Consider the following 72,089-nt stretch of genomic DNA (forward strand, 5'->3'; position numbering starts at 1 on the left):
AAAAGCGTCTTTTTTCTTCTTATCAGTTTTGTTGTTGTTGTTTTGTTTTGTTTTGTTTTATAACTCATGAGATTTTTTTTAAAAAATGTATGTTTTATATAATGCTTATTGAATTCATGTCTCTTAGAAATTTTCATGTTTGACTTTTTGAACAATTAAATGATACTTCAGTCCTCAGCTCCCAGTTTTAGAAAGGAATTCTATATCTTGCCTCCCTATGTTTAATTAATTTTTTTACTGTTGTTAAAATCATTTCACTGTACTTCTGAAACAGGATTTGAATGAAAAGCTGTGCAGCTTTACACTTAGATACAAGCAGCATCTGAATACATCATTCTAACTTTTTTTTCCTTGTAAACATTCACTAAGGAACATTGATATATTCATCCTGAAATTTCCTGTTTCATATCTATAAGTGACTTAATGTCAAGAAACTTTTATTTAAAATGACTTCCAGGCATATAATTTACTCCAGGTGTGTAAACTGGTCTGTACTCAGTGCATATCACCAATAGGAGAAAGGATCTTAGACATGAGTTTACTGAACAAAACAGATATACAAACAAGAGTATAATTGAGTTTACTTTCTCACAGTTGTCTTGACTCTACAATACCACCAAATACTCCTTCAAAACAATTTTGTTGTTGTAGTTTAAATATTTATTTTTAGCTGGTAAAAAGAAAGGTGTAGGACTTTATAAACAGCAAGCAATTTATTTTTTTTTTAATTTACTATTTGTCTTATTCCATATTCAAAAAATTTAAATCTTACACTTATTTTTAAAGTTTGCAAAGAGTATAACTTGCTTCACCTTTTGCCTTAATACGCTTAATATACTATACTCACTACAGATGAATGGGCTAGACATCATTACTTAACTGAAGTTAAATCTATGTTAAAAATATCAGGAAAGTTTCCAGATTCCTGAATCTAGTCTTCTCCCAGGCTATGTCCTGCCTTTGTATAGATATAAATATGAACATACAACATCATTTTTGTGGCCAGCTCCCTTTCCTGGTGAAAGACATACACTGACGCACAAAATAACAGGTCATTTATCTGCAAGATCAGAAGCCTAGGACACCAAGATGTTTTCCTTCAGAAACCAAAAGATGTTAACACAGTTTGAAAAACTACCATTACTTGTAATGAACTTCAGATTCAACCCAAAATTTTCATTTATATATGTTTAAAGGTCATCATTCACCTAACTCTTAGGGAAAAAAATAAAAATAATTTAAATATATATATATATATATATATATATATATATATGGATACTCATTCTGTGACTTAGTATCAGATCCAAGATTAAATTCATGTTGGTGCATGTCTACCCATCTAGTGGCTTTAGATCACTACATGAAAACTCTGAGTTTTAAATATCCTGTATTTTCTTCAGGATAGGTCCTTAAAAGACAATAATTACAACATTAAGGATCTCAGCGTTGCAAGTCAAGTCATCACAACACTTTGTGCACTTTCTGTTATGCACTACAGTATTTTTACTCATTCAGAAAAGGGCCATCAACATGACAGCATCTGTGCTTAAAAATTTCTTTAAGGATATGGTTTTAAAACAAATGAAAAAGGGAGAAAGAAGGAGAACACATGTTAATAACTAATACTTGTACCAGTCACAGCTGCCTGCTGCATCAGATTAGACAGTTTAGAAAGTGCTAATTTAATGGCCTGCATCCAATGTACTATGTACCTTACGAGCTGGGCAAGTTTGTTCTCTGGTACACCCTGAAGTGTATTTTCACCATGTCAAGAGAGACATAAATTTTACAGGCATTATATCCTTCCCATAAAATGCTTGAACTACTTCATTTTTATCTGAGCAATGATGCAAGACAGAAGGAGCCAGCCGGTTACACTGCATATGGTATCACTTCTGAGGAAATCTCTATTTCAGATACCGTCATTATGCCTGAAATTCTACATTTAAGAAGCACCCAGCCATTCTGTGTAAATGTTGATGGTAGGCTCAGCTCTGGCAGTTATACTGAGATGAGACAGAAGTCTCAGGATGGTCCAAATGAATCCAATGAATATTTATTCTGGAAGATAAAGGCAGAAACTAGCCTGCTAACAACATCCAAGGAGCAGAAGGTCCAGGAAATGTAGAAATATTGTTCAAATCACTCTGAATGGAAAAAATATAGAAAAATTCTTAAGAAGCTCACAGAAGTTTATTATTATTATTATTTATTTTTAATGCTTTTTTTTTTTTAATGCTTTTAAGTATACAAATCCTAATAATTGACTAGGATTCCTTTGTAGGGGAAAATATACCTCACAATCCCTTTTTGCAAAGAACTTACACTCAGAAAAAAATAAGGAGATAATGATGTGATATTGGGGAAATAAAAGACTACTCTGCCGCTTTTCTGTCCTTATCTCTCTCTGGACATCATGACAAGGCAAGTTTTAATGACAGGGCTTAAAAGAGAGTAATGAGGAAATGTGGGGGATATTTTCAGGAAGTGCTTCCCAATCTTAAAGACAGCAGGATAAATCAGAATGGCCCTTGATTAAAAAACTGTTGAGACCGGTTTTGTGTGCCTATCAGTAACTGGTGTCAACTGATCTTCACTGAATGAAAAGATCATTTTTGGGGTGGGGATGGGTTGTGAAAGGTCTTTGAAAGTGAAGCCAAGCAGCTTGTGTTTGAAGTGGCAGAAAAGTGGTAGCAAGCAGAGGGAGGTTGAGAGAGAGGTGAAATGGTCAAAATGACAGGCCAGGAAAATGATCTTCGCAGAAGCTGAGCAAGATTGCATTTGTCAAAGTCAGAGAAAAAGGGTGTTGCAGTAACCTAGACGTGAGATATTTCAGCTGTGCAGATAGATGGCAAAAGTGACGTCTTAGATACATTCTGTGAAAAGAATCTGTGAAACCTAGACATTACCTGAAAGAATTTAGAAAGTGGACTCAGTCAAAGGCGATGAGGTGATATCATCATTCAAGGCATCACAATTACCTAAGGAAAAATACATTCAGAATAAAAATTGTTGACTTTTTAATAGCAGGTGGGTGTACATCACTATAAAGACCCTCTGGAATATATCAAGCTTTTCTAATTTTCCTTGAGTTTCTATTTCCTCTAACTCTGACTCCATTTACTTCCTTTGACTTCACTTTTAAAGCACAGTTTCAAAGTGAGAATGATTTGTAGTGCTGGTGCATAACAAAATGGAGTTTTAAAATGAAAATCTTAAGTAATGTCTAGCAAACACAGAGTTTAAGGATGAGTGCTGATGCTGTAGTGTTGCAGCTAGAAATTCAGCTGCTACCATTTTGGGTCAGAACATTAGTTCTCTGTGCTTTCTGCATGCAGTAGCATCTGATTCTTAATACTTCAGGAAATGGTAAATGCTTTAGCCACAGTATGTACCTATTTAATTATTCATTGTTGTAGAAGAGGGGTAGGTAGGAAGAGTTTTAACCCTGATGACCAATCATTTGAAAATCATTAGGGACCAACGTTGTTGTTTATGCTGGAAGTTACTTGGTAATAGATTTATTAATTTCACTCAGGTCCTCAAAATTATCAGAATATCCCAGCAAAGCAAAAATCTATTAGCTGATAAACAGTTCAAAAAGATGTGAAACAGTTACTAGTACCTTAGGCTCATGTTATTTTTGAATAGGACAAAAAGTGAACTCAAAAAATAGTATGGATTTGCCAAAAGGACTAGAAAACTTCAGTGACATCTTCAGGAGCCTGAGGTTTCCCTGATTCTATATTTATGTCTTTATCTACCATGAGCCTAATCTATACAAGACTGGCTCAAAAGCCCTATTTAGATTGGTTTTGCATCTAACCTTGCCATACACTTTGCCATAGCAATGCACATTTTTGGAGCAATTTATACCTTTCTTCCTGAAATAAATAATATGAATATTATATGTTCCTCTTCTTCCATGGCCCTTTCCATACAAGCCATTGAGAAAAAGAGGCAGAGAAATAAAAAATAATGTGAAAAAGTGCTGAGGATAATTCTTATCCAACTGGCAGAAGTTGCCATGGAAGTGTTGTTATACAGAGGGGTCATTTTTCATCGGAATTTCTAATAATTTTGTTGACCAGCTTTACATAATATTTGATGTTAAGTTGGGCAGTTCATCAAGAGTTGGCAAAATAAAATTTTCAGGTTAAAGTGTTTGGTGACTCCATACTATATAGAAAGATTGATACATAGCTAGAAGTAACAGCCCTGTTTTATGAATGTTTTCCTTCAGGAAAAAAAAAAAAAAAAAAAAAAAAAAAAAAAAAAAAAAAAAAAACCTTAGATAACTTAGATTATTCACATTGATTAAATGCACCTTACTGAGGATATGAGATACAAAGCTCAGTGCAGAACTTTGAATCGAGATATGCTTTTGGGAAGAGACCTTGATTTGCTGTTACTACTTCTAATCGGAAAATTTTAAGTGTTGCTGTAATATCCTGTAATATTTTTGTAGATTGTGAGACTATGTGACCAAAATGATCCTTGTTGTCTCTCTAAGAGGAAAACCTTTAGACTAAGTCAGTAGTCAAGGTTAATACATTTGGTGCAAAGGCACCTTGGCAAAGTGTTTTACTTATGAGAGCTAAGTTACCTGCAGAGAAGCTTATCTCAGGATTGATTAGATGACTAGTTTACATCTCAAGACTGAATAAGAACATTCCAACTTCATTTGACTAAAATCTGAAATGTCTCTTCAGATGTTTTATTCACATAAATTTATGAGCTAACTAAGACAAGGCAGTAAAAAAGATTAACTGATTGTCTCTAGGTTAAATAGAGGAATTTGACCAAAATACTTAGAACTCTAATCCACTCTGTAATCATTAATTAGCTTCCTTATTAGAGGTGACCATGTCTACATTTGACTGAGGTAGGTTTGGGATTCAGATCTCTCTTTCAGCATCCCACAGTAAGTCTTGGCTAATTCCTCATGTAATCTTGTTTCAATAGCATGCACAAAAGCAGTAGTACTATAAACTTTTGGTCAGGAATACAAGATTTTTCCACCTTCTCCCTCTCAAGCTGTGTACTAAGAAAAGTCCATCAGTCGTAGAGAAATAGCAAAGATGGAAAGATGGAAGTCAGTTATCCCAGTTAATGCAATAAAGGGGAGCAGGCATGCTCTCTGTTGCATTAACTAACATTTGAGGAGAGAAATCTTTACTGTCACAAAATTTCTATGTTTTTAAAAAAGATAATGAGATAGAGGCCAGAATTTATGTGAATTTCCTTTTTATATTCACAATTTCTTCAACTCTGTCTTCAGTCTTTTATTGATCTTTTGACATGAATCTCTCCTGACTTTCCTGACATCTATTTTCAACAGTGAAATGATTGATCACAAAGTTGGCCAAGGATAGATAGAAGAGGTAGCCTTGAAAATTATTTCAAAAATAAGTTGTTCTGAGAATGTAATCCTAAATACACTTTTAATAAAGCCAATACGTGCAACCCAGGTTTCATTTGACACTAATGTGTTTTTAAATCCTTGGACCTCAGCAACATGATTGTGTCTAAAATACTCCAAAAATGTATTTGGTGCTTCTGCCTCATGTAGCTGGCAAGAGAGGACTATACATGGACTCCTTGGACTTCATTTTCCTCTACCTACTTCTGTAGAGTAGTCAACCTTCGAAGCTGTTTGAGACCATAGCTGGCAATTGCAAGCTGCAGATGCCACACTCAGGTCTCCAAGTCCCCAGCAGTAGGATTTGTAGCTGGCTGCTGTCATGTGCTGCTTTAGATTCACTGACCGTAACCTGAAGGGTTTATATATAATTTGTCTGCTGCTGCCTCAGTCACTGGTATCTATGAGATGTTCAGTGTCCCCTGTCTAAGGGCAAGCCTGCAGTCCACAGTCCATGCTAATCCCACTCTGTGCTCTACATTCACCAGTTTCAGCACACAGGAAACATGTATGCTGGCCAGAAGAGTAATTCTTGTACTAAACATGCATGGAAGCAGTAGGCAGAAGGTTGTTTTTCTTATTGTTGTTTTCTTTTTGTTTGTTTGTTTTGGTTTGGTTGTGTTTTGCTGGGTGGGAGGGTTGGGGGGGGTGACAGAACATGATGGACATAGAGTAAAATCTGTGAAACTTTCTATAAAGCTGCACATTTCAGATGTGTGAATGCAAACCATTACTTCTCAAACAAATCTTTGAGATGATATAATAATTCAGGTTGAAGATCTATAAACATCCTTGAGGAATATTTTTTTAAAGAAAGTTCTTATTCATATATCTGAAGTACTATATTACAGGGAAAAATGAAAGAAAAAAAAAAAAAGGAAGGTTAGGGCAGGGCAGGGCAGGGCAGGGCAGGGCAGGGAAGGGAAGGGAAGGGAAGGATTTATTTTGAAATAGGCAAGCTAGAGGAACTACTGGGAAAAAAAAAAAAAAAGAGAGAAAAAAAGAAAAAGGTCATGTTTTAATGGGTAATTTTTAAGTTTGTAATCTGGGGAAACAGGGACAAGGGGGTTATATATTATATCATTGTCAAAGTATTTTAATAAAAAGTATTATAAAAGGAGGCAATATAGGCAAATATCATATCTAAGGAGCTCAGTAAGTAGATTTCGAACTACCTAGATGCTTACTTCATCAATTTTGTAATACTTTGTAGCTTTTGGCAAACAGAAGAACAAAGGAGCAAGAATCCCTGAAAGAGGAGCAGAACATTCTATATGCCATACAGAGGAGCAAAATGTGGAAAAGGAAGTTTGAAAAATGGAGTAGAAACCTATTAGAAAGAAATGAGGTTATAGAAAATAATTTAAATATTGCTCTTCTACTTAGTCATTCAGTTTGGACATAATTTTTTAATGGTACCTTTCTGAAAATGTTTAAATAATTAGTTGTGCCATAGCTAGTAATGTTGTAACACTACAGTTACATATACAAATATATGCATCTGAACACAAATAATGTATGTTATGCACTAGTTAGTTAAAAAATGTACAGACATTTAGTGTGGGAAAGGAAACATCTCTGCTACTTTGTCAGAAACTGCAAAATGCTGACACTTCTGGCTCCACGTAGAAATAGTTCAGAAGCTTCTGCTTTCTCTCATGTCTGAGTGATACATTTTGCAAAATACGCTAGAGAAAACTAGACTGTTATTCATTGATATAAATAACATAAGACCAAATTGCATGTACTGAGAGAACACCACTCATGCTGATTGGAGCACATTGAAGGATCCCAAATATTTTGAAAAACAAACAAACAAACAAACGACAACAACAACAAAAAAACACTTTCTAGAAAATGCTCAAGGTATGATTTGCAGGTGTAAAACACCTTTGCTGGTTAAGACTATTAATACTTTAATGAGAATTGTGGTCAAAAGACAACAACTTCCCTAAGTAGTATTCCTTGAGAAGCTATATTCACATGTATTAAATTAACTTTATAGCCCACAAAATGTCTTTGTTTTACATGATAATACATTAAGATAACTGTGTTCTTGTATGTATGTAAATATCTTATGTTCTTATGTTATTCATAAAATCTAATCTGGCATTGTATCACATATTCTATTATTAGTGATTTGTCTTCCAGTCCTTCATTTTGTATCATTTCTAAAAGCAGGCAGAGTTCAAGCACAGAACTGAATGGTGGCCTTCATTTTATGTCATTTACAATCAGATAATCTGAATCAGATACACAGATAGAGAGGCATAAGTGGATTACATGGAGTATAGAATCATAGAATTATTTAAGTTGGAAGGGACCTTAAAGATCATCTAGATCCAACCCCTTTCTATGGTAGGGGTGTCTCACATTAGATCAGGTTGCCCAAAGCCCCATCCAGCCTGGCCTTGAACATTTCCAGGGATGGGGTGTCCACAGCTTCTCTGGGCAACCTGTTCCAGTTCCTTACACCCTCTGAGTGAAAAACTTCCTTCTAATGTCTAACTTAAATCTACCCTCTTTTAGTTTAAAGCTGTTACCCCTTTTCCTATCACTACACTCCCTGACAGAGACCCTCCCCAGCTGACCTATAGGTCTCCATTAAGTAATGGAAGGCTGATATAAGGTTTTCCCAGAGCCTTCTCTTCTCCAGGCTGAACAACCTCAGTTCTCTCAACCTGTCTTCATAGGAGAGGTACTCCTATGATCCTATGATCCTCTCAACCTGTCTTCATAGGAGAGGTACTCCTATGATCCTCTGATCATCCTTGTGACCCTCCTCTGGACTTGCTCCAACAGGGCAACATCCTTCTTGTGCTGGGAGCCCCAGACCTGGATACATTACTCCAGGTGGGGTCTCACAAGAGCAGAGTAAAGGGGGAGAATCACCTCCCTCACCCTGCTGGCTATGCTTCTTTTGATGCAGCCCAGGATACAGTTGGCTTTCTGGACTGCAGCAGCACACTGTCAGCTCCTTCTGAGTTTCTCATCAACCAACACCCCCAAGTCATTCTCCTCATGGCTGCTCTCAATCCATTCTCTGCCCAGTTTGTATTTGTGCTGGGTATTACTCCAACCCAGGTGCAGGACTTCGTGTGTTTGACAGCATGATAGATGGAATTTCAGTTTTGCAGCTGGTATTTTGTAAGAATCACAGGAAAGAAAAAAAAAAAAAAGAAAAAAAGAGAGAGAGAAGAGAGAGAGATTTAAAGGGGGAATTCAAGAGGAGCAGTGAAGAAGCTTATGAGATTTTGTTTTTTTCTGTCCTCTTTCACCTCAGTTTATGTGAGGCACTCAGTATCACTCAGATTTGTGAAAGGGAGTTCTCAGATATATGCAGATGCCAAAGCTGCAAAATGAATATTTGTGAACAGCAAGTAGACACAGGATGTTAGTGCTCATCTTGTCCATGCACATCCAACATCTGTACTACAAAGTAATGCTAATTAATTCAGAAACATTCAGTGTATCTTCAACTGCTCTAAGTAACATAAATGCTCTTCATTCTTGTCAGTGATGTTTTGAAGGCAATAATGAAAGTGTTAATTATTGCTGTCTGCTATATATCTGTCCAGAAATAACTTGGTTGCTTAATGGGTAGAATGAAAAATTAGTGTTTTTGTTAGATGAATTGCTTGGTGACTCAGCACTCTCAAAAGTACAAATGCTGTAACACAGGAACATTAGCAAATATTGCCCATTTATTCTCATGTGGCTATTCTTATGTGTCTCATTTTGTAATTTGAAGCTTTAGGTTATTTTATAGCTTAGTTATTTATTTTTAAATATGTGTTCGGCCTGCAAGCTACATAGGAAACAACAAAGAGTCCACTGAAGACTCCATTCTCTCTTGTTTCTGTGACTCACCATGTCTGTGGATAGCAGTTAGACAATTGCAATCAGAAATCATGGTTTTGGTTATTGTACAGCAGGAATGTTATGCTTTCAAAGTGCAAGAACTGCAAGTTTTTCATAGAATATCCCAAGCTGTAAGGAAGCTACAAGGATAATTGAGCCTGTTGAGGTGGAAGGACCTCTGGAGGGCATCTGGTCCAGATTTCTACTCAGAATAGGACCAACCAACTTCACAGTCAGATTGGATTAAGCCAAATTTGGTCAAGAACACTTCACCTTTAGGTGTACAAGCAGGGTATTTTATTTGTTTGTTTGCTTGTATTAAATATACGAAACCAGAACTAAGTCTATATCATGAGACATTTTGGAATTGTTTAGGAACCTGAAGGGACAGGTGTGAGAATATTTTCCAAGTGACTCTACATGCTCTCATCCTTTCTTGAAGCTGCTTTCAATATGTTCAATTCAAACAGAAGAGAAACAAGAAAGAAAAATGTCTCTGACTGGATAAACTATGGGTGAAATGCAGTAATTTTCCTTACTATCAAAAATACCCTTTGTTCTATGATTTTGAACAGTAATAAGCTAAACAAAATTTAAATAAATGTTTCATTTAAATAAGAATCATTGCCCTGTAAATCTGAGGAAGAAGGTAGAGTGGATTAGTACATGTATATATTACTGCAATAAAGTCATGCTGGAAAATTCTATACTTACAAAAGAATTTAACTGAAAAGATGCCAAAAAATGTAAATAAAATAAATAGTGATGAAGAACATCATGTATATATTCCATTACAAAGCTGAACAACACAGAATATTTCAGATCTTCTACAAGAAATGTATCATTCAAAAATCCTTACTTAAAAAAAAAAAAAAAAAAAAAAGCAAATAAAGCAAAGCAAAACAAAACAAAACAAAACAAAACAAAAATGAGGCACTTAAAACTCAAAGCAACTAGTGTTTTGAAAAGAAACATTCCAACCTTTGTGAGGTACTCAAAGGAAGTACCAAAGCAAAAGGAAAAAAGGAAGGGAAATTCAGATGAGGATCAAAGAAGGTAACATTAAATGTACCTGATGGAGGCATTCTGTGGGCATGGAATGGTGACAGAGATATCCGAAGAATGGCAAAAGCCCTTAAACTTTCAGAAAGGGAAATAAAACAGGATAAAGTAAAGTAATACTGGAGCCCATCTAGAGCTGCTTTAAGAGTACTGCTTTTTCAGTAATACTGTCAGCTCAGATACTGAGGAGAAACAGATTTGGATTTCAATGCACAAGAAACCAATGGAGACATACATAGGTCATGTCTAGTATCTTGTACGTTTAAAACATATCTAAGCCTTCATTTCCCAGCTGATCCACGGCTGCCATCTCAAGATTTCTCAAACAATTTTACAAGTAAGAATAATTGTTTAATTTGTAAAGCCATCATTCCTATGCTGCTTGGAGATTGTCTAAAGCTCCAGATCACACAACAAATGCAGGAAAGTGGAGTGTAAGAGTCATAAGTACTCATTGCTGATGCTCATGCAGAAAAAAATAAAATAAAATAAAAAATTATTAATAATAATAATAATCTGGTTTCAGTTCATCTATTAAAGGCAGCAGAAACTGTCTCCACACTGATTATTTTGTATGGACACTGACTTGATTGCTCAGTGAAAACAAGGGAGTTATCGAGTGGTCTTAATTCTGGAAGAGATTTGAATGTTTTTGATTCAACACAGCTAAAGATTATAACTGCTCTTTCATACATAATCAAAGATAGTTAAGTCAAATCCTGTGACTGGGAGATGATTTACTGATTATGTTTTTAAATCCTGAAACTACTTGAGAATAATGGCTGTAAACAAAATATTTTAATCCCGCGGAAAGAAAGAAGGTAAAATTTAAATCTTTCTATTATGAAAGGACATTTATGACTGATGTTTCTGCTGCATAGCAATTGCACAGGTACAGGTAAATGATCACAGATAACAATGGATCTTACTGTATTTTTTTGCAGAAACAATGACCAAAAAAAAAAATAAACCAGAGAGTTTTATGAAATTAAATAGTACATTTTTGTCCAAGTTTAGAAACAGTGTGATGAGTTTCCATTGTTTTATATAAATCCCTAAAGTGAATAATCTGAGTCCCATACACAGAATCAGGGAGGTGTTTATCTTGGTGTATAATTCAGGTTTTATTTACATCCTGAAGCCAAATTCTAGTCACTGTTTCCTCTAGGAGTTCTCTTTAAATAAGTTTTACCATTGAAATCAATAGTAATTGATGCTTAGTTGGTAGAATACCACCAAACAGAGATAACAGGTGAATAAAAACTGACTTAGAGTAACTTTTCTTTTCTCCCAACTCCATTGTTACTACCAGTAGTAATTATAGTTCTCATGGTGTTTGACTTTTTAACTTAGTAAATCTCTACTTCTTGAAGCCACATTAAAATTCAGCCTCCAGATAATAAAAGACATTTCTAAGCTGTATATTCATATAAGAGACTGAAAACTCAAAAAAAAAAAAAATACTAATCCAAAATTATTTTCTAAAATTTTGTTGGGTAAACAAATGATAAGGACTTTTTGCGCCTGATTCATGATTTTTTAAAATATTATGAGTTACTGATACTAGGAAGCTATCAGAATATCTATGCCATTATAAATTTCCAGATAAACAGCCACATAATTTTGAGATTGTATATGAAACGAAGTATCTTCAAAAAGTTCTTTTTGAAAAGTTTCAAGCAGTAGTTTGAAGCTTTTTTCAGAAAAGAACAAAAGACACTTTGATCTCCAGATGATGTTTCTATCAGTAGTAGCTACAAAATATGATTATACAAAAAGCACATCTCGTTATTGTGACACAGCAGTAGCAGAAGTATTTTAGATGTCTGTTATAACTAAAGTGAAATCATAGAATCAGAATGTAAAATGCAATTTTGAAATTTTCAGGAGAATTTTTCTGGAATTTTAGAAGAGCTATTTATTTTCAAGTTTAATTTTGTCTATGGGTTTCATAGAATTTCTCCTTTGTGAAAGCAGCTTTTTTCCACATCATGTTAGAAATGTCTTCACTATTTTGTCCCACAACCAATTTATCAGCTGTAGGAGATAATATTCAAGGACAGCTGTGAGTCACTCTCAAGATCAATAGAGAAGACTCAAGACAGACTTTCAGACTTTACGATCATAGAATCATGGAATAATAGAATGGCTTGGGTTGGAAGGGACCTTAAAGGTCATCTAGTTCCAACCCCCTGCCTGGCAGGGGTACCACCAAGATAAGGTTGCCCTGGGCCTTATCCAAACTGGTTGTGAAAGCTCAGTATCAACTCTTTCCTTACACAGAGAAAAACAGAAAAAAATAAATTAAAATATAATAATAATAATAATAATAATAATAATCCAGCCTAAATCTTTCTCATAGTGCCTCAAGAATTATGTGCAGTTAGTATTAATAACAACATTTCAGTATGTAACTGCATGCTGAGATGAAGATTTACCACTAATGTCTAATTTGATTTCTTTATCAGACAATTAGCGTATTATTAAAAATTCACTGCAGGGTCAAACTCCTGTTGGTTTACATAATTAAGTTACCTGTTTTCTATGCTGAAATTAGGGTGTTTGGTAATCATTAAAGTCTGTAGGCCCCATTCTACCTTCACATTTGCATGCAACTTTGCGCCATGGACTTCAGTAGAGATACACAAATAACATTCTTCATGAGCATCGGTGTCTATGCAGTAAGACCAATGCAATAGAATCATTATAGGAACATCTGAATTTCCATAAGGCAGTAAATGTAATGCAAAGAAAGCAAGAGACTTCCCTTTCTCCAAGTAGATATAAATTACTATTTAATGGTATGCAATAGTGTTAGTTTGTAATATTAAATTCTTGTTGCAGTGCATGATGCTTAACATGAAAGTAAATTTTAAATTCTTGGCAAGAAATAAGACTTTAACAAGTGTAAATACATAAACGAATGATGGAAAGATGTCACAAAATGTGAACCATGGGGACTTTAGTACAAACCACTGAAGACATACAGAACTAATGGAGATATATATATATATAGTTACATAAACTATATATATATCAATATAATATGTATATTATACATTATATAAATTATATGTAAATATAATTACATACAAATTACATAATTTATATAATTATATAAATTATTGTATTATTATACATTATATAAATTATATATATATATTTACACTTATAAGTATATATATGTTTTTCTTTTTTTTTCTTTCGGGACTTCTGGTACATCTGTTTAATCTAAAAATATTATCTTTTTTGCTCAGTCCTGTGTCAACAGAAGTTATAATAGAAGTATTCTTGATAGACAATGAAATCTTGGGTGATTGGAATCTGTATGGTCATGAGATTTTCTAAAGCATACACCAGTTCCAGCACATTCATTGTTCTTTAAGTTCCAGTGATTTCTGTAGACACAGAGAAGAGTAAACACTACTTTAGAAAATCTCACCCCAGAGTTACTACTTCAGCTCTCTGCTGGTAGATCTCACCTGCTAAAGATGAACAAATGTTATCACCATAAAGAAGTTGTTGACATGCTGAAAAATATCATGCAAAAAGGTATGCATTCTTTACAAATTCATGTGATGTGGTGAAAATTTGTGAATTACTTTTTGACCAAATGCAGACTACTGCAAAACCTGCTGTTTAGTCCTTAATTAACAGGACAAGGTGTACTATAAATACACATTTGAATGTGGTAATGGATTAAAAATAAACATGTTTCTCTATCTTTTGTGATATTTGCAAAAGAAACACTAAAGGAATTAAGTTTTTTTTGGAAATTAAAAAAAAAAAAAAAGACAGATATTAACCAGTGCTAACCTTCTGCAATGAAATCTATCTTACACAATTTACTGGATCTTTCATTACGCATTTTCCAATTGAAACAGATATGAGAATGCCATCAAGAAACAAAAAAAAAACAAAACCAAAACCAAAAATAAACAACAAAAAAAAAAAAAACAAAAAAAAAAAACAGCATTTTAAGAGATAAGCATCATGTCTGAACAAGCCATAGGTATTTGTGAAACTGATTTTTTCATTGTAAGTTACTTTCTAAATATCATCTTAAGTGCTCCCTGTAAAGTTAGTTTCATCTTTGTTGATTACACATTTTCTGTAGAATAGATATTTAGAATTTAATATATGTAAGATATTAAATTAATGTCTTGCCATGACCTTCCCTTATGCTACAGCTTCTGTTATTTCTTTAATATTGTCCTTTATTATGAACTTAAAAGACTAAGGTGACTATCTGTTGAAAAATCAATGAAAGTCTGTTTATTTAAAAAGTGGAGAGGGGAAAAGAGCCAAACTGCACTGCAAATTTAGGAGGTGGTTAATAATAGTGACAAGGACAGTACAGTTGTTTCAGGTCTTCCTTTCAAGTGTGTTGCTGTTTCCTTCTTTTTGAGTTCCAATCATTAAGACCCACTAGACTAGGTAAGAATGGAAGGAATTTTTGATGAAAAGTCAGGTACATCCTTTAAAGATATGCCTAGGTGACTATGCATTTAAACTGGCAAGGACTTCATGATTGACACTCTATGTAATACTTTGAAACCCACGACTTTGACCTGTCATTTGTTAGGAATGCTATTATAATAGTGACATCCAGAGCTCACTCATAAACCATCCAGACAAGCCTTTTTTTTTTTTTTTTTCTTTACAAATTATAACTGGGGTGAATCTTAATATGCAATATCTGAAGAAAATATCAGAAAATCATAAGGAAGAGATAATTCTTGCTGCTATTGCTGGCAAGGATGGGACTATGAGTTTTTTATTCAAAAACTTCAGAACAGCAAAATTGTCAGCAGTTGTAAGAAAAAAAAAATATCCAGTTTGAAAGCAACACATGAAACTAGGCTAAAAATCCTTAACAGTAAAAAACAATGAAAATTATGAACACCTATATTTCCTTTTCAAATATACACAACAGAAACATGAACAGACATCGGAACTGATGTGATGCTTTGAAATTTATTATTTCTTTTTATTATTCTTAGTGAAATACTGTTGCGGCTGTTGTGGGAGGTCCCAATAATTATTTATAAATTATTATTTATGGTTATCCAAAGTATACTGTTCATGAATGCACATATTGACAGGGAGATTATTTTTCTTGTCCAGAAAAACATTGTGTAGCTTATAACTAGAGATATACTACTGCCCTTGCAGTGCATGAATACAGGATACATCCCATTTAAAAATAGCAGAGGATAACTTATTTAAGAGAAAAAAATAATAATAATAATAATTAAAAAAAAAAAAGTCCTTGCTCACTTATCTGATAGAGATTAAGACTATAGTTTCGGTTGAATGCTGTCTGTGGCAGAGTTATGCAACTTTTGATCTATGTTTATCATTTGTTTGCAGAAGTATTTTCTAGATGGCCCAGAAGGGATATTAATTGTAACAAGAAATTTGTGCCCAAAGAACAAGCACATATGTAAAAAGAGAACAAAAAATCCATCCTCAACATTTCGGTTCATTTTGTTGTTAGCAGCTGAGCTGAGGACTTAATGTTCTTGATCAGATCAAAATTCCTTCTAGACAAGAATCCTGTTTCAAAAGTGAAAAATCTTGAAAGCTTAGGCAAAAGCATAAAACAGAGCAAACATACAGGGCAAGTGTACACTATCTCTCAGTGATCTACAATCTCAGCAGTGCTTTGAGACAGACATAGTATCATGCTTAAGTAACATTAAAAGTATCACCTGATGGATGAGGCACAAGAGAGACAAGGGTAAAAATGAATTTGAGATTTGGCTTAGCTTCCTGTCTTTTTGGCTTAAATCTTGTCATGTTGAAGGGTGTAGCCGATTAACCGTTATGGATCCAGTCGGATTCTAGGTACTGAACTATCACAAACTCACCAATAATATATCACACCCTTACTCTAGTCATGTTCAATGAGAACTATCATGGCTAGGAACAATGAAGTTAGATGCAATTTATTACGGCAACAGGTACACAGGTTCTTTGGATTGCCGGCGATTATTTACTGTCTTCAAAAGCAAGCTAGCATGCATGAAATACACAGGTGCACAGCCTGGAAATTAACACATTAAAAGCCACAAAGACTCTATAGAGATTTCTAAGTTTCCGCAGAGACATACAGTATAACCAAGTGCTCAATTCTCACCTAAAGGCGAGATTTCCTCCCCCTTCCCCCCCAAATGGGGGGGAAAAAGAGGCTCAGCCCATCAACTGATCCCAGGAGTCAGGACATATGGTATCTTCCCTGACAATGGTATCTTCCCTAACATCCCCTCTCTCTTCGGACAATTTATATTATTTTCTATCTTTTAGATGGAGCTTGAATGACTCTAGTCAAGCATATCTTAGTTATGATTGATGAAAAGTTTTCCCGTCTACATATAAAAGTATAGGCTCTGAGAAATTCAGAGCATGTACTTAGTGAGGGGTGGTCGCATCTTGGAGGCAAGTAGCCTTTGGGATGGAGGTGTGCTTTGGCATTATGATGATATTATAATGAGTGAAAGTACACTAGAGTACAGCATTTGTCAAAACATGACAGGTCCTTGGCTCAGGGTAGCAAAAAGTGCAGCTTATGGGTCTCGGTGTGCACAAGAACAATCAAGTCCCCACCTGATACAGAGCCTAGCCGTGGTGTCTCCACTCCACTCTAGGCACTTGGAAGTGCCCTCTTATTTTAAGTACTCACTTCAAAGGTTGCCAAGAATAGAAGCACTCCACATTAGCCAATATGAAAAAAGTCTACTTCCTCACAGTTTTCCCAACTGAAGAAAGGGTAAAAAGGGTGTTAAATTGCATTTTTTTTTTTTTCTGGGAAGAAGGCAGATACAGATAACCTTTGTGAAAACATGACATTTCAATATAGCTAAAGAGCTATCCATATAATAAAATAGCTACAGTTCATTACAGTTTGAGTTAATTAGGTCATTTTAAGTCATGTGTGGCCTGTTCTGATGAGAAATGCTTGGTTGTGGAACTTTTATGTGACTCTTCGTAAGTGACTTAAAATGATCAATGCAGCTGTGACCTACACCCAGTGAAGGCAGTGGACTCCTGCAATGACTTAATATACTTAGGATCAGGAACTGCTTGGACATCTGTGACAGGTATTTTAGCTTCTCTAGGGTATGAGGAGAGCTCTCCCATATGTACCTGTTAGTAATGGGCCTCTAGAGTATGACTACCAACATATGGGCTTCTATAGAATTTTAGCAATAGATGCATGTTAAACTAGTGTTGCAGTAACTATGTCAAATTCATCTAGCTACTTATGTAGAGGAATTAAAAAATATAAGATGTATAGATTTAATATGCTCTTTACATTTTAATACCATTTATAGGAGCTTTCTGATCTTAAAATTTCAGTTTGTCTTCAATGTGTTTTGAAGGTAGTCATCAGAATTGCAATTAGTGGATTACTACTACTGTGTCTATAGGTGATGTTAATTTATGCTGCTTTAGAGACCATAAAAATGTGTCACTAATGCTTAATTGGAAGGGAAGGGTAGATATATGGGGATACTAAAGAATTGAGGTGCCATTAACCAAACAGACCTTTAGGAGTAATAAAGACCATCTGCCACGTCAGCAATCACACTCCAGAGGCAGCATTTTACTGTACCTTAAGAATCAATAGCAAATAAAACCCATTGTATTTGAAGAGTATAAGGCAGAAAACTTTTGCCTTTTCCAGCTGTCAACATCAGAAGATTGAGAATGCAAGTCTTCAACAGATTGGTTCAGACACTGACTACTCTTTTAAAAATAATTTTCCTAGTAACAAAGAATTTTTATAGAAGAAAGGTGGCATCTTATTACCCAGTTCAGTCTCAAATATGTATTTTTCCTTTTTTCCTAGGTTGTTAATCAAACAGTTATGAAATCTTTTTTCTTTTTTCATTTTTTTTCCCTTTTTTTTCCTTTTCTCTCTCTCTCTCTTTTTTTTTTTTTTTTTTAAGATATCAAAGGAACTTCCTTTCTGTATGCCCCAGTTGCAGCAATACTAATTCTAATCCTACATATTTACAAATGAGGCTCTTTTATGGAAACATCAATTACTCACACAGCAACTCCAGATATCTAACTGAATTTGCAAGCTATCAAATGTATTTATATAAATTGAGAGAGCCAACTGTCTGTAGTCTGACAATTCATAAAAGGAACTGTGATATGGTCCTGTATTACAATAAAAAATATTCATCAAATTGTAAATTGTAATGGTCACTGAAGTTTTAAGGTAAATAAAATAAAATAAAATAAAATAAAATAAAATAAAATAAAATAAAATAAAATAAAATAAAATAAAATAAAATAAAATAAAATAAAATATTAAGGTAATTAAAATAACATAACATAACAAAACAAAATGCAATACAATACAATACAGTACAATAATAAAATAAAACGAAAGAAAAGATACTGCCTTGATGTCATTGAACATTTGCTTTCCACACCTACAAAGCAAACTGATATACCAATCTAAGAAGTTCAGGACAATTTATATATGAAAATACTGTAATCAAGTCTTTTGTGCATATGTACCACTTTTCAGAAAATCTTCTTTTGGCAACTGCTTATTTTAGCCAAACATGGATGCAATCTGAGGGACAAGTAATTTGTTACCAACTGAAATAAATCTTCCAACAAACATAACTGACACAAATGTCATTCAAAGAAGAGATATTATGGTATCTAAGATGAGCAGTGAGGTGAGGCAGATCAGGGACAATGAGAATGCTCTCAAGTCATGCCCAGACTCTCACTCTTCAGTTCTGTGAGGGCAATGGTCCAGATATTGTATTAAGAAATTTTAAATCCTAGATTTAATTCTGTGTTTTGTCTTAGGGCAGCCCATCAGTCTTTGGGTTTGGAGCTCTTCTAATATCCAAGCCCTAAAATTTTTATTTTAAGTTAAAGAAATCACGGTACTTCACTCTCCCCTCACCAAAATTATTTGCTAAAAACAACAACAACAGCAACAATGAAAATGAAAATACAATTTTGTTTTCAGAAACCAGACTAAATTTCAAGGAGTTTCTGTTACAATGAAACTATTTGTATTTTGATTTGGAACAATCACTATTCTTATAAATGTTATGTAGGTAATTTTTTCTCAACTGAAATAATGACATTTGATCATAAGCTGGAAAAAACTTTCTTTTTACAGCAGATTTTAAAAAGGAGCAAAATAGGAAATTATGTCCATGTAGATGACATCCATCATAAACTTTGTGTACTTTGAACTTTTTTTGTGTGTGTTTTGTTTTTGTTTTAAATCTGATTTGCCCACTGAAAATATAATAATTCTCCCATCACCTATTTTCACTTATACTTATATATGGATTTCTGTTTAAAGGGCTAGTATTTAAACACAAGTCTTACGCTATCAAAAAGAACTCTAAAGAAGTCATTTGAGTTAATTATGCTCTTATTTCTTTTTCATAACAAGTCATTTTGCTTTTCAGCATTTAATCCTGAACATAGAAACTGTATTGTATTACCTTCTTGTTTTCAGGTCTCACACTCAGCAACATTACAAAAGCAGGCTTGAGGTTACTCAAGATTTGCACAGCTGTGCTCCTATTTTGGAGAGAACCTTAAACTTAAAACAAAACCTGTCAATGCTTTTGTTATGTCTTCTGTGTTTTTGTACATACAGTTCTGTAACTTTGAGTGTTTGTGTGTGTGTGTGTTTTTGTTGTTGTTTTGTTTGGTTTTCTGACTAATGTTTTAGCCCTGTTGATATGCACATTAGGTCTAATATATGATGCAATAGCCATGTAATTTTTGAATTTGTTGTAGTTGGTATGTTTTGGTTTAAAAAAGCTTTTCATACTCTCCTGTTTTCTCAGTTAGATCTAAGAGTCCTTGAGTTTGTTGTTTTCCTAGAGACAATGAGGTGGATTTAGGGTTTAACACTACAGAGGTAGTGGTAAATATTCTGGCATGATTCGACTTTCTAAAGAGAATTGTTATGGTAAGAGAATTAATGATTTTTAATCAAAAGCATAACATGATCAGTGCATGGAGGCCATTTAAATGACTACTTTGTATTAGGTATGGCATACTTATAGTTGGCTTCCACTTGAAATAACGACAAACAGTAGGATTTATCTCATTTAAATTTGTTTGCGTAAACGTCACACCCAAGTTAATTTTAAAATTTTCTTCTAAAGTTAATGAAATAGACAGGTGCCTCCACCAGACTATTAGTTATACCATGGTTTAGACTGTATGCACTTCTCTTGCAGTTGGTGATATTGGTGATCTTTCTCCATTGCCTACAGAATGATTCTTGAATAGAAAGCTTAAAAGTGGATGCTTAACATTTTAGGCAGAAATGTACATTAGATGAGTCTACCGAGTTGAGTCTGGTTTCAGATCAGCAGGGGAGTCCACCTAAATACTACCTACTAGTGTAAATGCATGACTTACATGTGAATGTCTGCTTTGTTGCAAGGCCTATAAAAACATTTGAAGGACAAAGCAAACACTGACAAATTAAAGAAACATGAGAGTAGATATAGTGCTGTATCAGAGCTGAATCAGGGCTGCTTTGCACAGCTTTTCAGGCACCAAAATGCTCTATTGACTAGTTTGTACTAAACACTGAAGCAGTCCCTTCACAAAGGAAGAATATCAGGGCATGTCTCTTATTACTGGTTGTAATTTCTCTTTCATCATGCTAATTCTCTACAACATAGAACCAGAAAAGTTTTGAAATTTTCCAGAAGGAGTGTTTGCAATCACCATGAATGTCCACTGAAGCCATGAGTAGCCAAAGTCATTCTCAGTTACAATGCATGTACAGAGAGCTTAGATTCTGTAATTAGTTAAATTTGAAGGAAACAACTATTGTATAAATACTTAAATTTTAAATAAGCACTTTATCCACTCTTGTAAAATAAATTTGATTTTTATTCAATTAATGTGACACAAGTGTACTTAACTGAAAAGTATCCTAATCCAGTAAGTTCCATGCTATCTCCATAAAAATAAAATGAATACTTTTTCCTTGAGATGCTGAAGTAAGAAAAAGGCAGCACATTTCCCAGTCAAATAATTTAAGTCTTTTAGGTCTTTTCTTGTCTCCCATGAATTCTTTGTAACTATATCAAAAGAAAGAACAGAGGGAAAAAATAACTCAGAGGAAAAGAAGAAAAGAATCATTGCTGACCAGTTTAGCAATTATAAAGAAAAGAAAGAAAAAAAGAGAGTATCAGATAAATTTTCATTTTTACTAACAGTTACTGAAATCTCCAGGGAAAGGATTTTAATGCTATCCCTCCAAGAGGAAAAAAGCCTGAGCCAGCAGACTGGTATTACAATACATTTTAAGATTCCCCCAGGGATGCTAGAAAAGAGAAAATGGATGTAATGGGGGTAATGGGGGGGGGGGGGGGGGGAGGAGAGAGTGGAGAGAAAGGGGAAAATGAAAGGAAGGGGAGGAATGCCTAGATTTTTATCCAATGCAAATTCCAGGCTAATTTATGTACACAAACAAACTCCACCCCCCCTCCCCCCCTTATAATACTTCAAGCATGCAAACTTCCTCAATCCAGCTTCACAATATTGAAATGTAGAACAGTACAGGACACAGAAAAACCTCATTTGATCAAGGGCTTTAGGAAGCCCATGTGTGTCTGAATGTTGAGCATCTCCTGTGACTCCAGATGTTAAAGGAAGAAGGAAAGAGTACAGACCATTTTTTTAGGAGAATGAAACACGTTCTCTGGTGTGTTGCCTTGGAAAAAATAGATGCAAATTTTAGGGCCAAAGGAGGAGAGATATTTACATACAAATTGCCCCTTAATCCATGTTACTTATATTAAAAAAAAAAAAAAAAGAAAAAAAGAAAAAAAAGAAAAAAAAAAAAGAGGAATGTGTACTTCCTTCATATAAGCAGAAACGTAAAGATTATTGCCAGAGCTATTTTTATGATATACAAACAATAGTATTATATCACATAAGAACAATCAAATTACTTAATCCCGAAAGCCTATTTCTCTTCCTTGGTTATACAATGACCATTATAATAAAGTAACATATTATGGTTCATATGTATTAAATTGCAAAATTTTTCAAATGTGGAGACCAGAGGTTAGGAATATCTGGGAATCTGACTTCTCAACTTTAAATATTCAGCAGATCAAATGTCAAGGACAAAAATAATCCAGGATTAAAGGTATTAACAATTGGAATTTCAAAGTTCTGGAGTACACTGAGATTAAATCAAAAGATAGTTTCTCAAATATATGCAATGAGAAAAAGAAACAGTAGTCTGCAAGGAAGGAAGAAAACCTGTGAATTTTAGCTATCCAGCTGAATTTTAGAGAAGTAGAAAGAACTAAATAAACTGAAAGGCTTTATGGGATCTTAGAGGATTATTTAGGTGTTTGCTGCCTGATGATAACATTGGTTATGACACTGAATCATTATAGATATATTGATGCAATAATATCACAAGATTGCCTGATAAACACTACAGAAATACTGTTTCTGCCGTTGGATGCTGTGCAAGCAGCTTTTTGGTTAGCTGGAAATTAAAGTGAGCCCCAGAGAATACAGGATCTTGAGGAAATTCAGACTGAGATAAGCAACCTCAAGATAAAGAAAATGAAAGAGCCTGATTTAAGTTCAAAGAACAAACAAGCACATCCATACATAAACACAAGTAGGCATGTGGTCACGCTCAAGAGACTTAATGGAGGAAAGGTGGAGGAGGGAAAATAGGAGGCTACAGTTCAGTGGAGATCCTTAATTGATTAGAATGCCCACAGCAGTAAGAGACAACTGGAGGAATCAATTAAATATTACAGATGAGTTACGACAAGCATAAAACTCTTAAATAATAAAACGCAAGTAAAGAACTAAAATGAAATTAAAAAAGGAACTAAGAAAATGAGATATGTTAGAGGGTTGCTTTGCACATTCAAATTTTTCCTTTCTCCACACATAGCAGTTCTTGAATTTAATACTGCACTTCTCTGTGGAAATTAAAAGAGCACATTAAAATAACTGTAATGTTCAATATGATCATCACGTTCAAGCATGTCAGGAAGGGGCGTACTGCTTTCTCTAGTTCAGTCTGCTGGTCATGGGAGGAGGAAAAACTTTCAAGTGAAATATGGTTTAACAAATTTACTTAATAAGATTCTATATCACCTCCTCACACAGAAGCCATAAATTGCTTTAAGCTTGCTATAAGTTATCCTAACGTAGTTATATACTAACCACTGACATTTTCACTAGAAGTAACTCGTAGCAAGCTTTAATAAACTCTCATGAATCTCACAGGGGACTGGAAGGCATTTCTAACTCAGGTACAGACTCAGTGGAGATGGTGAGCAAGCTGCGTTGAGACACTATAGATACAAGATATTTCATCATGATTTCATCATGTTGCTAAAGTGTCCTTAGGACTTCTGAAAAACTATTTTAAATAATGTTGGTTTACATAAATCGATGTACGTAGGTATTGTGTTACTTTGAAGTAAAACAGGACTAACACAGAAACATATATAGTTACTCTGTCTCTCTGATAATATAACAAGCAGATAGTTTAAGTTGAGAAATGCATCTACAGTATGTGCAACAAGACTTTGTGTTATTGTGTGCTTATCACAGAGCATTTCAAATGTCACAGTGGAATTACAAGACACTTCCTCTATGATGTTATAGTAATATACATTCATATAAGTATATTTACTTTTTTTTTACCTCAGTAGTTTGAAGAGTACATTAGAAGCTCCATTCAGCTTTCAATAGATACTAGCTTATCTAAAGATAGTATTGAAAATGTTTTAAATAGCATTATATAGTTACCTAATCTATAACTGCAGTCAATCTTTATTTGTCAACTATTTAAAAGGAAGGACACCACCAGAGAAGATAATATGAATACTCACACTGAACACAATTTGTGTGAAATTTCACTCTACTTCCATCAATTCTCAATGGACTCAACTTTGGAGGAAAATAAATTACAAGTTCAGCAAAGAAGCCCTTAAAGTACACATACATCTTTTCTCACAATGAAGGTCAAATGCAGCACCTGAATAATGACCCCCAATCTTAATGCAGAAACATCTTTTTCTGGAATTTCAGCTGACATTTTAAAGGTGCAATTATTATGTAAGGTTAAGATGAAACTTTACCATCTTGCATTACCATCTTGCACACACAAGCACACACAAATCTATATATTTTGATTATTTAAACCCAAGGTGTAGAAATATTGGGGGGATGAGGAGGTGGGAGGAATAATCTCTGTAAGCATGATCAAGTGGTGGAACAACCTGCCCAGAGAGGCTGGTTGTGGATCCAGCCCAGAGAGGCTGAGGTTGTGGGACCTCAGACGCAGACAAAACTCAACCAGAAAAGGCCCTGAGCAACCAAGTTTTTTTTAAACATGTTTCAAGTTTGCTTGAATCATGGGTGAGTCTAGATAAACTCTGCAGACCCTCTGAGAATTTAGCTCAAGGAAAAAAAAAAACATATTTCCAGCTGGTGTTTCACGTAGATGTGACCCACCACTCTCTCCAAGTCCTGAAATAGTATAACACCAAAAAGCTTTGGCCTTTTTATGAGGGACAGCCAAGTATTAAATATGTATACTGCCTAAGGAAAGTCTTGTGAACACTCCTACTTCTAAGAAATTCTGCAGTTCAATACGTTGAATAAACCTATTTTAGACATGCATTAGGATCTTTTATAACCTGTCATTGGAATTATTTATATGCCTTCACATAACCAGTTGCTTTCACTTTCCTGACTCAGAAGTCTTTCTCCCTTGTACAAGTCCCAGTAAGATCCTCATAAAATAACACTCACAGCAATATTATTCATAAAAAACCACAGGAAAGGATGACTACTTTCAGGTGCTTAATCCCCTCATCCCATTGTAACTACTATTTCTTGATAATCAGTACATTCATTTAAACCAGTTGTCAGTCTACTGAAGCAACTATTGATTCATCAGTTTTCTGAGTTTTGGTGGGTGATCCTAGAGGAGAAGGAAATCATAAGGGAAGAAGATGTTACAGCTTTTGGAGGATAAAGAACTGCTTATGAAAAAGGAAAGACTAAAGGACTCCTGAGACACAGCAAGCTCCACAAGAAACTTTCTCTTGTATTATCCATGGGCTACCCCACTGCTGACTCCTCAATTTTCTAAAGCGTTTTTTCCTGTTTTTGTTCTTCATAGATAACTCGCAGATTTATATATATACATATAAAAATATGATATTTATCATTTTTCTTTCCTTGAGGTCTACATCTTTAAAGGAGAAAAAAAAAAAAAAAAAAAAAAAAAAAAAGGCTGGGATTTGCAGGAGAAATGACCAAAGTAAGAAGGTTAAGAAAAGTCCCCTAAAAAATGTGTTGAAGGAATTTGTCAGTAAAGAAAAGCAAATAAGTATTTTGTGTGTTAGTTTGGGGAGATGCCAAGACTTTAAACCCCGAATCACATAAAGCTTTAAGCAAGGTCTTACCAAATTCAAGGCTCAAGGTCACATACTTCAGTAATAATAGCATGAATATCTGTTCTCAGCTCAAGAAACACAAGAGCATCCAAGATTGGCAATAGTGAGGCTGTACCTAAAAGTGGCAAAGTGTGAGGAAATTACCACTGACCAAATCTGTCTATCTTGGCTTCAAAGATAATATTGTATCACAGGAAAAAAATTCATATTATTACAATGGTGAGACAAAGCACAAAGAACGTGACTTAATAAATTACTACTAGGTTCTGCACAACAGAAGCTACACAGTACTTATGAAGGCAAATATGACATAAAATTTCTACTGGAAGATAATGATCATTGATTTAATCAATCTTACTATGTACTTCTGAATACCCTTAAACACCTATGAATGTGTATGTAAATAATGTAAATATGTCTGCACACACACATACTAATATATATACATAGTAATTCCAGTCACAAATTTTGTTGAAATCATGTTAGATTATGAACTTAAAAAAAGAAGAAAAGAAAAGAAAAAAAAAGTCAAAATTATTCCCCAGAATTCAAGTGTATGCTCACATATGAAATTCACATGTACATATGTACATGTTTAGAGGAATATGATTTGCTTGCATCATAAACCCAGAATAGAGTGAGGTTCCTCTTTTTCCATCAGAGCATCCTGAATTCCATAAAATGTTTATTCCAATGAAGTTTATACCAATAAACTAAGAAAGGCTTACCAACTGGACTCTTACCGCTAACCCACAGGCTATACTCTGCATGAGATTCCTCTCACTTAACTAAGATTATTGAAACTGAATAGCTCCCCTGTTAAAACCTATTATTTCAGCCAGTCACCAAAGCTGTGTCTTTGACAAATTTTTGTCTGATTCCAGACACCCAAAAGTACAAGCTGTTTCCAAGGTATTGCAACTATTGCCAAAGACTACATATGGAATGAAGAACTTCTAGTATTTTCTTCTGCCAAAACCCAGATTTGCCTTTCTCGAAGTACACTAATGAGCATGATATTATTCACATTAACTCATTCTTTTTCTTTCTATCTCAATCTATCTGTACATTCTGTGGTTTAACCTGGCCGGCAGCTAAGCATCACACAGCCGTTTGCTCACCCTCCCCACTTCCTCTGTGGGATGAGGGAGAGAAACAGCAAAGTGAAGCCTATGAGTTGAGATAAAGACAGATTAAGACAGAAAAATAGTAATAACAATAATAACCATAATGATGATAACAGCACTAAGAATAATAGTCTATATGAAACAAGTGATGCACAATGCAATTGCTCACCACCCACTGACTGATGCCCAGCCTAACCCTGAGCAGTCCAGCCCTCCTCCCCCGGCTAGCCACCCCTATATATTGTTTAGCATGACATCAGATGGTATGGAATACCCCTTTGGCTAGTTTGAGTCAGCTGTTCTGGGTCTGTCCCCTCCCAGCTCTTGCTGCACAACCAGCCTGCCCGTTGGCAGGACGGAGTGAGAAGCTGAAACGTCCTTGGCTTGGTGTAAGCACTGCTCTGCAACAATTAAAACATCAGCTTGCTATCAGCACTCTTCTCATCCTAAACCAAAACATAGCATTATACCTACTAGGAGGAAAATTGACTCTGTCCTAACCTAACCTAACCTAACCTAACCTAACCTAACCTAACCTAACCCTAACCTATCTGAAACCAGGACAATCAACATATCAGCAAGAAGAGACATACTTAGTTTTCATTTTATTTTCTTCAAAGCTTTCCAGGAGAAAAATAAATAAATAAATAAATGATCCCTATTACATTTCATTCTATTTTCAATCTTTTCCTCAGCTGGGTAGCTGCTATTCCTGCTTGTGAAATGAACAGTAATATAAATTCTACTTCATACCACTAATCTTCCTGTGCTAAAACTTTCCTGATTCTTCATTTACTGGGGTATGCAAACTTCCTATTCTTGAGGTTGTCTTATTATGTACACAGAGAAATGCTCTCTCATTTGCTAGCACCATACAATAATTTGGTGATGTTTGATCATGTTAATTTATTGATTTATTAGAGCTATGTATAAATTAATTATTTTTAATATACAAGAATTTACCTGCTTTTCTATTATTTCACAAAAGATTATCAGAAGATTACAGCAGCAGTAAAAATAAAAATAAACCTCTAATTCCCCAAAGAAATCTTCAAATATCTTGGTAAATTGTGTGGTGGAGCCCCACTAATCCATACAATCCAGATTAGCCACAATTTTTATTTCTTCAGGAAGATGGATGTGGTGAAAATGTGTATATTTCCCATGTAATATTGTGGGTTTTTTGTTTGTTTGCTTTTTGAGAGGGGTGGAGGGCAGCGGGAGAGCCTTTTGGAAATAAAAGAAAGAGAACAAGTAATAAAACTGGCAACCACTAAACTATATGTAACAAACAAATATTTATGTGACAGCAATTGCACAAGTATCAAATAAATAGTATTATTGCAATTAATTAGTGAATTCCTTCTGGTGTAAGAAAAGTGTTTCTCATTGATTTTAAAGACCTTTGAATCAAGCCACATAAGTGCTATAGGCACTACAGCCCAAAGCAAAGGCACAGCACCATTCAGAATGGTGGCAGAGTGTAGGTGCTAGTGTATGCATGGATCCATTATTCAGGACCTTTGACCTTATGGGTGTTTGAATCCCAATAGCTTACTTGTTCCAGAATATTGAGCTCCAAAAAAAAAAGCCAAAAAAAAAGATCTTACAGCTACTTATTTTTCTCGATACTGAGCAAGTAGGTGGCTATGCCAGCCACATGAACAGTACTACAGATTAATACATATTATATATCCTAAACCATGAAGTCTAGTTTTCCTTTGTGAGGGGGTTTCAGCCTGTATCTTAAGCAAGGGCTGCTAGTTAATAAGCCAGACTAGAAGGTGGTCTTTTCAAAACCTTCTTATTATACATAAAAAAAATAATAATAAAAAAAAAAAACTTCAGCCCTGAAAAAGGGCAACGCTCTATATGTCATTTTTAATGACTGGTTTCTTTTTTTTTTTTTTTTTTCCCTTTCTTCTGAATAACTCAGTTACTCACTTTCTATTCCCAGCTCATACCAGGAATGCAATTTTTTTGCTAGTCTGAATACGTAAACACTTCCTACACAGTTTAAGATCAGGTGTTATGAAAATTTTATCTCAACAAATACTTTCCAGCACATTTTCCCCCAACAGCTTTTGGTGAGTATACAATTTTTACCTACCCCAAAATATGGTAAACTTAACCATTGGCAGAAACTATAGATGGTTTATTCTGAGAGAGATATATGCATAGCACCAATCTGTTATAACCGTAATGTTAAAAGGCCACTAAAACGCTGTTGCTTCATGACAAGAGGCAATAGGCATAAACCAAAACACATGAAATTCTGGCTGAACACACAAAAAAAACTTAGTTTGAGGGTGACTGACTACAGGCATGAGTTGCCCAGAGATACTGTGGAGTCTCCAACCTCAATTGGTTTGTGACTGCGTGAAAATGTTCAGAGATTCACTAATCTTGTCACTATATCAATGTGTAGGTGGAAAAGTTGCTTCTAAAGAAATGAAAACCTAACACACTCTTCCCCTACTCCTCAAAATGTGTCTCTATAATTCCAAAAGTACCTCAAAGTCCATTTTTTATGGCAAAGACGATAAACAATGTATTTGTTTGAATTGTTTTAAAAAGAGTACATGCACAGACAGAGGCCACAGCTTTTCCAACAAAAGTTTACTTGTTGAAAAAGAGCAGTTTGACTGTTTATTATTGTATCGTTCTATCCTTGTAGTTTGACATTGGCTATCACATCTCAGTAATTTATAATTGTGGACAGTTTTCTCTACCCATATCAAAGTAGTAAATCAAACTCTAAAAACTTTTAATAAAGCAAATCCATCCACACACAGATCGTTTTGTAATATTGTATTTTAATTCCAATGTCTAAATTACATTTTTCTAAATGTATAAGAGGCTATATTTCAGAGAATAAATTTTAAAACTGCATTCTTCCTTTAAATCAAAAAAAATGCATTGAAATGTCACAGTGTTATTTTCAATATTTATATCCTTTTTCCAAAATTGTTTTCAGATAAAGTATTGAAATGGTTCCATGACTATTTCCAGTGATTTTGCAGTTCCTGAAAACAAACAAACAAACAAAACCAGCTTAGAACTGTAACATAGCTGTAATACCATTTTTTTTTGCAACAATTTCTTAAATTATCATGACTGTAGTAAGCAGAATCTTCTGCCACTGAGAAGCTGATATGGATACCACTCCCTACAAAATATCTCTACCCCTCACAGGACACTTCAGCTCTATATAACATCAAGTGTAGCATCATCAGGTTCTTAGGTGTCATTTCAAATATTCATCATGTCTGTAGTACAATGTTAGTAGCTCCTTCATTTTTACAATGTGGATGCTTAGCTGCCTGTTTAGGGCTTAGAGAACCATGTGGGTGAAAAGCCCATGTAAGAAGGAGGTATTCTTCTTGCTGGAATTCAGACAGCTAAGGCCAGCTTTTCATTCTCTATTTGCAAATTCAATTCTAAAACTTATTGCATTTATATTATAGATACCAAATCACATCTATCAGAACCACCAAAGCTACATATATTTGATTTCAACCACTAGCCTGCTAAGCAATATTCTGCAGAGTTAGTTCTGATTTCATTCCAGACAAATTGCAAACCTCGTTAGTGACAACATTTTAGTGTGTTTTTATCCATTATTTGTATTTTTTTGTGTCTTCATTTTAGTTCTTTATTGTAATGCATTTTACTCTCGTCTAATTTATGTATAGTTGTGACCAGCCTCACAATGTCATTAAGTTGATAGGTCACACTTTAAATTAAGTTTGTCAAGTAAAAGTGTAATTTAGATCCAATAAAACTGTTATTACCACTTTTAATTAGGAAAAGGAGGAGTCAGGTCTGTCTGAGAGACATTCCTAGATATAACCATGCAGAGAGCTGGTCTACGTGTTTTGTTTTTTTTTCACTTAAGTCAAGTCAATGATTATTGCACTACTTCTATTCAAATTCAGCCGAGGGTGCATTCATCTGTCAGCAGAACAAACCTCAATTAAAGAAAAGAAAGATATTTGGAAATGATAGTTTCAACTGTTCAGCAGATCTTAAGTTTTAGTTGATTGTAATGGTGCTGTCTCAGATTTAATAAATGGCAGTGTCCCTTTTGAAAGTGGTTACAGATATATTTTTGCAACATTCAAGGTCAAACAATTGGGATGAAGACTAATATTGATCAGTCTAAAAGCAATGGATTTTTTTTTCTCCTCCAGTTGGTTAGTCACACCTGTCAGTGCCTAAGCAACAACATATTATCTGTTCATACCTGTCAGTTTAAAAGGTAAAGATAAACACAGGCACAGTTTTTAGTCATTGGTGAAAAGGAAGATATAACCTCAACAGCAAACTTAAATACAGAACATATAGGATACAACAGGATGTAGCAATATAAAACTGGGAAATTTGTAAAACATCTGCAGATGCTTAGACTACCTCTGATGAATGTTACTGCTCCTCTTCATTGTAACAGCAGTAAATACATTGATCATTTACTGAGGTAGCTTATATATATACCTTTGAAATGTACATTAATTCATAAAGTTATGTAGTGTTTATTTGTGAGACTAGTTTTGATCACATGTGCACATATTTTACGTTAATGCAGCTGTACAGAGATTGAGGGTGATAGCCCTGAATCACACCAGTGGCAGAGGGGAATCAGGCCCATGGCATACATTAGTCTACAGTTTCAATTGCTCACTCAGCTGTTTTTGTTACACTCAATGTCTTTTTGATAGATTCCACAAAGTTCTCCTGTGCTTGTGGCTGCAAAACAAGTATACTTTCATTCATCAAAAAACTAAATAGCTAAGCAAAGAAAAGAACATTAGTATGAAAATAAACAGTACTCTATCTGAAAGCAAATGCAAGTCTAACATATGAAAAATGTCACGCTTAACTAGAAGATATGGAAGATAATTGTTCTGTTGAAGAATGCTGTCTTGAGTTGTCTTTTCCATTCCAAGGGATGCAAAATATTCTATCCTTCCATCACACAATTTTATATAACATGAAATCTTTATTTTTTTGCTTTTTGATGCATGTACATATATGTATATGTACACATATATAGGCAGATAGATAGCTATATTGCCATGGTTTTGTCTGGGATCAAATTAATTTTCTTTACATGCATGATGCTGTGCTTTGGATCTTCAATGAAAATAGTGGTGATAACACACCAGTGTTTTTTTGTTGTTGTAGAGCAGTGCTTCCACAGTCAAGGACTTTTCAGCTTATGCTGCCCTGCCAACAAGGAGGCTGGGGGTGCTGAAGAAGCTGGGAGGGGGGCACAGACAGGATAGGTGACCCAAGCTGTCCAAAGAGAGATTCCACATTATATGACGTCATGCTCAGCAATAAAAGTAAAGAAGGAGGAAGTGGGAGGACATTCAGTGTGATAGCATTTGTCTTCCCAAGAAACTTATGTGTGATGAGCCCTATTTTCCTGGAAGTGGCTGAACATCTGCCTGCTGATGGGAAGTAGCAAATGAGTTCCTTATTTTGCCTTGCTTGTGTGCGTGCTTTTTGCTTTACCTAGTAGAGTGTCTCTGCCCATGAGTTCTCATACATTTTCCTTTCTGATTCTCTCCCCCATCTCATCTGGGGGGAATGAGCAAGTAGCTGCGTGGTATTTAGCTGCCTGCTGGGGTTAAACCACAACACTATATACTTATACATATACATATATATGTATATATGCCCATACATATATGTATGTACTTTTATATGTGTGTATACAGAGAGAGGGAGAGTGTACATTCCAAAGTTGTTTCAAAGGACTGAGTGTTAAATGTGAGTATTTTGAAAATCTAGGTATTTTTTTGTGTGTCTTGAGTCACCAGATATTCTTGTTATCTCATATTTTCCATACAGCTGCTTCTTAAAGTATTAGAGTGGCAGGGTTATGTGCTATAGCAGTTCATCTGTAATGGGAAGTGATCAGCTCACCTCTATAATTGCTTTTCTAGAGCTCCAGGCATAGATTTGCCACGAACATTTAATCCCCTCTCATACACCATACACTCTGTCTTGTCTTCAGCTTCATTCCTGTGGCATAAGTACAATTCATTTTCCAGCATTGTATGGCAACATCTGCCTGGCTCCACACTCTTACGTGCTGGATGCAGTAAATCAGCAACAAGCAGAATTGCTTCCTAGGAGTCTTGAATAGATTGCTTTTATTATTATTATTATTATTTTTCAAAGTAAAACTCCAGGCTGTCCTCCTACCTAGCAATAAGACTTCATATTGGAAAAGGCACCTTTCATGGGACTACCTTCAATCCAAACATTTTTTGCATCTGCCCTGCATCTGTTGAATGTAAACAAACAAAACAAAACAAAACATAGATTTATCATCTCTTATCGCTTTCCTAGTGTAATCTAGTATTCTGTTTTCAGGAATGGCCAACAGTTAGGTCCACAGAGATCAGATGAATGTAAGAATAATACAAGCACTTAGTGACACTCCTAGACTTCAGCAGTTTGTGGCTTAATTGGACTTTGCTCTGTTTTTTGTAGACGATATGTAGTCTTTATTTTGTATGCATCTTTTCATTTAATAGATTGTATTTACTATTTGATCAATTGCTCTTTGTGGTTTTGTTTGTTTGTTTGTCTGTTTTTTATTTTTTGTTTTGTTTTGTTTTGTGTTTTGTTTTTCCTATGGAACTACTAATGTTTTTAGCATCCATACTATGAAATTAAAAAGAGCCAGGAAATATTCCCCAAACTGGAACTAGATTATCTGTTACACTGCTATAACTGCCCCTTGCACAGTTTTGGCTTGTACCAATTAGAGTTCTCTCAAATAATTCCAAGGCACAATTTGGGAGTTAGGCACAAACTAGGCCCATTCCCAATAGGTAGTTTGGATGCAGTCACTCTGTCTTGGAGGCTACAAGAGTTTAGAGCAAATACTAGCTGTTGCTTGCCAGTCAGACTCAGTGCCAAAAACCAATGACCTAAATTTATCTATATCTAGCATATCTAGTCTTAGCATCCTAATATAGCAAGGAATTACACAATTTATCCTTGAATTACTTTATAAACATCTTTTTCAAACTGTTTCAAACCTACCACTGAATATATTTTTTGTGTGTTCCTTAATTCTTCTTTACTGTTTTCTTGCAATTGCTGAACTACATAAGCCGAAGAGTAAAATAGCTGCAGTATTAAGAAATAATCTAATGGCCAAATTTGAGACTAATGTTGCAGAAAACTAAAGCCCGATGAGGTACCTTTACTTAAACAAGATGATTTACTAAATTATTATTGTTAACAAAAACATGTTGAGAAACTGTTCAGATTTGTACCATATGAGAATATGTATAACTTATCAGGATAAACAATGACATTTATTAAATGACATGGCAAAAACCTACAAAGAAGTGTGCATTTTTAAAAGCATGCTAGCACATAGCTAGACATGATAATTTGGTTAGAAAATATTTGGGACATTTTATTCAGAATATGCTTTCTGAAATTCATTCTTCAGATGTATTAATTTGAAGGACAGCCAGGCTCTCTGATCCTATTAACCACATTCGGAAACCTTCATATGACTGGAAAAATATAAGAAATACACCACATTTCAGAATAATAATAAGAGAACTCTGTAAGTAATTCACCATCAAGGAATTATAAAGTCTTCTACCACTGGACTGGCACATATCAGGGTGCAAGGGGTAGCCTGGTAACTTTGACTTGAGTAACTCCAACTATCCTACTTTCTCCAACGACTGGGTGTTTGATCCACCTGGAGGCTTTGAGCCAAGACCTATCTGTTTATAGGCATATTCCCAGCATGGAATTTTTTCGTGAACGTCTGAGAAGCCACCAGTTGACCACCATGCTCAAAATTCATGCACCCATATTACATAAAGGAACTACATAAGGTCTGTCCAGAGTTTGGGCATGAATGTTAACAAATTCACCATATTATCCACTACACTCATCACATGTCTTTCCATCTGCTATTCTGTTCTGTATGGAAAGAAGGGAGTGTATATTTTGTTAGACACAAATCATAAAATGGAATAACAGCAAATGCTTCTAAGCTTAATCATCTTCACTACACTTCTCATCACTTCTCAGCTCCACTACAGTAAGGTCAAAGTTTATACTCAACTGTACTAAAGGCCAGAATGGGCCAGTAGATAATTAGATTCCTATAGGTTAAAAACAACCACATCACCTCTCTGTTGAGCCCAGTAGCCTGTACATATCAGCCATGATATGTAGCTTGATTTAAAAGGCTGAGATCTAAAAACCATCCAGTCTTAATATGCAGACATACAGAGAGAAAGAACTACTAATTCTCTGAGAAATTCACTCCAGGAGCTCATCACCCTTATTGTTCCATTTCTTAATCTTCTGAACTTATTTTTGTTTTGAATTGTTGGTTTCAGATTTTAGCCAAGCATTTGTATGTCTCCCTCCATTTGAGCATGACGACTTTGCTCTCCTGACTCCTGACTGCTACTGGTAAACTTGAAAGACCCTTACCCTGTTATTTTAGTAGGATTGAGTGAAAGTAGAAACTTGGCTGTTTAAAATTAAAAAGAGAAAAGAAAAGAAAAAAAGAAAAAAAAAGAAAAAGAAAAAGTAGTTCACCCATTCAAGCACAAATATCTCCAATAATTAGCAATAACAGCGAGGGGAATACAATTACAGGCAGACCAAATTGCTTTTTATTTAAATGTTCTCTTTTTAAAATGTATCCCAGTGTGAAAGTCCCTCTTTAAATTAGTGAGAGCATGCATAATCTCAATGTCTCCACTGGGGGTTGTAGGAATATATGTTCTCTCACTTGCTTAGTTGCGCATTTAGGGGATTAGAACAAAATTATACAGCCCTGGGTATTTTATAATGACAGATATCAATAGTAATTTAGCTAATTGAGTGTATTCCAGCTTTATTTTAATTTACTGGTGTTTTTCACTTTATTCTTTGTTATTCAGTTCTGCCTGAGTATTCTATTACAACTACACGCCTTGACCCTGCAAACTCTTGCTCAAAGAAATAGACTTTTCTTGCCATATGAGGATGGAGTTTTATAAGTAGATCTGTAATCATCAGCAAGAGCACTTAAGAAACTAGGGCAAAGAAATGCCTGTCTCAATTTCTAAAGCTTTTTAATCTCCCAAGAAAATAAATTCAACAAATGTTTCAGTAAAAAAGAGAAAGTGTTCTTTTTTTTTTTTTTTTTTTTCATAAAGGCAGTTTCAGTTTTGTTTGTCTCATTCACCTTTGTTTTCTGTCGTTCTGTGTAACAGAAAACTAAACAACCTGAGTGAGAATATCATTGAACTTCCATATTTATCAACAGTTGGAGAAATGTACTGCTTATTGAAATCTACTCTTTTTGCCAAAGTCTGATAAAAAAAAAAAAAAAAAATCACCCTGTTTGGAGAAAGTTTTTCATTGTATACTGAATATTTTGAAAATCACAGAATCACAGAACTGTAGGGGTTGGAAGGGACCTTGAAAGATCATCATCGGGTCCAACCCCCCTGCAATGCCACAGTTAATCTGAAGACAACAATACAATTTAATTGACGTTACCACAGATCTGCTAAATGAGATCACACCTAGGAAAAATAATACTTTATAGCGTACATTCTGGTAGTATTAGCTCCTTTATTCTCATATGCTACAAGAAAGAGACTTTACGTCTTGCTATAATTGCTGTTAGTGTAATGCCTGAGTACTTCACAATTTTTAATGTATTTAAAAAGTCTGTGAAATATTATCATTATTTCATAGGTGAGGGACTACAACAGATAAAACAGACTTGTAGATAATTACCAAGCAAGTCTATCACCCTGTAGGGAACTGAAGGATTCTCTTGCCATACAATAGCAAATTAATCTATTCTTACTATAATAGAATATATTCTTCCTTCCTTCTTCTCTACTACTTTGATTTTCAAATCACACCCAAACAAAAGAGCCCATCCAAAAAGTCATAGAATCATAGAATCATAGAATATCCTGAGTTGGAAGGGACCCTTAAGGATCATCAAGTCCAACTCTTGACACTGCACAGGTCTACCCAAAAGTTCAGACCATGTGACTAAGTGCACAGTCCAATCTCTTCTTAAATTCAGACAGGCTCGGTGCAGTGACCACTTCCCTGGGGAGCCTGTTCCAGTGTGCAACCACCCTCTCTGTGAAGAACCCCCTCCTGATATCAAGCCTAAATTTCCCCTGCCTCAGCTTAACCCCGTTCCCGTGGGTCCTGTCACTGGTGTAAGTGTTGTTTTTCTTTCTTCTAAACTGAGAAGGTTATAGCTCAGTTGCTTTATTTATGTGTGTCTCTGCAGTGCAATAGGTTAGTGCATTTAGCTGTTAACTGAAAGGTTGGTGGATCAAGCCCACCCAGGGAGGAACGCTGTTGTCTCTTGATTTTTATGAGATACAATGGACCACTGGAGAGAGTCCAACAAGATACTATGAAGATGATTAAAGGAGTGAAAACATCTCTCTTATGAAGAAAAACTAAGTAAGTTGGGACTGTTCAGCCTCCAGAAGAGAGGGAAGGCTCAGTGTCAAGAAATGGACCTCAATGTCTAAAAATACCTGCAGAGAGGGTGCAGAGAGGACAGAGGCAGGCTCTTTTCAGAGGATCCCAGTGACAGGAGAAAAACAATGGACAAAAACTGAAACACAGGAGGTTCTCTCTGAGCATCAGGAAGCATTTTACTGTTCTCAGAGAGGATGTGAAGCCTTGCCCCTGGGAAATCCCTGGACATGATCCTGGGCAAATTTCTCTAAGTCCACCCTGCTTGGGCTCAAGGGTTGAGATAAGGACAAGGAGATCATTCACCAATTGCCATCATGGAAAAAAACAGAAACAGCATAGGGAGTAATATAATGTACTTCCAATCACTAACAGACTAGAGCAGTGAGAAACTAAAAACAACTAAAAACAACTTCCTGCCATTCACCATCTTTATCTCCTCCCCCTGAACGGCACAGGTGAACAGGGAATGGGGGCTGCAGTCTGTCCCTTCATCTCCGCTGCTCCTTCACGGTCACTCTCTGCCCCTGCTCCACATGGGGTCCCTCCCATGGGATGTCGTCCCTCCCGAACTGATCCAGCGTGGGCTTCACACAGGCAGCAGCTTTTCAAGAACTGCTCCAGATATGGGTCCATACCACGAGGTCCATCCCCCAGGAGCAAACTGCTCCAGCACAGGTCCCCCACGGGCAGCAGTTCCCCCCATACTCCTGCTCCTGCGAGGGCTCTCCATGGGCCGCAGCCTCCTCCAGGCCACATCCACCAGCTCCATTGGGGGCTCCTCCATGGGCTCCAACGTGGAGATCTGCTCCACGTGGAGCTCCATGCTCCATGGGCTGCAGGGGGAAAGCTTGATCCACCAGGGTCCACGCCATGGGCTGCAGGGGAAATTCTGCTCCAGAAGCTGTACAGCATTTTGTTCTCTTTCTTAAATTAGTTCTCACAGAGGAGCAAGCACTGTCACTCATTGACTCAGCTTTGGCCAGTAGCAGGTTCCTTTTGGAGCCAGCTGAAACTGGTTCTTATCTGACATGGGGCAGCTTCCAGGCTCTTCCAACAGAGACCACCCCTGCAGCTCCCCTTACTACCAAAACTTTGCCATATAAGGTCAACACAGATTCTTACAGATGGCACCATACCAGAAAGCTATGGGTTTTGGATGTAGCTTTTGCCTTCAATATTTAGCCATTTCCTTTCTGGAGTGAAAGTCATATTTCTTATTGTGATTAAACTGTTAACCAAAATAATAATAATGATAATAAATAAATAAATAAATAAATAAATAAATAAATAAATATAATATGCTTTATTAGTGATTCTGTTTGCTTATTTTACATGCCCTCTTCAGGGTCTGAGCTCCATATAACAGCAGTCAAAATTCCATGAACCTACCTACATAAAGTTACATCACATCCTTTTAGAGGCCTTTGTACCAGCCTAGGACTGCTGGAGTGGAAAACAGCGAATGCATCTTTGATGTGTTCTCTAGTGGTCATGGTAGTCTAATAACACACAAGACCCTACGGCAAGCCACAGAAAGGGTATCAGAACATGTTTTTAATCCTGTTGCTTTCTAAAATTGTAATTTTTTTTAAATTTATTTTTTATCAGGACTGTATATTCCAATGTTAGATATGTTGTACTCTTAATTCTACTAAAAGCCATACTGGGACTGAGATTTCATAAGTGTGCTTACAGTTTAAATTAAGCCGTTGAAGGCCAAACTCTTAATTGCTAATAAAGTTAAAATGACATTATAAATATCTATTGCCTTCTTAAAACAATGGCTTCAAACTACATTTATCCTGCAACTTTTTAATACAATGAAAAATCATTTTTAATGCCACATAAGAACAAGTCAGCAACATTAGGAACATATGTAATTTTCCCCCAGCAGATCCAGGACAAAAATCTGTGCCTATATCAAAGTTTTACAAGATCTTTTCAATACATCTTTTCCTGAATCCTACTGAACCCTGTAGGATTGGTAGTTCATAAGTGACACAGAACTGTTAACACACCAATATGAATAGCCTGACACAGCACTAAATTTCATCCATCTAACATTACTAGATTGGCATTGTTGGCAGCACAGAAAAAAAAAAAAAATTCAAAAAAAGATTAAATTTCCCCTGCTGTGGTCTGACTTGAAGGGGAGAACATCAGGCAGATGCATGTTGAGACCTGAAGAGTTTTTCATTGTAACCTGGAAACTTGGCATAGCCTTCTAGACCATAGTCTTGTCATACACTGAATAGCCTGAGCCCCAAATCCATGACATGCAGGCATGTAGTTTAGCCATCTATAAGCTGTAATAAGTCAGTATAGGATTGTTCCCTACAACATATTCTCAAGTACTTTATCCGGTCTAGTATTAAATTATTCAAGTGATAGGCTTCCAGTACTTCCTCGGGGAGATTACTGCAGACTAATAGACCTCCCAGGAAGTTTCTCTGATGTAAAGTCTGAATTTTTCTCATTTTCATTCTGTTATTCCTAGTTATGCTCCCTTGGACCTCTGAGAACAAATCCTATGACTTATTGGTGTTCATAGAGTTCAAATACTTGTAGACAGATGTTGCATCCTGTAGTATTATCTAGTCAGTGGTACACACTGGCGTTTTTCATGCTTTCTTCATAATTCATCTTTCCAATCTTTTCTTCAGGTTATTTTTCATTTGAATCCCTTGACATGATAATTAGTTGTAAATTAGCAGGTTATCAGCAATCTTGAAATCACATTCTTAACTATGCAAACTAACATCAAAAACTTGACCAGTATGTCTTCTCATCATACTCATTTTATCATCCACAGCAAGGATGATTTGAAAGATTTATGTCTTTAGTGTAAACAAACCAATGGTTGGAAAAAAAAAAAAAAAAAAAAAAAACCTCCCAGTAGGGAGTACATGATCTAACGATAGTCTTTCATAACATCAGTTTTATTTCATTAATTTTCTGAGATGGACCATGTTGACAAGCATGTCTGCAAGTAATTTAGCCATGACCTGCCACTAGATTTGAGCTGTTCATGCTCAATGGGAGCATGCAGTGTGACTAGATGGCAGCTGAAAAAATTGTTAAAGATTATTTTCTGAGAAAAGTGGTTATACTTGGCTGGCCTACATGTTCCAGTCTTGAGTCTTAATAAATTCCAGATATTGTTTCCTACTTTTTAAGAGCTTTCTAAGATGAAAATTCAAATCAAAACTCAGTCTTCAAAAATCTTACAGCTTCACAGGTATACTGAAAGTAACATGAGTATTAAGGAATAATTATATTACATTTTCTTTCACTGTGTGTATTAACTAGTAGGCTAACGACTTCTGAACACTCCTTCCAGCTTTTAGTTGAACAGAAAAGTGAGAATCTTATTATTTATTTAAACAATTCAGAAAATAATGTTCCCTTTATTAATAGTATGAAACCAAATCCTGGAATGTTTTTTCACCTGTCTTTTTTAGAGTTTTCAACCTTTTTTTAACCAAATTTTGCTTATAATATTCACTTACATGACTTAGTAATATGCTGTCAACACAATAAAGACATGCTAAAAATAAAATACATGGATGGTCAGGATCAAGCTTGATTTTTTGCATCTCAATTTTTGATATAAATTTTAATCAAAAACATATTTCCAGTGATGATGGAAGACATTCAGACCACTCAGTTTTAGACATTCAGATTAGACATTTAAATTGGTACAGCTATATGCAGGTTTCCATAATTTTAAGTTATCTAAGACCTCAAATATTCCTGGGTTGCATGTGTTGCTATGCAGTGAAGAAAATTGTTCTAACATCTAGCATTTCTGCTAAATCACTTAAAGTTTCTGTAATAAATCTCAGCTTTACATCTTTGATTATTTTATTATCCTTGAAACAATGTATATAGACTTTAGGTGGTATAAACTGAAATTGGTTTGAATCTGTGTGTTTAACTATCTTATTACTAAGGCTGGGGGAAGTGAGAAGTCAAGAAATTTTAAGGGACCATGATCTTTGTTAGGCCAGTCATTAAGTACATTCTAACATTTCAATATTACAGGGTCAAGATTCATGGCAGTTTGCTATACTTTTTTAATTTACTTTCTATACTTTATGAAGGTAATGAGACTAGGAAAGGTTGTGGGACAGACTTCAGTGCTGATCCACGCAGAAGGAGGAAAGAGACAAAAAATACCAGATGCCTGTCTCTGTTGTGACAGTTCTTTTAGGTAGAAGCAATTGCTGCTATCCATTATTTTAAACTTTTCACTTTCTTGCTTGAAGGATTCACTTCTCTTTTCCTAATAAAGTCCACACTCTAATTATAAGAATGTGTAAACTAATTATATTTATTTATTTATTTATGTTTGCTGACAAATATGCTGGACACACTCTGCACATAGCCTAAATTAAAACACCAACTGCCATTTAACCATGAAGTAGGAAATAGATTATTTGTGTCTAACTCTACTAAAAAATATATTATTTATGCTGTGCTGTGGAAATTATGTGACAGCAGCATCATAAACATCTGTGTGCCCTTACATCTTACTAAATTTCATCATTTAGCATGTTTTAGTTCCTTTATATTTTTCCAACCCTTTTCTTCCCCACTCAGGCATGATTGAAGTAGGGGAAAAATGCCAAGTCAATGCAGCTTGTTATGAAACTTCAACAGTTTGCTTTCCCTCAAATTAACTGAAAGGAGTATATGTGCTTTTCCCATTCAGGTTTGACTGTCATGGAGAAAGCTAGCAATGTTAAAAGGTTCTCTGGAAACTACAGTCTTGTTTTGTATTATTTGTCATTTTTTTGTCACAACAGTTGAAAACTAAATAAAGTAGCTGTTCTTAAGTAGTTGTTATTAAACCGTTCCATAAAAGACCAGGCTGACATTTCATTTAAACCAGTAGATCATCTCCAATAGTCTCTAGCAGCAGCTGTGTCAGGGATAAGTGCCAAAAACTTTCCACTAGTTTATAGGATAGTCTTCATAGAGTTCTTTCTAACTCACAAAAATATATATGTTTTATATGATTGAAATACAGTCCATGTGTGTCCCCCCACCTAACTTTTAAATAGTCTGTGCTAATATTGCTCAAAATGTTTATCCTACTGTATTTTCCTTTTCCTTTTCCTTTTCCTTTTCCTTTTCCTTTTCCTTTTCCTTTTCCTTTTCCTTTTCCTTTTCCTTTTCCTTCTTTCTTTCCCTCTTCTTTCCTTTTTTTTTTTTTTACTTGTCTTTACCTGTTTGTTCCTCTTCCTCTTTTTCATTTCTTTTTCTTTTTTTTTCTTTTTCTTCTTATTTTTCTACTTCTTTTTTTTTCTTTTTCCAACTGTTTCCCTTTCCCTTTCCCTTTCCCTTTCCCTTTCCCTTTCCCTTTCCCTTTCCCTTTCCCTTTCCCTCTCCCTTTCCCTTTCCCTTTCCCTTTCCGTTTCTTTATTTTTTTTATAAGAATTCATTATAGTTAGCCAATAACCGGTGGACAGCCATTCCTAACATTTGCTTCTATAAGGCTGCTGGGGTGATAAAAGATGCTGAGGATGAACTTCACTGTCTTGGCTGCTACACAGCTCCTGATGAGTCTTTGTAAGAATGAAGCAATCACCCTAGCTCTTTGAAGCCACCCTAACCTTTGTTTCTACTATATGAAGAGAATAGGTCATGTCAGATGGAAGTTTAACCCACCTAGGGTTTGGGTTGACTTCAAGTGCTTTCCTCTATCTTTTGTCCTCAGACCATAAGACAATACTATCCTGACTAATTTGTCTTGTGCCCCTGAATTATATAGGATGAATCTGGCCTGTGTACATGCAAGTCCAAGAGTGTAGTGATATGGCAAGACACACTGCTCAAGGGCTGGTCCATTCAGCAGCTGAGCAGGGAATCACTGAGTACAGGGTGGTTTTCTGAGCCACTACCCCAGGGTAGTTGAGAGCTCCACCAGGAAGTGGTAATTTTTGCGAGAGAGGCTGATGAGGTTTGGATGGCCAACCCCATTTATACAAAGGGCAGCCCTAGGCAGTGCTGCTAGCGGCAAGGAGCACTGCAAACAGGGACAAGGAGGTCTTGTCAGTTTGTGGCAGTTTGCATGGGAAGAGCTATGCACCCTGCTCGTTAACACTGCAAGCTCGAGTAATAGTTGCCTGGACAGGATGGTGGGCACTTGTCTTAGAGTAAGGGGTGTGTCTCCAGCTATGGTGTCTCCTCATCCTACCCAGTGCTGTCTGACATTTCCACCCACACAAAGCTGATGAAGGGAGAGGCTGCAGTGCAGACTCAGACAGCAGGGAATGCCTAGACCTGGTAGCAGGTTTGCCTCCTTTCCTGTGAAATATCAGGAAAGCTGAGGAGGAGCTAGAGACGTTGTTCTACTTGCAGTCTGCAGTGGACCCACACCCAAAAAGACCTCCTCAGGTGTTGACTGTACCAGCTCGGCCTGTTCAGCAGGTTAACATAACTGCTACCTTGGATTTCCAGAGGACAGATTTTGGCCTCTTGAGAGACCTTGTTGACAGAGTCCCTTGGGAGGTTGTACTGAAAGGTAAAGCTGTCCAGGAAGGCTGGACCTTCTTCAAGAATGAAATCCAAAAGGCACAGGAGCACGCCATCCTCAATTCACCAAGAGCTGATCTCACAGAGATAACTAGTCTGTCTGAACAGAGAGCTTTTTCCGGAACTCAGGGAGAAAGAGTATGAACTCTGGAAGAAGGGACAGGCAACTCAGGAAGTCTACAGAGCTACTGTTACACTGTTCAGGGACAAAATTTGAAGGGCCAAAGCCCAACTGGAACGCATTTTGGTTATTGGCATATAATGCTTTTATAAACACATCAACAGCAAAAGGAATATTAAGAAGAATCTTCATTCTTTATCAGATGTGAGGGAAAATGTAATAATGAAGGACGGGGATAAGACTGAGGTACTTTATATCTTTTTTGCCTCAGTTTTCTTTAGTAAAGCTAATTTTTCTCAGGGTACCCAACCCCCTGAGTTAGGAACAACAGGAAGTGAGATGAAGCTCCTATAATTCAGTAGAAAACTGTAAGAGACCTACAATACCATTTGAACATTCATGTCTAAGATACTGAAGGAGCTGGTAGAAGTGCTCTCAAAGCCACTTTCAATAATTTCCCAGTAGTCCTGTTCAACCAAGGAGCTCTGTGTTGACTGTAGTTTAACAAATGTGATTCCAATCAGGAATCCAATTCAGGATCAGGAATCCAATTCCAATCAGGAAGGAAGATCTAGGGAAGTACAGGCCTTTCAGTCTGAGTTGGTGCCAGGGAAGGTCTTGGAGCAGATCATCTTGAGTGACATCATATGACATATGAGAAAATCAAGAGATCACATTGATCAGGAAGTATTTTTTTCATGGGGAGGTTGGTCAAGCACTGGGACAGACTGCCAAGGAAGTGGTGGAGTCCCTGTTCCTGGAAGTATTTGAAAGACATGTGGCCATGGCACTAAGAGACATGGTTTAATGATGGGAATTGGTAGGTCAGCTTGATGGTTGGACTTAATGATCTTGAAGTTCTTTTCCAACCTAGATGATTTTATGATTAAAACCTAGTGCAAAGTGTTTTAAATGCAAAGAGGTATGAGTGAATGCAGGCTGCAGATGAGTGTTGAAACAGGGATTTAAGGGTATTTTTCTGGTCTGTTCAGTTAGGAGGAATTTTCTGCCAAACGTTCATCTAAGTTCACCTGGAATGATGCTTTAATGCTGTGAATGCTTTCACATACACCAATAAATGAAACATCCTCATTAGCCACAAGTCTTGTAGATTCTCACAGTCACATTAATTAGCAAAGAGGTCAGTTTGATGGATGAGAAAGAGAAATCCTATTAGGTCTTACCACCCACCATTGCAAAAAAAAAAAAAAAAAAAAAAAAAAAAAAGAGAGAGAGAGAACAGAAGATTCAAAGGTACATCTTTAGTTTAATTGCATTTCACATTTAAATAACATAAAACTGTTGATTAGCAACAGATCCTCTTAAATAACTTAGCTCATATCTTTGTGTCACTGCTGCAGCCCCATTTTTACATAAGTAAGGCCACTTCAGACATGAATAAAAACTTATAGACTAGGCAAAAAAAGCATAAAAAAAGAGCTCATGAGCCCTCTCCCAGATAGAATCTGAACTTTTCAGCTGCATGTTATAGGCCATATACATGTGATATTCTCGTTTCTATTAATTTGCAGAATAACAGTATTCAGTAGCACCAAACAGTGACATTGTCCAAGGACAAGGGATGCGTAAGTCAAGGAGTCAGAATCTAATTTGTGAAAGTAAGCAAGTAGTCAGAGAGCAAAGAGAGAGCAGGTAAGGGTTATAGAGACCATTAAACCACAGACCAGCGGTACGTATAGATCTGAGATTTCAAAGTGACCTTGCACTTAAGTATCTACTTTCTTTGGTCATAATTAATTGTAAACACAAAGCCTGTCAGGAGGGTTATGAGCAATTCTAACAGCCTCTATAGATTAGTCATAAAGAACATTTCTTGCTTCATTATTGTAGTTACATTTGTATTACAAATAAAGAGAGGGTGTGGAGAGTGTGTGGAGAGCGTGTGGAAGAGTATGATCAAAATCCAGTCCCTAGGTGTGATCCTAGGAGTTTACATACCCATCCACATGCTGTTAAAATGCTCCTGTGCCACACCTGAGGCAATGCTGTTTAATGTCATTATCACTACCACCACCCCAGCTGAAAATAAAATAAAATAAAATAAAATAAAATAAAATAAAATAAAATAAAATAAAATAAAATAATAAAATAAAATAAAATAAAATAAAATAAAATAAAATAAAATAAAATAAAATAAAATAAAATAAAATTAGTGATAGTTAGTAGTATAAAGAAGTCTGAAAACCTTTGTAGTCTATAAAAGTCTATAAAAGTAGTCTTTTTATGTGAAGGTGAACTGGCATCAAATCAACCTGATGGAAGTTCAACCTAATTGGCTACTCTCCATTCTTCAACAAGATTCTTGGTAAAAAAATAATAAAGTGAGAAAAGTATGCTGCAGTGCCTAGTGTGAAAATATTAAATTTAATGGATTTCAAAAAACACCTGTCTAAATTAAGGCAAGTAAACAAACAAACTGTTGCTGAACAAGTGGTAAATATGGCAAAATAGTAAATAAAATAATAAATAATAAATATGGCAAAAAGTCTGGAGATGACTACATAAATTTGGCTATCAGCCTAACTCCAAATAAATAATTGCAGAAATATCTTCCTACCATGTATGGGGATATGCAGGTGTTTCTTCACAGTACTAGTCATGCACTTGCGTGTGTTACAATACCAATTTTCATGTTCCAATCTTACATATAACAAGCAAACTCGTGCAATTTTGACATACTAGAAAAAAAGTTGCCAGAGTTTTGTCCATATTATTGCTTACGTCTTATATTCTGAAATAAACATAAACACCATAAAGAAATACATCAATTTCCATACCATTAATAAAAGCTATAAATCCTATATGCCCACTTTCCTTGTGACAGCAGATAAGAAATGAACCCCATTTCAAAACAATCTGGATCAATACAATCTTAAGTATCAAAGGATTACATCAATGTACTCCTAAGTACTCCTAAGTAGTATTGCACAAATCATCTTGTTATCTGTGACACCTGCTTTGACACCACCACTTAAAACAACTTGTGATTATCTGAATTGCAGCAAAAAAATCAAATACCCAAATAGCACTGTTACAATATCTTTATGGTCTGCTCCTCCATCGACATTTACTGTTCTATCCTGTTCTATTTCACAGGATAGTTGAGGTTGGCACAGACCTCTGGAGATTGTCTAAGCCCTCTTTTTCCTTTCAAACAAGGTTCAACCAGAACAGGTTGCCAAGACTAGTGTCCAATCAGGTTTTGAACAACTCCATAGATGGAGATTCCACAACACTGGTGGAAGCCCGTGACAGTGTTTGACCAATGTCATAGTAAAAAGCGTAGGTCTTTTTTGTGTTCAGATGTATTTTTTCTATGTTTTGACAAGAGAACAATTACCTTTCGTCCTGTTGTTGCATACTAGTGAGGCGAGTCAGTCTCTGTTTTCTATGTTACCTCCCATCAGGTATTTATACACATGGATAAGATCCCCCTGAGCCTTCCTTTCTCCAAGCTGAACAGTCCCAGCTCCCCCAGCCTCTCTTCATATGACAGCTTTTCCATATTCACTAAATCATCACAGTAGCCCTTCGCTAGACTCTCCCCCGTACATCCTTGTCTCACTTGTATCGGAAAGTCCCAAAACAGACCCAGCACTTGAGATGAAGCTCACTGGTGATGAAGGGAAGGATCACCTCCCTCAAAATGCTGACAACACTTCTCCTGATGCAGCTGTTCATAGAGTTATAGAATCATAGAATATCCTGAGATGGAAGGGTCCCATAAGGATTATCAAGTCCAACTCCTGGCACCACACAGGTCTACCCAAAATTTTAGACCATGTGACTAAGTGCATATTCCAAATGCTTCTTAAACTCTGACAGGCTTGGTGCCAGTGACTACTTCCCGGGGGAGTCTGTTCCAGTGTGTGACCACCCTCTCGGTGAAGAACCTCACCCTGATGTCTAGCCTAAACCTCCCCTGCCTCAGCTTGACACCATTCCTGTGGGTCCTGTCACTGGTGATTAAGGAGAATAGATTGGCACCTTTGCTGTTAGCCTTTGCAGCAAGAGACACTGTAAACTTGTGGTCCACCAAGACCCCAAAGTTCTTGCTTTCCAGATGCAGGACTTAGCACTTCCCTTTGCTAAAATCTGTAAGGTTCCCTTTGCCTTTTTCTGGAGCATGTGGAGGTCCCTCTGATTGGCAGTATAACTGTATTGTCTAGCAAACACTCCTCCCAGCTTTTTGTCTCCTGCTGCATGTGCACTTGGTCCCATCATCCAGGTCATTAACAAAGATGGCTTGTCAACCAAAAGGGCCAGTCATATCCTGGGGTGCATCAGGCACAGCATTGATAGCTGATCAAGGGAAACAATTGTCCCACTCTACTCTGTGCTGGTGCATATTAGTACTGTGTGTAGTTTGGGGCATCAGGATATAAAAAAAAACTATTAGAGAGCATCCAAAGGAGTGCTACAAAAATGGTGAAGGCTCTAGAGGTCAGGACATACAAGGAACGGCTGAACTCACTTGCTTTGTTCAGCCTAGATAAGAGGAGGCTGAGGGGTGACCTCATGACAGCCTACAGCTTCCTCACGAGGGGAGCAGGGGAGCAGGTTCTGATCTCTGCTCTCTAGTGACTGAGGGAATGGCATGAGGCTGCATCAGGGGAGTTTCAGGTTGGAAATTAGGAAAAAGCTCTTCGCTGAGTACCAGAACAGGCTCCCCAGAGAAGTGCTAATGGCATCAAGCCAACCAGAGTTCAAGAAGCTTTTGGACAATGAAATAATAGAAATATGGCTTGATTTCTGGGTTGATTTTCCAGGATTTGAACTTGACGATCCTCATGGGTCCCCTCCAACTCAGGATATTGCATGTTCCTAGGAATCTATGTTAAAACAGTATTGAGACAGCAGTTTGTCTCAGTATTGACCCCTGCCTATTGACTGGCAACTGGTCTTAAGCTGGAGTTTGAACCAGGAAGTTCAGCCAGTTTTCAGTCTACTTTCTTGTTCACCACACTGTCCAGAACTCTCTATTATATTAATAGGTTATAGTAATACTAACATGAATTACAGCTTGATTAATTTGTTTCAGTGCTAAACAGCAAACCATTTGACAACCACAATACATCTACTCTGACAAAGTATTCCTGCTCAGACCTAACAGGTCCCAGGTAAGCCCAAGGAATGAAAGGTATTACTGAATGGTTTCTACCCACCTTCCTGAACCCACGTTGTCACCCCTAGCCATGGCAACACATGATTCTGCTCCAGTCATAATCACGGAGCCAAAATTAGAGTTTACTGTAGGAAGAAATCTAAAGGCAACAAGAGGTCATTCTGTGGTTGCAGAAAAGGGACTGTTCTGAAGTGGAACGATAATGGTAACCCAGCAGAAATACATTTACCACTTCTTGTAATGTGGCAATCTCTGAATTAGCATAGTAGTAAAGTTGGTCAGCATTTTACTGGGAAATAAATTCTAAAGAATCAGAAGTCTTGTGCTCAGAATTTTAACATCTGAGATTTCCAAGTTTGAACAGAGCATCTAAACCGTTCCTGCAGGTACTTGGAAAGGAACTGTGTGTGAGGTTGGTTCATCTCAGTTTAAAACAGATGTTTAAGATAGATGAGGTGAATCCATTGCTGCGTATGTCTTTCTCTCTCAAAGATAATAAAGAAATGTTAGGGTGATTATGTCAAGCGTAGATGCCTAACTCAGAAATTTCTAAAGATAGAAACAACAGTGTCCACATTCCAGAAATGCTGTGAATGAGGAAGACAATACTTGAAAGTAGCTCATCTGTACAAATCCATGGAGAACAAAGGGTTAACAGGAATGGGTTATTTATGGAACTGAGTGATCAAGAGCATGATGATGTAGTTGATAATGACAGAAGAAAAAGAGCAGGGGTGAGTGCATTGACAGGGCAGGACAGTAGATCACACGTGGCCATGTTAAGCTGAAATGGGCAGCAGTCTAACAAGGAGATGTCAGAACTCCAGATCACTTGCTAAAGCAAGCAGAGGGAGGCAAACCCAAAGTGAGGAGTTAGGTCAAGATCTAGGAAGCATAGTCATTAAGAATGTGAGTGGATGAAACTATAAAAGTTATGCATAAAGTGTGATAATTAAATATGTATCAACTTAATCAGAATCATCAGAGACAGATCATTCCTTTTGCATATATTTAACTGATCTGTGTGAATAAGAAATGATTGAAAAGAATTAAAAAGGTAGACCAAGGACAGCAAAAAGGCATTCATGTTCTAGGTAGATTTCAAATTATCCAGTCAGCCTTTGGTGACAGTGTTTAAGAAACCTAAATATGTAACAATATGGACCCAACAATGGGTCACACAGAAGTAGAAAGTATCTGTTAGCAGTAAAAATGCCCCAAATATATCTAACAGTGTTACAGAGACCTTACAGAAATTAAAATTTAGAAGTAAAAAGGTGTATTATTCTATTATTTATGTTTTCTATGTTTTGTAAGACATTTTGATTATTCTGCTAGACTAAAACCAACACTGGAAGCATTCATTCCTTCCTCTTCTCCCCATTCCTCTGTGCATCAGTTGTGGATGGTGCGTTCTTTGTGATTTTCTCAAATCTCCTTCCTCCTAAGAATTATGACCATCTAAGAGGGAATATTTTATTTTGGATGGTCCCATTCTTGCTGTTTCTGGATTTTCAACTGGTTTCTGTATTATTTCAGTCTGCCTGCAGGTCTTAACTTTTCCCCTCTTGTTGCTCTTCCACTGCAAGCAAATAATGCCTTGGCTTGATGGTAAGCTTATTCTGGGGTCTCTACCCCAGAGTCTTGAAAAGATACTTCTTCCAGACTAACATTTTATGATTTTATCAACATCAATTGATTGATATTCATAGGATCTGAATTATTTGTAGTACCACTCCTTTAAGGAGGACAAAAGAATCAAATACAAGGAACTTATGTGCAAATGTCCCTGCGTGAATGTAGAAAAGGGCCAGATGGGGAGTGTGCATAACTTCACATTATATGACCAAATTAAAAAATAATCCATATAACCATTTATCAATATAAATACTGGTATTTTCTGAAAAGACTGCTCATGTTCAAGGTAACAAAAGATTTGCCACAGTGTTAACCAATATAGGTTAATTTAAGCTAATATTCTGTACCCAGCAGTAGCCAATACAGTATATTCCGGATGAAATGACCAACGCACTGATTCATGCCATACCATACCTCAGAGATTTATGTTGTGGTTTTTGACTGTAATTTTATTATAACTGAAAATTTAAAGCATAGCATGTGTATCCTACATATTTGCAGCATTCATCACAAATTGTTTATTATTCTTTGAGGATTTTTTTCTTCATGGGAATGAAAATGCCCCAAAGGGTTGAAGAGACTGAGTATACATATGTAGAACCTAGAAACATTCAATCTCATTAAGCAATGAAAATTGTCAGTGTAGTGCAGGAAGGAAAGAATATGACATTACTAGTCTTATTTACACAGATGATTAGAAAGAGATAAAGTAGCTGACCCAGACAGCTAATAAATACAGCATTAGAAACACAGCATTTTATGCCTCATTTTTTCTGACCTATTTTTCTTTCCCATAATTGTCTTACAGTTATAACCTGAGTTCATGTATTGGTTGTATCTATTATTCTGGCTTTAGTATCTCCTAGTTATTTGTTAAATTTAGTAAAAATTTTCTTGATTAGATTTGATTTAGTTCCTCTTGGGAGCCCTGAAGGCTGAGAAAGATAAGCAAATCCTACAAGTAGGACCTACACATGTTCTCTATTTCATTATTCAAAATTGCTGGGTTAAGGGAAGAAAGCAGAAGGGTTATTCCTATTTACAACGATCTTTCAAATGCCAGGACATGATTCTACATTTTATTAAATTGGTTTCATTCTAGATTAACTCTTTAAATGCAAATAAGTTAACAGAGTTGAGATAAACCAAAAGATGTGAATACTTCTCAGTAGATAAGGTTTACATCCTCAATGAAATTTGAAATAATGACAGTATGGGCAGTATGGGACCTCCTTTTCTTTTTTTTTTTTTTTTTTTTTTTTCCCCATATTTCTATTTTTTCAAATTAATTGGCCATAGTAAGAATGTCCTACTAATGTGAATCTGAGGTCTGGTTCCTCAAAATTTTAAGTTTTGGTTTAAAAAGGCCTATACCATAATTATAGGAACACAGAGAAGATTTCCATTGTTAACAAAAAAAAAAGCTGTATTTGGCCTTCTGTTCACTTACCATACTTTGCTATACTTCTTACAAAAGTAAGGCAGAAAGGAATGGATTCAAAACATGAATCCTTTAGTTTCTGCTGCCATTTTCAGATTGGAGTGTCTGAGCTGTTAGATTTTTTATGCGCTCTATGTGCAAGGTTGACAATATTTTGTGTTATGCCACACCTTTCAAAGCAGTAGAGTGGTGAAGTGCTTTTTTGCCAGTTTATTCATTTTTATGTTGCATTTTTTTTAAGATTTAATTATAGTTGCAATTCTAGTATTTTCCATTGAGTAAAACAGATTAAGATTTGTTCTTTTCATGACTGCCATTATTTCCTTCTTCTTTTTTTTTTTTTTCAGTCCCTTCCTACTTTGCTAACCCCCAGTATGTATCAGCTATAATTAGCTATTATCTAGATAAACACATTAAGATGGGCATACTTCATTTAAGACTTATTCCTCTCTAGGGTAGAAATATTTTACCTTCCTTGGGGATTTAAAATAAATTTTATATAATGTTTATTTTGACATGCTCATAAGTCACTTATATTCAGATACAGGACTGGTTTCCAACAGGACTCTATCTGACAATGTAGGTGAGTCTTTTTCTTGAGCAAGTGCCATCAAAACTGTGTGCTGTGATAGGGACATTTCCTTCCAGGAACAGAGGTACAGAAGACCATACTGCACCTTCTGAACAACCGCCACACTTTTCCTATGCAAAAAGAAAGGCCAGAGATAGTGTTTTGTTTTTTGTTTTGTTTTGTTTTCCACAATAAGAGCTAAGGTTGTTGCAAAACCTTGGAATAAATGCTGTTTGAACCACTGAATGAAAGTGGGTCAAGTGGATAGTGAAGTGAAAGTGGATATAAAAACCCCCAAACTGGTAATGTTGCGTTTTCATCCTACCCCATCCTTCCCCAATGTGGTACTTACTAGTTATAATGTTATCAGTTTACAAATGCATGACAGTTTTGTTTTGTTTTCAGTCATACACTGAAGGCTTACAGAAGCATAAAATGAAATTTTATTTAAAGGAAACCCATTCCCTGGAGCCAAGTCTAAATATCACCATTGAATTATGAGGATTTTTTGTACAGAAGTAGGGAAAATCACCACTTAATGCCACCAATTTAGAGAGTGGTTGGAAGAGATCAGACTGAGAAAGGTGCTAAGGCAGGTGTCTAATCACATGAAGAGGCTAACTGTGGTCAATGGAATAATTCATGAATTTACAGTTAAACACCTGTCACAGTGTGCAGTCAAAAAGATGACAGGATCTTGTCAAGGACAAGATCTTGTTAGAGGACAATTAAGGACAACAAATAGAGTAGCTTCCACAATTTCAAAGTACCCCCTGCTCAGGTATTGGAAAAAACATAAAGCCTTATGTGAGCCAGTATTTTGAATCCTGGCCCCGACTTTCTCACAAATGCTCAACATCTTAGTCACTCCAAGAAGCCTTGATGATCATCTGAACTGCAAGCCCATGGAAAGCAGGGCAGCTGCCTAGTAACCAGGCGTTCCTCACAACCTGGCAAGACCTGTCCCTTTGTTAGTGGCAAGACTTGTCCCTTTGTTACACTTGCTTATGTGATGTTGTTTGCTTCTAAGACATACTGAGTTATACTAACTGGTACCGTTTACAGTTACTGAGAGGAACCTTTTTTTTTTTTCTTTTTCCTTTTTAATTATTTATTTTTAAGAACAAAGATATATAGGGCCATGCAATTAAAAACTAACCACATTTCCATGCTGTATGATTATTATTATATTTGAGATCTAGTTTAGTGAAGATATCTGTGCTTGACCAAGAAAAGAGATCATAAAAATGGTTTTGTTTTGAAAAGTGTACTGCTTCATTTATTTTTTGATCTGTATCTATGGGAATTTGCATTCCATTGTCCTTATTACTGTTTGACATGTACCATAATATGATCATATCCCTTTAGTTTTGTTCTATTTCCTTTCATTCCACCTCTTAATTACCCTTTTTGTACCTCTAGTCTGTGGTCTCTGAGCCTCTAATACATAGCTGTGCCAATTCTACCACCCCCAAGGCTTGTCAGGTTAAAGATTAATGAGTAGACTTTACCCAGAGGCTTTTTAAGGTTAAATATAATTACAAATGGGGATTTTATACAATGCTGGATATGTGAAAGCAGCTCAGAAAAAAAAAAAAAATGTAATGAAACTTATGGGATTTAAGTCAGCCATTTAGATCTTCTTAAAATGGGAAAAAAAAATAACATTGAAACAAACAAGTTAGAGAGTTCTACCCTTTGTTCCAAAGATGGTTATAAAAACAAAAACACCATATGGTGGAAATTAGACTGCATCTCAAGCTTGCAACATGATTGCCTCCTAATTCTACTTTCTTTTGAGTTAACTAAATGTTATATGAGTACTAAGAAGATGGAAAGACAAAAAGGTCTAAAATTGTTGCTAAATATTTAGTTTGTGAAATTTACATATTTGACCCTTTGCATATTTGACCCTTTTCCCCTGAAGAAAACACAAAACCTCTGAAGGCATCATTACCTTGAAAGATTGCTTAACCTACCTGTCTGAGGAAAGAGCTATGTTGGCTAATTTTCTTAATTTGATCTGTTTTCTCAATTTACAAAAATACAGTATAACATAAACTTACCATCTGAGCCAAAATTTTCATATGCACAAGTTAGCTTCATAAAGCCATACTGTGGTACTAGAGAAACAGCCTGAGTTTCAGAAGTGCTAAATTCTACCAAATCCTACTGAAGCTAATGGAAACTACTTGGAGTCTATCTTCAGGCACTTTGTTTGCTTCTTTATTTCTAAATCTTTGAGTACAGCAGTTACATGGAAAGTAACAGAACGGAACAGAACTGAACAGAACAGAACAGAACAGAATAGAATAGAATAAAATAGAATAGAATGAATAGAAAAATAAAATAAAACAAAATAAAATAGCAAAATCTATCTTTTATATTGTATTATCAGTGCTCATATAATTGAATAAAGCTGTTAGAAATGTCCACAAAATTTGGATACCTTAGGCCCCTACATGATATATATCATAAAACTGGAAAAATGAGTAAAAATATATTTAGATTAGAAAACAGAAAAAAAAATGTAATTTATAGGAATTAATGTGTGGCTTTTATTTGGTTTTACAGCTGTTTCTGGCAAATATTTATTTTAGGAAATGCAATTGTCATAATTTGGCAGGTAGCTAAGATGATTTATTTTTTTTCCATGAGTGACTAATAAGCAAATCAATTCCTGAGCAAACATTACCACTTGCAGTAGAAATTTCTCACTCTGGACATTGTCCTTTCTATTCAGTAATAGTATAACTTTATAACTAATTGCTAAAACAAACAAACAAACAAACCAACCAAACAACAACAACAAAATCCACACCATAAAATCATTATATTTTTGACCAGGAAACAATCACTTTCAATCAAAAGGAAAGGAAAACCATACAAGCGCCTCCTCAGGAAAGCAATGTTTTTTATGATAATACTTGATCTAAAATTGAGATGGGTTTAAAACAGATTAAGGTCTGAGTGTGCTGAAGCCCTGCATCACCAGTGTATTCTCAAGGCTTGCATAAATAATTGGTTTATATTATTTTATTGAAAGTTGAGGCAAGAAAAAAAAAAAAAAAGCAAGAAAGTTACAGTCCAACACCAAAAAAAAAGAGAGGTATTAAGACAGACTCTGGAGCCTTCTATTAAGAGTGCTTAACTCTGAGGAGGTTAACCGTTTAACTCCTTGATTTATTTTAGCTTTTTGAACAAATTATTTTTTAGTGTAATGAAAGCCATAGTTCTGGGGGAAACACATCTCCTTATCTGCATGATGGAGTCAAGTTCCCTTTTGCAGCATAACCAGAATATATATTTTATTTTTTTATACTGGACTTGGAATTAACTTTATATATATATATATATATATATATATATATATATATATATACACACATGTATTTCTTTTCAGAATCAGAATGAATGGGAACTCCTTACAGCATCTGTCTTGCTACTAGTAGACAAGGACCTCTATGCCCAGGTCATAAGTTTTCTTTCTTACAGGGCACCATATGGCAATTAAGGTTATTCCCACTGCTTTTGAGATGGGGGAGAGATGGTGAAAATGAAGAAAGAAAGTAAAAAATAAATCAAATGTTGGTTATTCTGTTTTTCTTATAAATAAATAAATAAATAAATAAACCTTATTCTTCCTTATTTCTTTCTTCCTGGACCTGCAGAGCCAAACCTTTGCTACAAAAGTAGATTCACACTGGCTTCAATGAAGCAGCTCGTATGTTTGATACACACACAGCCATGTATTCATATAGAATTACATAATTATCCAAGTGCATAAAGATTTGCAGGACAGCCACCTCATGTTTACATCTGACCTGTTTTAATTTCAATAAGCCGTGCTAAAAATTCTTGTCCTCCTGCCAGGCTGCCACACTTTTAACTCTGTATGAGGTTCCTAGGAAGGAAAATAAATCTATACGCAATCTTTCTCACTCATTTTTTTTTTATATTAATTTGCATCCATCCAAGCTAGAAGTAGACTGGTTGATCAGTTAACAACATGAGAGCAGAGATTTATATAGATTCCATAGATTATACAGATTATTTACAAGACAGCAGAGCATGGCACAGCCAGGGCAAGGGAACAGAGCAGAGACATAAACCGCATCCATATATTGTAGAGACATCATCCTTCTGCTGCCTTCAGTAGGCACGAGATGCACATTTGAATCTCCAACTCTGTTTACCACTCATGCTTTTGAATGGAAAAAGTAGAAAGTGGAAAAGTTTAGATTCTTAAGCACCATGCAGACAATTATTTTGAGAAAATATAAAAAGACTGAGCATATTGCTTTCTCTAAGGGGAATAACAAAAAGTACTGAGAAAGCAATTTCAGTTGAGGACTCTGGCTTCTGTCCCTATCTTAGGGCATCTCTTTGTGTCACAGTCCACACCTGGATAAGTACATTGCAATATTACACTCTCCTTCAGTATGTCAGTAATAATTGCAAGCCAGTAGTCTGAACTGGAAAGGACTCATGAGACAGTGGCTGTCAGACACTTTCTGTAGAGTGTGCTTTTTTGATTTGGTGGCTTATATTGTTAAGTGTGCATATACCTTGATGTCTTGTATACCTCCAATCAAGAGACACAGAAACCAGAAGATGATAGAATATTTTATTGAATTATAAATCCATGTAACATTGAAATTTACTCCAGATTTCAGCTGACCATAATAAAAAAATGGGGAAAGAGACCAGATGGGTCTGCTACAACTGGAGAAATAAATAAATAAATAAAATCATAAAATGAAAATCTTATCAAAGCCTGTAATTTAATGGCTTGAATTTCACGAGAACTGTCTCAATAGACAACACGCATGCAGAAGTACTTTCAAGCCTTGGATATAGGGGTATCACTGCAATTATATATGCTTCCATCAGCATGCAATTCGGGCTGGACAAAATCATAGACTTTAAAGGACAGTAAAAGCAATATGATAAGTATTACTCCTTTTTATCTCCCTAGCATGTGTTTTATTTGAGTTGCATTCTAACAAGCCTGATGGCTAATAACACCCTCCATTAATATAGATTAATATCATCTACCACTTTCTTCGGGCTTTTATGTTGTTCATATTTCCATGAAAAACTTTGCTGTTTGCTGAAAATATAAATATGTAGCAAATGATAGCTATTCTTTGTGGCAGAAACATGAAGAGAATTTGGGTATATTTGAGGCTAGATTGATTTCTTAGCATCAAAAAATGTAAATAGAATATTCTTGTATTTAATGAACACTGAATTTGTAGCAACAGAAAAAAAGGGAAAATATACATCATGAGGCTGTGATATAGCTTGTGTTTAACCATAGTGATCAGACTCTGAAAACTTATGCAAAAGCGGATATGCATGATGGTATCTTTAAAGAATATATCTGAATAATCAGAGAAATGGAGATCACAAGAATGAGAAACTGGGTTAAACTAAATACCCAACAGTTTGTCTCCAACAATAGCCCAGTAGCAGATGCCAATAGACAAGAGTAAAATAGGTCAAGCATACAATGACACTTTCTCAGCCTCCAGCAATCTGTGGCTCATGGATTTCCTGATCCAGAAATGTCATTTTGAGGTGGTATTTGGGGCCAGACTAGTAAGGCTAGGAGGAAAAGTCCCTACAATGGGAATGTTTGTATTAAGCCTATCACAAAAATTCTAAAATACATGTGTAATCCAGTTTTCTTGTAAATTATTTACTAAAAAAAAAAAAAAAAAAAAAAAAAGCTACTGAAGTCTGTAATACCCTATGCTAATTTTGGAGGGATAAGGAAGGATGTTAAAATGTAGAAATGCTGAACATTTTCAGTGAAGTCTGAACAGTAGCTATGGAGCATGTATGATATAGCTGACAACTATAGTTCAAGAAAAAGCAAGGAAAAGATGATCATGTACAAATTAGTTACTAATCACATCTGCTGATATATTGTTGTTTATTAAGAATTACAAAACGTAAAGAAAAAAAAAATCCTGAAAATTCATGGATGTCCCAGTATCACACCACTGAGAACCACAAAACTTTTAACAGAGAAAGTAAAAATAAAAACTAAAACCCCACAAAACTCTTCAAGGACTAAAGTAAATATAAAATCCCAGTACAGAGGACTGTCTACCCTGTCATTTAACCTTCTTCCTCACTTTCTGCTTCTTCTCAAATGCTCATTCTCCTCTGAATTTGCATTTAGCTTTACCACACAGTGACCTCACCTAAGGGGGGACCCCTAGAATCAGCTCATTTGAGCAGAGACATCACCCTCCACCAAGAGGAACTGGAGAACATTTATTGAAGGGTGGAGTTACAGGTTCACTGCATGCTCAGAATGAAAAAAAAAATAGAAAAAATAATCACAATTAACAAAAATGACAATAGCATTAAATGTTACACAGCATTGTTTAATGGCAAACTGATCTCATCAATATAAATTATTTTCTGCTGAGATTACAGACTTGAGTGACAAAGTTATCTGTGAATACATACTTTAACCTAGTAGCATCATCACATGCTGATTAATAAATTGACTCAATTAAAAGAAAAAAAAATGTGGTATATATTGAATGGAATAAAACTGTCTAATAGCAAAGCTAATTGTTAACTGGTAATCATCATCTAATAGGAATGGTTTTTGGTCAGATTCCACTGTGGTCTATTCTTGGCTCCACACTAGTCAATATCGTTATCAATGATCCGGAAAAAAATATCATTGCTGGTAAGGGCTGTAAACTACACAAAATCAGTGAAGTGGTAAATAAGGATAAGGACAGGTCAGTTCTACAGAGTGATCAGGTTCGCTTAGCAAGATGAAACCATCTGAGCAGCATGGCTTTTAAAACAACCAAATTTAAGGACAAGCATCTGCAAAAATGGAATTTAGGTCAGAGTTGCATGAAAGGTGAATGTTATTTGAAAAAGTGCAATGTCTGAAGTATTAAACAGATGATGTTTCAAGCATGAGCTCGTGACAATACCTAAAAGGCCAAGTATTAGTCACATTAGTCATATTCATTAGCAAGAAATAATACTGAGAGTAAGCACAAACTGTTTACTCCACAGTATATCTGTTAGCAATGTTAATAAAACAGTAATCTGCTAAATCACTAAAATAGTGTGATCTGCAAAAGAGGATGTTGACCAATTGGAAATGTTTAATGAAGACCAAACAGAGCTACCTGAGACCTAGGAAACCCGACTTTTTCTAAGAGCCTAAGATTGCTCAGTCCCACTAATGTGCATAGTGAAGATATGAGATTTTTCATTATGTATGTCAGGGGAAAAAAAAATCTGACTAGCAAACAAAGATTTTAAAAACCTTCCACTGAAAAGAAAATGAAATGACAAATTTAGACTAGTAATAAATTATTTTTAGTAATGAAAGAAATCAATCAGTGGAAGAATTTATTTTGCAACATGTCAGAGCTTCTGCTACTTGAAGGCCCTACATTTTGTAAAAGATATTCTTCAATTCAGTCAAAGCTTGTAAACTTGATGCAGGAATGATTATTTACATTCCTTGTTATGTGCCATGAAGTATGTCAGAATAGATGCTCACAAAAAATCTGAAAATGAATGATCTATAATGTTGCTATAGCTGAAAGGAAAAGAAAGATAGAAAGAGAGAGAGAGAGAGAAAGAAAGAGAGAAAGAAAGAGAGAATGAGAGAAAGAAACAGAAAGAGAGAAAGAGAGAGACAGAGAGAAAGAGAAAGAGAGAGAGAAAGAGAGAGAGAAAGAGAGAAAGAGAGAGAGAGAGAGAGAAAGAAAGAAAGAAAGAAAGAAAGAAAGAAAGAAAGAAAGAAAGAAAGAAAGAAAGAAAGAGAAAAAGAAAAAGAAAAAGAAAAAGAAAAAGAAAAAGAAAAAGAAAAAGAAAAAGAAAAAGAAAAAGAAAAAGAAAAAGAAAAAGAGAACAAGAACAAGAACAAGAACAAGAACAAGAACAAGAACAAGAACAAGAACAAGAACAAGAAAAAGAAAAAGAAAAAGAAAAAGAAAAAGAAAAAGAAAAAGAAAAAGAAAAAGAAAAAGAAAAAGAAAAAGAAAAAGAAAAAGAAAAAGAAAAAGGGAGGGAGGGAGGGAGGGAGGAAAGGAGGGAGGGAGGGAGGGAGGGAAGGAAGGAAGGAAGGAAGGAAGGAAGGAAGGAAGGAAGGAAGGAAGGAAGGAAGGAAGGAAGGAAGGAAGGAAGGAAGGAAGGAAGGGGCATGAAAATGAGCTAAGACAGTGAGCAAGAAGGTAAAAAGGAAAATACTTTTCCTGATATAAGATCAAGAAAGACTGCCATGTTAACACTGATGAGGCATGTCCAGGACAGTCATTTAAACACTTGTAAACCTTTTTAATCTTACTATTTATCTTTTTCAGTGCTAAGCAAAGCTAGCAGCACAGGGATTGTTCTTAAGCACATCCTGGCTACATACAGAGAGAAGGAGACACCTTTGCTCGAAAAAAAAAATAAATTGTTTCTGTAAAGCTTTGGACAATCTTTGCTGACATGGAAGGCACAAGGAAAATGAACGGCCAGCCATCACCAGTGGCTTATGACACTCTGCCAGCACTACAGGTGAAAAGCAACAGTGATACACATCAGAGCACAAGTGGAATGAATCACAAGCAGGACTGATTCTGCACAGCACACTGTGGTGTGGTTGGAAAAATGTTTTGCACAGCAAGTACTCATTCACTCTCTTCAGCCAAAACACACTGACTTCCAGAATGCAAGATGTGTGCATGGAGTTTCAGCTGGCGTCCACAACTGGTTTAGAAATGCCTATCTTTAAAAATACAACTGTTTATGTTGCTCAGGTCATCTGAACCAGCAGACAGTCCTCAAGCAAACATGGCACCATCACAACAAGATTCGTGAGGCTTGTGTGTATCTGATGCTTTTCTCATTTTCAGTATTGTTGCTGTGTTTCTGATTCTAACTGGTGGAAATGGTTAAATACTTTCATATTTGACTGATATATCCCACATCCAGAATAAGTCATTATTTTTATATGGATTTTTTTCTTTTTAATCAGAGTATTATGACTGCATATAGTCAATCTAATGAGATCTACTGTTTGTATGTTTGTTTTCCCCCATTATTACCTCCAGGTCAAGAAGACCATTTTCTGAAAGCATATTAGCCTCAACTGAAAATGTGGAAATCCACATAATGGTCTTTGAGATTATTCCAGTATGGATTATCTTTGATGATGTTTACTTAACATGCCCAATACAGGTCAAGAGCTTATAATGTGAAAGTGACTTGATTCCAAATCATATTCCAAGCTGCAGAGCATTGCGCACATTGGGCTGCATTGTGGGTTTGCATATACTTTCCCTAACAGCAATGTTTTGACCAATTGATGCTTTCCAGCAGCTGCTAATTAGCACCGTTCCAGACTGGACTACATTATTAGTCGGCACTGCAGTACTATTCAGTTCAGCCTGTTTGTGCGAAGGAGTTATGTTCTAAATAGAAGTGCAGATGCTGCCTGGCGAAAATTTTCAAAGGATTTGAACATCATCGTACCCATGGCAAATAAAGCCAGGTGAAGATCTGTCCTGTTTATAGCTGCAATATATAAAGGTCAAGGAGTACCACGAGTCTTAGAGAAACCAGTTTGCTCATAACTGGGCAAATACTTCTCAAGGCAGGTATTTTAGACAGACAATAAAACTCTCTGAGCATGACCCCATCTCTCAATGCAATCATAAGTTTGAGAACAGTGCCTCAACTTCTGCCTCAGCACAACCTGAGGTGACTGCTATATCCTGCCTTGGTAGTGTACATAAAGCTTCTTAAGCCTGCTAATGACTATTAGTGTCATAATCAAGAGGGCAAGAACTTTCAGGGAGACACTCAGATAAAGCAGTCTTTATTTTCAGGAGCCAAGATACATCTGTTCTGTTATCAGCATTCTCTTGGAGGTTTTCATCCTGGTAGAAGTAAGTATTCAGCACCCAAAAAGGGAGCAACTGACATGACTGTGAGCCTGCAACTCAACAAGCAGGTCTCCTAGTAGGAAAAAAAAAAAAAAAAAAAAAAAAAAAAAAAAAAAAAAAAGAGAGAGAGCTAAAAGAGCTGCCCAGTGCTTCTTCTTTAAACCTCTCAGATGGTAAATTTACTCCATTTTGTGATGGGTCAGAAAAAATCTCTGTTCCACCATGTAATTTCTCTGTGTCACTGCTGTGGTTTTGTATGTGGTCTCTCTCTCTCTCTTTTTTTTTTTTTTAATGCAAAAAACCTGCTTTGAGTATTTTGCTGGTATCTTCGGTAGCACAATGTGAAAAACTATGTCTGCCTCTATAATGCAATAAAATTGACCTATAGTCTGTTTCAGCTAGCTGAAGGTTATTTTGCTTTGATATATCCTTGCAGTGTCCTCTTCTTTAATTAATAATGTTGCTGCCACATACTATGAAAGTCACTCTTTTGCACATACTGTTGTCTTTCCAAAATAGGGATTTTATAAGTCCTTTAAGTTTCAACCTTAAGAAATGCATAGAGCATATTCAATCATAAGTCAAATCTATTTGCATGTACAAGAGCTGAAAGATTTTTCATGCAAGTAGTCAAAGTCTTAAGTTTTTATTATTTCTGCTTGAGCAGAAAGCAATAAATATATCTTGAGACAAGGGAGAAAGTTAATAAAAAACTGTCCTTTCCTCTTTATGCTAGACCCTGTTTTAAAACCAGCTTGTCTTTCATGAACAAATTAATTGGATTAGCTCTGCTTTAGCCACAGAGGACAACAGCCTATGTCACAAGCGTATTTGTAAAATGAACCATTACGGCGCTTGTAGTCTAGGGGAATGATCCTGAAATCTTATTCCAGCAAGTATTATTAGTAGTATTAACATAAAGAGTTCAGTGTGTGGGACTCAAATATGAAAAGAGATTTATGTTCTAACTTTACCTATACAAATTAAAAAAATAAAAAAAAGTTCCTACACCAGTGAATTATTGATTGAAATGATAATTAAGTATACATAAATATATATATATATACGCATATATATATAAAAAATCTGTGTGGTGAATGGAGATACAGAAAAGTGACTTGCCCACAGTGACCCAGCTTGTCAGAAGGCAGGTCCTTATCATCGAAAGATATTAAAATGGTGTCACTGGAGATATTGTATTGTCAATGAAAATTTCACTGTGGTTTGAGAACAAGGGAATAAAGCTTCTTAAAAAGAAAAACAATTTGTCTTCCTAGGTAGAGAGCAGATTGCAAATTCACCAGAATTGCTTTTCATTTGGAAAAAAAATTTGTCTATTTATCCTTCTCTCATTTACCACATCAATACCAACATTTTAAGTTGAGACTATAGCTTTATAGTTAGTTTGCACCCAACATGGCCATTCATTGTATATGTAAACGGTTTTATCTGTCTCATGATATTTATTCCAAGCCCAACGATCTTCAACTTCCAAAAATGTTCATTCATGTTTTGTAAAGATATTTTTTGTATTTTTCTGAGTGTTTGTACAATAATTCAGTTCAGAATGGGTTGTTTTGTGCTATTGTAACAAGTAAGAGTCAGAACAGTTATACGGGTATCTGACTTATGAAGTTGAAATACCTATAGTCTTTCAAAAAATGTTGTCCACTTAAAAAAATTACAATATTCTTTTTTTTTTTTTCACTATTGCTGGCTATCTAACTAAGGCAAGTATTGATATTGAAACACATTTAAAGTCTTATTTTGGGAGTATTGTTTTTCTGTGTTCTATATGGACCATTTGCCACAGAACCTCATATGTTCAGTATCCACAATGCTTAATTAGACACAGTTGGATCTTTTTTAACTGAAGTTCCAGTAAAAAATGTTAAATGGGAGGATGACTTGTCCCTCAATGGTTAGTGAAAAATGACCAGTGAATTGGACCATAAGAATGAATATTCTCTTCTAAGCCTGTAGGCCCTCTAGCTATGGCAATCTTTCTGTTGTCTGGAAAGTTGATTTCACAGTTATTGTTACCAATTACTGCTATTTTACAGGCTTCTGTTGCAGTGGGAGCTGAAGCTATTACTTAAATCAGAACTTAGTCTGGGCATTGTGCAAACACCCACCAAGAGGCAATCCCAAGACATGTTCCTGGGAGCTGTCAATTGCAAACTAAGGAACATGAAGAGTGTTTATCACTATTCTGACCATCTTGAAATTAAAGATTTGCAGATGCTGTTGGATGAGAGGCTGTTACATTTACACCTGGCATGGAGTAACAATTCACCCAGGGCAACAAGCAGTTGTAGACTTCTGCATCCAAAGAAACAGCTCTAGAAATGCCTGGGGTCAGGCCTGGAAGTTAGGGCATTCTTTGAAGAACCTTTCCATGGGGTAATAAAATGCAGTTTCACACATGCTTGCTTGTACAGACTATTTTGTTTTCTCCCTCTTTCTTCTTATACTGTTTGTGAACAAAGTAATGGGCTATGAATTACTAGTATCCGTAATGTAAGCCTTCCCATTTGCTGAAACTAGATACACCTTTCAGTTATGAGAGGCATAAATCCTTATTAACTATTAACTACTGTTATAGGTAGCATAGAATTATTCAAGCAATAAAAGAGTTTATTTTTTCCCTTGGTTAGTTGTAAATGAGTCTATGGGGAACCCAGGAGTTCTCAGTTAAGCTCATTTCATACCTGTAGCAATAGCTTTAAAACCTAATCCTGGATATGTTTATACATTTTTAATAGAACCCCAATTTTACATACAATATCCTCCAGTGGCTTCAGCTGCTGCAGCATCTTCCTGAACAGTTTTTCACATAATAGGCTCAGCAGGTTCAATGCTTGATTATTTTTCTTCCAGTTCAATATCTTCTCTTTTCCCTTCGTTATACACCGACAAGGGGACCATAGGCAGGTTCGGTGTGGCGGATGCCTCGTACATGAACGTGCTAGCAATGTGTAATCGATGTTCTAGCTGAATCCAGTATTCAAGGAATTTAATTGAATTATTGAAATTCAGGGTTGAACCACTGGGACATTGATCCTATATTGTCAGCTTCAAATCCAAAGTGCACTGGCTGCTTGATAATATGTTCATAGAATTTGCAGTGGAAGGAGTGGTGAATCAAAGCCTGTGACAGTATAGCTAACTGACAGAAAACAGAGGAACTGTTGCTGAATACATTTTAAAATAAATCAATATAGACTGGCCTGATTGAACAATTCTGGCAATGCACTGTGCTGGCATGGCTGCTGACTTACCAATTTAAGAGTAGGCTCAGGACTCATGGTAGCTGGAAAGCTGGAGAGGCCTGCACTGGGGTGATGTGTTTAGCTTCCAAGACAGAGAATATTTGCTCATCTGTTTTCCTTGCCAGAGGCTAGAAACTATTGTTGCAGCTGCCAAATGAAACAAAGGGGGATTAAAAGAGAAACGAAACGATAAAATAATACTTGCAAAAAGCTTAGGAAAAAAAAATCAGAAGAAATAGCTTTCATTTAAATTGACATGAGTGCAAATGCTTTGCTTATTTTCCTCATATATTAAAAGATCATTTAAAAATTGAGGCTGGGGTCAATAAAAAAAATAGTAATAATAAAGAGAGAAAGGGCTTTAAAACATTTCTACAAAACAGTGCTCAGCTGTCACCACCTCCCCCCTTCCCCCCCACCGAGTGTTAAGTCATGTCCCTCCTCAAGTGGGACTGCTGGAAAACAGAGACAAAGCAAAGACAGCTGCAGGACCACTCTGCCCTGTTGTGGGTTGTTTCTTGCATTGTTCTCTTTCACCAGCCCACCTGCTTTGTTCAATTTATCATTGTCTGCTTCCCTTGACATGGGACCTGAGAACACTTGGCAGAGCTGGATTGAATGGCTGTCACTTTAACTTCTGCAAGAGGAGGGCAGCTTTATAGCCTTTCTGCAGTGTTATTCCCTTTTCTGGGAATAAATGATAGATTTTTCTTCTAGCGCTGCAATGTGCTGAAGGCCTTAGCCTTCCTTTATTTGCCAGCGTGGCCAGTGTAAGTCTGCATGATTATCAACAACTCAAAGCCTTTAGGGCTGAGCCCTCCAAGGGACTTGGTATTTTCCACACCAGTGGAGTCACAGGCCTCGATCAGGCTAAGCCCCAGTGCATGTACTTCTCTGAAATCAGACCACTCATGGGCATTAGTGCCTTGCTGTAACAGGACTCCTGACTCCAGGGAGAGCCAGGGTCACCCAGCAGTGCATGGATCATAGCCTTACATTGCTGTGGAACGTATATATCTACTAAAGGCCAAGACTCTGAGGAATAAGGATGGTCAATGAGGTTGAAGTATGTTTTTGGCACATTTCACCTTCTAAAGAGCTCTGTTGAACACAAATGGACTGCTGAACAGTGGCCTTAGTGAACAATCCTACAAAATTTGCTACCCACTGGCTTTAATATTAACCTGTTGGGATTTAGCCCGGCTGGCAGCTAAGCACCACACAGCCATTTACTCACTACCCTCCCAGACAGATAGGGGAAAGAATCAGTAAAATTGTAAAAATCATGGGTTAAGATAAGGACACTAGAATAGGAAAGAAAATAGGGGATGGAGGGTAGTGAAAAAAAGTGATACACAGTGCAACTGCTTACCACCAGCTGACTGATGCCCAGCCAGTCCTAAAGCAGTTGTTCCCTGCCCCACGCCAATTTCTCCCAGTTCTATTGTTGAGAGCAATGTTATGTGGTGTAGAAAATTCCCTTGTTCAGTCTAGATCAGCTGTCCTGGTTGTGTCCTCTCCCGGCTTCTTGTGCACCCTCAGCCTCCTTGCTGGCAAGGCAGTTTGATAAGTCCTTGACCTAGTGCAAGCATTGTTCTGCAACAATTAAAATATCATTGCATTATCAATATTATTTTCACACTAAATCCAAAATACAGCACCATACCAGCTACATGGAAGATAATTAACTCTATCCCAGCTGAAGACAAGCTATCCAACACTTACATTTTAAATCTAAAATACAGGGCATAAGAGATAGAAATGGGACGCGAGAATTAGTCCCATTACCTGAGGAATACCCTTAAATTTTTACCCTTCTACAATAGTCATAACATATAAGCAACGGTATTGATGACTTCTGCATTTAATAAATAAACTAGTTATCATCTACCTGGTAGCCCACCCACACCTCTTTTTCTTGCATTCTCCCTCCACCTACAAACATATTGCCTTGACATCTGCAATCTAAATTAGCTGTAACCATTAGCATTGGATCAGTGTGTATCCACATTCTCAAAATAGAATGGTACTCAAGCTAAGAGGTTCTGAGGCTCTTGCATCAATGGGGGTTTTATCTTAACTCTCTACATCATGTGACAATGTGCATTTTTCCTGCCCTGCACTGGATGTCCCACTCTCACTCAATCAAAGGTGTGTGTCGATGCTGTATAGCAAGAGAGAGGGGAAATGATTGTGGAGCCAGAAGGCATCCTTAGCTGTGATATCTCTGTTACAAGTCTCAAGTCAAAAGCTGAGTAGTGAACCTAAGTAGTGATCCCTCTCTGGGGATCTCTGATCAGAGTCCCTCACTCATTGCTTTTCAAACTCAGTATGGTGTAAATGCTCATCTCCACTCAAGTGTCTAGAAGAGATTAAAAGTTCACAATTATTCTATAACATGAATTGTTCTGTATTCGTTCAGAGACTGAACAGAGACTTTTCAAGTAACACTACCATAAGAGGAAGATATTTTAAAATCCATCAACTTCAGTATGTATTCCCAGTTTTCTACATTTTTCATCCTTTGTTTGTTTGTTTGTTTCATTCTAATCCATTTATATTTTACTTCTCTGAATTCAAAATACCAAATGAATTTATCAAAAAAATGACAATCTGTAAGTGCTGACATAACAGAAAACAGAAGAAGCAATGTTGTAAATATTTCAAAATAAATAATCAGGGCTATGTCAGGGGAGACTAGTCTGTGAATTTCTGGCAAATAATTTGTTTTGTTGGCATCATTAACGTTATGCCACTTTAAAAACAGACAGGAGTTTTGGTGGTAAGAATGCTGAAAACTTGTCAGAGGGGTAAAGCATTTAGTGTTCAGGACTCATAGGACACATCTATACTAGTGTATAAAACATTTTGGTATCTGTTCTCTGGCCATAAGGGGAATCAGCAAGGCAAAGGTAGCATCTCTACAGCTAACCTATCTTTCTGAAGGCAATTTCTTATCCATACTACACACATACTGAGGTCCAGACCACACCTGGGTCCATGCCTTTATCCAAACCATGTGTCACTGAACATGCTAACTGTGAGATGGCTTTTTCTACACAGATCTCAGGAAGGTGGGGGTTGCATACTTTTTTTAGCATGTGGTGGTTTCACACTGGCGGGCAGCTAAGTTCCAACACACAGCTCTCTCGTACCCCCTTCTAAAAAGAGCAGGGAGAAAATACGATGAAAAAAGGCTTGTGGTTTCAGATAAGGACTAGGAGATCATTCACCAACTACCATCATGGACAAAACAGACAGCACAGGGAGATTAATACAATTTATTGCCTATTTCTAGCAGACTAGAACAGTGAGTAACTAAAAGCAAACTGAAAACACCTTCTATCCCTCTCTCCCCCCCAGTCCACCCTCTTCCACCTCCTCCCCCTGAGCGGCACATGGGAATGGGGAATGGGGGCTACAGTTAGTCCCTGACACTTCATCTCTGCTGCTCCTTCATGGTCACTCTCTTCCCCTGTTCCAAATGGCATCTCTCACACAGGATGCCGTCCTTCCCGAACTGACCTCTTCAAGAACTGCTCCCACATGGCTCTGTACCACAGGATCCATCCCCTATGCCCTCCCTCTGCACTGCGCTGGGTGTCATCAGGTCAGTGTTTCTCCCATTTTCTCACGCTCTCTGCCAGCTGCTGTTGTGCCACATTTTCCCCCTTTCTTAAATTTGCTCTCACAGAGGCACAAACAACATCACCCACTGGCTCGGCTCTGGCCAGCAGTTGGTCCATTCTGGAGCCAGCTGAAGCTGGCTCTGATCTGACATGGGACTGCTGCTGGGCTCTGCTCAGAGAGGCCACCACTGAAGCTCCCTGCTACTACAACCTTGTCATGTAAACCTAACACGTAGTACATCCATTAGTGACCCTAACTCTCTCTCTCTTTTTTTTTTTTTTTTTTTTTTTTTTTTCACTAAGGACAAGATCTAAAGCTCAGTGAAATCAGTGGAAACATTCCTAAAGTCTGTAATGAGAAATGGATTCAACCCCCTTAGTCTTTTGCTTCTCCTGCAGCATTTTTCTTTTTATCTTGGTTCCTCTTTCTCTTTTTCTCCATCATCAAATTACTGTATTCATTAACATTACCAAGTACTAACATGATCAGTGCATTCAAGTAAAAACAGCAAAATACACACAGATGTGAACAACAGTGAATTCAAAAAATAAATGAAATTTGTTGAACAGTAAAAGTTACTTTGCTGAGAACACCGTCACTTTCTATTTTGAAGAAACTTTGCTTTTGGAGAAAGATGTATTCAAGTGTTTTCTGCATACTTAGAATATTCTATGGTCTACATGGAACTCATTAATGTAGTCCACATACAGAAATCCTATGGGGTCTCTAGTATACCAGTACAGTGCTGTAGATCTTAGGTAGGAAAAAAAAAAAAAAAAAAAAGCTTGGGACTAGGAAAGTGTTATAGCAACATGCTGTTTATTTTCACAAATACAATTTCTTTTTTACACTCCAGGAGGGAAAAGAAAGAAAAAAAATATCTTTTGTTTTAAGTTGGCTAGTCTCAAGTGCTGGTAACTGCAAAGGAAAATGAACTCCCTTTCCTACTTCTGTGTGGCAGCACAGAGGGAAATTACCTAGGAATGAGAATCATTTCTGTGCTGCTTTTGCTGAAATGAAAGTGAGTCCATACAAAATAGAGCTACATGGAATATCCAAAACAAAATTTAAAACACCCAGGACATGTGTCATTGCTACTCATGGGACTATAGAGGAATTGCAGTGTTTCTAACCCTGTTACATCCATCCACCAGCACTTCATCAGCACTAGGGCTATGTTTCACACTTCTGTATGTCAGTGAGAACCTTAGTATACTGTGTTTTGAAGCACTTGTTTTGTCTTCAGAGTTTCTAACTGGTTTAGCCACATGCTCAGAAGAATCCTTCGGATTTCATTTCCTCGGATATTTTTCAGGTTGGTATTGACAAGAGAAATGAAGTATTGGGCTTGCAGGCAGCTGCCAAAGAGAGAGCTCCAGAGTGCTTCCCAGCTGCCAGGCTTCCCTGCACAGCCCATCCAGATCCATGCTCCGTGCTCCACTAGCCTGCAATGTTAAGGAAACTGGTACATAGGTCAGAAAGAAGCAATGGTAAAGTCTTTCCAAGTCCCCAGATTAGAAAAATCTTTCCTCTCAAAGACGTAATAGCATATCATGAAAGTATTTTAGTGTCAGGAGTGCTAAACACATGGTGCAGCAAAAGATGTCATCTACGTAGGAGAAGGGGAGCCAGGAGGGAGGGTGACAGCAAGGCAGGCACAGGCAGTGTCCTCCCCAACAAGGGCATGTTCTCATGGTGCCCCAGCCAAGTCAACAGAGCAGGGATGAGTCTAGACAGCCACAGTACAAGGTGGCCCCCAGCCCAGACAGCCAGCCCTCAGTATGGGTAGTGATATTCAGAGAGCTCTGAAAGTAAACATGGATAAACATATCAATATAGACAGATATCTGTATATAAGTATATATTCAAATGTATGATTAATAAGCACCTAGCAAACCAGGATGGCTATTTTCCATTAAACAATTTCTTCAGCAAATTCTGCCTTTTTTTTTGTTTGTTTGTTTCTTTGTCTGTTGCTAGCTTTAGTATCACTGTTACACAGTTCATTCAGTTTACTCTGATTCCAACAGATTAGATGTATATGCATGAAGACTTGTGTATGTCTTTTTAAAATTAGTGTCTTGGTCTTTCTCAATCTTATTTTCCCATCTTCAACATGAGGTGCCTTGCACTGGGACAGTTCCCTCATCACTGGCTGCAGCTCTCCTTCATCATAATAAATCACATTATCAAATCTCTTTCACATTATGTCTTGAAACCAATTCAGTTTCTTTCCACCACTACTCCTATTATAAGATTTTTCTAGAACATTTTTTCCAATTTCTATGCCACATTTATTATGTCCCATTTATGTCAAAATTGTCTCTTGGCTTTAATG

The sequence above is a fragment of the Anas platyrhynchos genome, chromosome 1 (genome assembly GCF_047663525.1).
Source record: "Anas platyrhynchos isolate ZD024472 breed Pekin duck chromosome 1, IASCAAS_PekinDuck_T2T, whole genome shotgun sequence".
Lineage (NCBI taxonomy): Eukaryota > Metazoa > Chordata > Aves > Anseriformes > Anatidae > Anas > Anas platyrhynchos.